We start from the raw sequence: 71,628 nt of genomic DNA, 5'->3' as shown, positions 1-71,628 counted from the left end.
AGAGCAACATTTCATTGAAGCTGTGGCTTCATTTATCATAGTGTCACAAAGAGTTTCCTGTTTCTGTTTCAGCCTGTCAGCTCTCACAGTGTTATATTGCACATGTGCTGTGAGTAATAATATAAATAATAATAATAGAAATGAATAAATAAAGAGATAAACAGCACCAACAGGAGCCTGTAGAGAGTTTCTGGTCTTGCAAAGACAAACATGTTTGTTCCAACAGAACATTCAGATCATAATTCAGATGTGAAAAGCTGTCAGACAGGACAGGTTATATAAACACAGTGTTTAGTTTGTGAGAGCAGGTAAAGGCAAAGAACCAGGAATGAACTGTGGGGAACCTGATTGGACGCTTTGGATTTCCTGATCTCACAGTGTTTTTGTCCTGTTTCAGTAGATTTTGATGGCTTTGGTTCCATGAAATGTTCGGGCTGATGAGTGTTTGCCTCTGCTCGCATCCTTTGTGTGCTTTGAGCTTTTAAAGGAAGAGTTTGTGACAAAGTCCAAATCTTCCATGTCAGCAGACCTGCTGCCCCCAGAGGAAAAACCATCATTAATAAAGTGAAAGAGCAAAGCGAGCGTGACACAGTGAGAGTTTGATCTGCTCAGAGTGTCGTCCTCACAGCTCAGAGACACAAAGTCTCCTTCAAACAGCTGCTGGACTCAGAGGAAGACGAGCTGTGAGGCTGGACTGAAACCTGCTGACTGAACTCGTTCACAAACATGTGAATGAATAAAAGTGCTCCACAGCACAGAAGCTCCAGCACATTCTGTCACAGCTTTCCTCACAGCTCGCTGGAGCCACAGTCCACATGTTCACCTGTGAAAATGCCTCTGAAAATAACACCGCTCCCTTTTTTCTTCTTCTTTCAGCTGCTCCTTTAGGGGGCGCCACAGCACATCATCTGCCTCCATCTCCTCCTATCCCAGCATCCTCCTCTGTCACACCAGCCCTCTGCATGTCCTCCTTCATCCATCAGCCTCCTGTAGTCCTGGTTATATGAACAGGTCGTTTATTTTGATGGTTGAATTCAAATGTTCTGTGTGTAAGAATGTAAACAAATGCCTGTAAGCTATGTGATGTGTGTCAGACGCACAGCCTGTTTATTTGCATTGGTGTATGTCATTATTTTCTGTAATGTTACTGGTATGTACAACAGCTCCAGCCAACCCTGAAGTAGCCTCAGGTTGGGGGGGTGGGAGTAAGGGGGGAGCTGGGTGCACTCCACGGGAAGAGAGAGAGGAGAGATGAGCAACAGTGTTGTGTGGACGCAGAGTTCATAGTCAGGCGACAAACTTTTATTTTCAGGTTGATGTTCAGTTAACTGAAGGGGGAAAGCTGTTGTACCCACTGTGGGGAGGAGACAGATGTCTTGCTGGCATGTCAGACGTCCCTTCTGCTGCTGTGTTGAACCTAAGTGTTAATGTGGGAATACGTGGATACGGCAACCACGAGTGCTGCTGCTGCGCCCTGCTGGGGGCCAGTTTCCCCCCAACTGTCCCCTTGAACCGCCTGGAGGCGTGAGTGCTGTTGTTAGGCGTTAGTCATTAATGTTACTTATTTTCTTTTGTGTTTTGGGAACTAATCATTACTAAAGTGGGGTTAACTTTATCATTGACCTGCTTGCGTTCGGTTTATTTCCATATAGTCTAGTTTGATGCACGTTCCATGTCACAGGCATCAAAACGTTTGTCACACTGGGAGTGAACTAAAAATGCTTCCCAAATATTTAATATTTATAAAAATATGAAACATTTGGAGCACAGATGTGTAAAGATCTCACGCTGTGATATTCAAATCAGAGTCAAAATGAGAAACAGACGGTTTTCAGATCAGCACACATGAAGCCACCTGCTTAGAAACAAGCTCACATCTGAAAAAGCACCGTTCACATGTGGAGAGGATTTAAATGATAAAATTAACAATGATCTGAATTCTCACACTTGTACTTAAGACTGAAGAGCATCACAAGCTGAGCTGTTTTCCTGATAAACAGATTTAATTCAAGGCCACTAATCTGACAGATCTTTCTGCAGCAGCTAATAACGTACAAACATACAGGCGTATGTTCTTGTCTGCCGACTACATTACCCACAGTGCAACTGTGGCGTTGTCGGTATGACATTCTAGCATAGCCTGTAGATAAATATGGAAGCAGTCACTGTGAAGTCAGACATTTTTGGGTAAAGTCCAGTTTTACAGTCTCAGTTTACTGATTTAATGTCCAGAGATGGTCAGGAGGGAGGAGCTGATGCTAGCCCTGGGTGCTGCTTTGTAGCCATGACTCAAAGCATCCATAATCAGAACAGGACTGGGCAGACTGGTTGGCTGAAATACTGCAGGTGCTGTGCTGACATTCAGCTCATGAAGCTGAGGACGGGAGCTGAGAGAAGTGTGGCGAGAACATGAGCAACAGGTCAGCGTCTTTAGGGCTTCACTTCTGTTTCCAGTTTAGGTTAAAGTGGCACCAACACACACAACCTGTCATCCAGCCACTCCTCCGTGGAGGTTGGTGGTGTTTTGTGGGGTTCTTGGGTGAAAATCTCCCACACTGAGGACAAACTGAGTCCAGTTCAGTGTTGTCTTGTTTTTGTCTTCCCAACACAAGCGAATCGTTTCTAAAATGATCAGTCTGAAAAGAAAAACCTGCAGTGAAACGTTCCTGCAAATCTTTCCACAGCTCATCCTTCCAGGAGACAGAACCAAGCCGAGTGCATGACCCTGCAGCAGAGTCCACTATAGTACAAGGTGGCTGTAGGTGATGGACTGGAGTAAGAGCACATTTGAAATTAAACCAGGAGCCCAGGCTGGATGTAGAAGATGGATGAAGCCTCCAGTGACTCACACAGTCCCATCTTAAAGCCTCCAGCCTGGTGTTTTGAAACTGGCGAGAGGGAACCGAGGGGAAGCTGAGGCAGCAGTAACGTGTGGCTGCAGCATGAACATTGTTGTGTCCATCTCTCACCAGAGTGGGCTTATTTCCTCAGAGGTGCAGTAACTGCAACGCTAAGGAAACACTGCCTCCGTCTTTTTTTGAAGTGTTGACCGGTCTGCAGGCTCAGACAGCAGCTGACTGTTAGCCTGATGCTGGAGAGGAAGCTGTCAGCATCAGGCGAGACAGCACGTCCTCGCCCATTAGCAGGCATCATCTTTACATTTGATTTTATAAAAACAAATCATGAATTAAATCCAAACTGAACAACTGCAGACTCATGAAAGGATTTGCAGTTTTGCAAACTCCTGTTAAAAGGGAGTTTTTCCTTCCCACTGTTGCCAAAGTGCTGCTCATGTATGTATTATTGTAGGTCTACCTTACAATATAAAGCACCTTGAGGCGACCGTTGTTGTGATTTGGCGCCTGTGTAAATAAAACTGAATCTTCAATAGAAGAAATGCAGTTTTTAAGAGCAGCTGTGTCATTTAGAAATATGAAAATCTTTTCAAACTGTTAAATAGTTTTAATTACAAATTCATCGTCTGAAAAACCAACGGCTGTTTTTATCAAATGATATTTCAAATGTTTGTGTGAAGAGTGAAAAAAGGGGGAACTTTTCTAATGTGTTGTAAAGAGCAGCATAACTGGAAGTTGAACTGCTCAGTCAAAGCCTTTTTTCCCTTTGAGCTTCATTTCAGGTGGAGTCATTCTGGATTCTGAGTGTGTCCCAAAGGCCACAAGGATCCTCCAGGATAGAGGTACAGACTGCACTCCGGGACAGAGGAGCAAGGAAACATGTTGCTCTTCATAACTTGATGTCAGAGCTTTGAACTAGTTTGGGATTCAGCTCCATCCTGTATCTCTGTGAAACCTGACCTGTGTGGCTTTTGTCCCCTCTGTGAGAAACATGCACATTATAAAGCCGACACATTCATTCAGTTTACTCTTTCATTCTAAAGTGAAAGTGACTGTGTGAGCTTTCTATACAAAGATGTGTAGTTGTGTTTACTTGACTTCAGTTTCAGTCAGAATTAAAGAGACTAATTGTGTTTAAGAGAGGAGGCAGAGACACCATTGATGTCACAGTTCCAACTACTCACACCAATCACATTCAGTCCAGTTCATGTGGACAATAATTAGATGTTGTAAAAGCAGAATGGGAGTCTGCATTTAAATCAATAATGAGTTCAGAGTTATTTTTCAGGCCGACCACAGTTATTCTATAACATGCTGGTAAAAAGGAACCTGTATATTTGATGGATCTGCTTGAATGCAGAAGTTTGTGAAAGAAGTTCCTCTAGTATATAGTTAGGGCTGGACCAGGTGACCCTGAATCCTCCCTTAGTTATGCTGCAATAGACGTAGACTGCCGGGGATTCCCATGATGCATTGAGTTTTTCCTTTCCAGTCACCTTTCTCACTCACTATGTGTTAATAGACCTCTCTGCATTGAATCATATCTGTCATTAATCTCTGTCTCTCTTCCACAGCATGTCTTTATCCTGTTTTCCTTCTTTCACCCCATCGCAGCAGATGGCCCCGCCCCTCCCTGAGCCTGGTTCTGCAGGAGGTTTCTTCCTGTTAAAAGGGAGTTTTTCCTTCCCACAGGCCTTAAGTAACTCTGCTGATTGACAATTAGCTGGATTCTGTGAGCAGCATCCAATCAGGACAGAGGAGGTGGAGCCTAGACAAAACATAAGGAGTTAGTCGAAAGAAGAAAACCAACATCCTCCTGGGGGATGTAACACACTGGTTTCCTTTAACTATCCAGGCAGCTGCCAGATTAGATGCAGAGACAGACTGGAAATGATCACAAGCTGTAAGTGAGGAGTGTTCAAAGAAGCTGCTTTGTTAGGATTGTGACAGAGTTATTATACATCAGTACTCTGTGTAGTTAGTGAAGCACATGTGTGCAGATGCCTGTTTCCCATTAGTGGAGACGTTCATGTAGAGCAGTGTGGGTAACCATGGGGATAGTTTACCTGTAGCAGGTTATTAACACTCACTAATACTACAGCATGACAGCACTCCTGTGTGTGAACACCACAGCCCAGCGTTTACTGTCATGGTCCCTGTGCCTCCCCGGCCAGCCCAGTGTGGCCACAAGTGTTTGTTTTTTCTCTCTCTCTCTCTCTCTCTCTCTCTCTCCCTCTCCTACCTGTCTGCCTGGGCGGAGCTCTGATTGGGCTCCCGCCCTTGGCCCACGCACCTGCAGGTGGTCTCGAGTGATTTGCAGTTGGTCTCTGGCTCTTCTTAAGGCGGGGGCTCTGAGCTATTCATCGCTGGAATATTGAGTAACCCTCGTCAGTATTGCCTGGCTTCATTGTGAATCAGTTCCCGTGCTTGCCGCCGACTTACCCTCGTCTATGTTTATAGGTTTATCTGGACCCGCCCGTTTTGACTCCTGGACCCCGTGAGTGTGAGCGGGTTGCTCGTGTGAGGAGTGTTTGGACAAGGAGCGGAGCAAGTGTGAAGAAGTGTGTTTCCACGGCCTATTGATCCCCGGGACCCTGGTGTTCCCTCCCCCCCCTTCACGTGTACATAGCGCACCGGAGTGATTAATATTGTTGAACCATGCTACCTCAGTCTGCGCCTGAGTCCGTCCGCCACCGTGACATTTACAGACTTTTAAAAGCTTTGTAAGAAAAACTATTTAAACATGAAGGAAGTATAAAAACTAACATTGTTCAGAAACGTGATTCTTACAGCAGCTTTATTATTATCAATGCTGCAGTTTGTTTAAGGTTGGCCTAATTTAATAACTTTTACTGTAGACTGTTGGGAAGCTTCATCCACAGCAAATCATCACATCAGACAAAGCTGCCATCTTTGTAGTGTCCTGTACTGTGACTGAGCTCAGGCCTCTCTCAGGATTTTAGAGCTTATCTGACAGAAACATGATTAACCTTATGCAACAGTCTCTACTAGGGATGCAACGATACCAATTTTTTCAAACCGATCCGATCCGATACTTAGATCTGAGTACTTGCCGATACCGAGTACAAAAACCGATACTTCTACCACACACACACATAAAAAATGCAATGAATTGGAAGACAGTTTTTTTTATTCTGTGTCAATAAAAAATAAAATATTAATACAAAAGACCACAAAAATTACATTTCAAGTAAAAAATAAACACTTCTCTTAAATTGTCCAGTGTCCACATTGTAAACAAACAAACAAACAAAATAACTCAAGTATTTTGGAGTCTCCAGCTTTCAGACATAACGTTAATGAACCTATTGCAGAGTATCCACATTGTAAAAACAAATAAATAAATAACTGAACTCTTTGGATCTCTTTCCCGCTTTCAGATTGAAAAAATAAACACTTCTGTTCAGAATAAAACAAATAAAACTTAGGTTTCAGAATAAAATAAACACTTCTCTTAAATTATTGCAGTGTCCACACTGAAAACAAACAAACAAAATAACTAAAGTGTTTTGCAGTCTCCATGTTTCAGAGAGACATAACATTAATGAACCTATTGCAGACTATCCACATTGTAAAAACAAATAAATAAATAACTGAACTCTTTGGATCTCTTTCCCACTTTTCAGATTGAAAAAATAAACACTTCTGTTCAGAATAAAACAAATAAAACTTAGGTTTCAGAATAAAATAAACACTTTTGTTAAATTATTGCACAATGTCCATATTATATCCAAACAAAATAACAGTGATCTATGTGGCACTGTCTACAGCTTTCGGATTCACATTACATTAATGAACCACCTATTGCAGAGTGTCCACATTTTAATCAAACAAAAAAAAAATTCAGTCAGCAAGCAATAGTGTGACCTCCGAACTAAACTGTTTTTGGGAAAGTGAGAGGCAGGTTCTTTTTGATGAAAAGAATCATCTCTGCATGATCAGCTGTGAGCCTGTTTCTGCTTTCATTCACAATGTGTGACACTGAGCTGAACAGCCTTTCACTATCTACACTTGCACATGGTGCTGAAAGGTATCTGCCCGCCATTTTAGCCAGGTTTGGGAACCGCACTTTATTAACCATCCAGTATTGTAGAGGTTTGTCTTCTCGTAAAATTGCGGCCTCTCCAAGATATGTCTCTAACTCTACACTAGAACCTACCGCAGCTCTGCCCACCGATGCTGATGCCTGCACATCTGCAATTTCATCAAACATGCTGTCAAAACTAGTTGTGGGCTGGCCACTGCGTGCTTTTCTTGAAGGTGGTTCATTCAGGTCATGGTCTCCAGGCAACCTTAGCAGCTCAAGTTTTAGCATCTCCTTGGCATTTACAGCAGTTGTGGTGCTGGAGAAAAAACGATTTTTATATCTAAAACAGAGAAAGAAAAAAGTTAGCTGACAATTGTTTTGCTTACCATTTTTTTTGCAGTAACACAGTTACATACACAGTCATATTCACACATACAGTCACAGACACACAGAGTTACATACACAGTCACATTCACATACAGTCAAACAGTTACACACACAGGCACAACACTCACCTGGGATCGAGTAGCGTGGCGATGCTATAGAGTGGGTTTTCCTCCACATCAGTGAACCGCGTCCTGACAGCTGCAGCCAAGGTTCCCTTCATTGCTTTGATCCCATGGTCCTCGTCAGTCTCCCTTGTTAGAAATCTGTGGAGCACAGTGACGGCTGGAATGACGTCTGCAGCCGTGGCATCTGAAGAGCTGACTTTTCGAGTTAACTCCTCGAATGGACCCAGAACAGATATCACCTTCTCCAGCAGTGTCCATTGGTGAGCCGTGAGAGTATCAGGGAGTCCATATTCAGACACAAATATTCCCAGAGCCCGTTTCTGCTCGATCAATGACTGTACCATATAAAAGGTGCTGTTCCAGTGGGTCTGAACGTCTTGCTGGAGCCGCTTCACAGGCTGGTTGAGCTGTAATTGAATGTCCTCGAGACGGGAGCTGGCCAGAGCAGAATGTTTAAAATGTCCAACTATTTTGCGGCCAACTGCCACCGCATCAGCAACACTCCTCTGTGACAGAAGGCCCTCATGAACAACCAACTGGAGAGTGTGAGCAGTACAAGGCAGGCTGGGCAGCTCAGCATAACTCATGGCCTTTATCATATTTCTTGCGTTGTCCCGGAGCACTACGTGGACGGACGTCTTTGGTATATCCCAGGTTTGAAGCATGCTATCGAAAGCAGTTGCGATGGTTTGGCTGGTGTGCGAGCCCCTGAACGACTTTGCATGTAGTGTTACTTGATGACGAACAAACTCCTCATCAATCCACTGCGCCGTTAAACTGAGGAGCGACATCGGGGACACACTGCTTGTCCAAATGTCGGTAGTGAAACTTAAGGCTGAAACCTCCTGCAAGAGGTTATGCACGTGTTTTTTTTACATCTTCAAAAAGTTTTGGCAGCATTACGTCCGTGATGTATGGTCGGCTGGGAATCTCATATCGCGGCTCGAGTACGCTGAGAAGGCGGCGAAATCCTACGTTTTCCACGACCGACAGTGGCTGGTCATCCAGAGCGATAAAATGAGTTAGAGCCTCTGTTATTTTTACTGCTCGTGGATTTTCTCTAGACATTTTTTGTCGCTTTTCCAAAACCTGTGTTAAAGTGGGCTGTTCTGGTCTTGCGTTAGCCTTAGCAAACTCGGTGTACTCCTGAGCATGATGTGTCCTCAGGTGTTTTATTAAATTGCTTGTATTGAACGATGTACTCTCCTTCCCTCCCCTGGACACCTTACCGGTACACAGTTTGCACTCTGCCTTGCTTTTGTCATCTACACAAATTTTGAAGTAAGTCCACACTGCTGACATTTTGTTTAGCGTAGCTGCAGGAGCCGCCAGTCTCACTTGCCTAACCCCCTAGTGACATGTCCCCCTAGCGGCCAATCTAAAAAATTACAACAGAAAGTACAGGCCACCTTCTGATTCATGAAGTAAATTAGTATCGGTTCATGGTATCGGTTAGCTTTTACGAGTACGAGTACGTACACATTTTACAGTATCGGGCCCGATACCCGATACCAGTATCGGTATCGGTGCATCCCTAGTCTCTACAGTAAGCTGAAGGAACGTCTCTCTGTAATCTATCTCTCTCTCAGGTCTTGTTGTGTTTCCTCTGCTGTCTGTGATCCAGAGCACAGTTAGCATCATGTACACATGTGACTGAACTGTTTCTGTAAGAGCGTCACACACACACACACACACACACACACACACACATCTGTTCCCAGGATGATGTTGGAACAAGTGTATCAAAGTGGCAGAAATGCCCCGGCGAGCACTCACATAGATGTTCACTGTGTTTGCTTTTATTTCCATCCAAGTAAATAAACATGTATGACCTTGTTACTGTGTGTGTGTCTCACTTCATACGAGAGTTTTTCTAACACACTCTCACTCCACCACATCTCCTCTGCAGGTCTAACTCCAGGCAGCAGCCATGTTTGGGTGCAAGCAGCTGGTCCTGAGTGTATGTGACACAGAGTCACTCACACACAAACATGGACACATGACTGAGGAATAAGTACGTTTATAAAGTGAAATATTAAAACGACAAGATTGATCAAAACTATGAAGAACAACCAGAAACAGGAGCTTCTGCAACAGGCTGCCACTGTCACAGCACCTCAGTGACACAATAATAATGTTGACAATACTGGTGACAGGAAACCAACTGATGTAAAATAATATGATGCTGTGGGCTGGATTTGGTTGTGTTATGTTTGGAATACCAGCCACAGCTGACATATAGATAAATATATTCTTATATTTAAAAAGCCTGCCTGGTAACACTGCCTGTGTATCTGGAGTAGACGACGTGTGGCTGACAGATCACAACTAAATAAAATGTCAAATGTTTGTCGTCTGAACCTAATTTGAGTTTTTATTGCCATGAAACAGGAAACTGCTCAGTGAGAAGAATCCAAACCTCATTGATGAAACTGAGAACCTGCCTCCAAACTTTAACTGTTGTGAGTAGAAATGATCTGTGCCATAGAAATGTTGACTGGATGAAACAAAACGAGGCTCAGAAGGAAATTTAGTCAAGCAGCTTCAGAAGGAGGATCTATCTTTGTGGTCTTTGTCCTGGTTTCAGACTTCAGTGATCTCTGGATGCTGTGATCTGATCCGATTTGGATTTATGTCACACATGGAGCCATGAGAGCTTCCTCTCTGAGAAATCTAAAACTCAGAGACCTTTAGATATAAAACATCAGCTGCATGCTGTCCTTAATTCAAAGTGAAATCTTCTGTTCTTAAACTTAGATTTGATATCTTAGACCTGAAAACCTGTACATCCAAGCTCCATTGTTCAAAATTTACTGCAGTTCAGCTTTAGACTCACACACAGCTGGTTCATGTTTCTGTCTCTGTGTCCTCACTTTCCCAGCATGCCTCAGCTCTGCAGGTGTATGAGGGGGTGGAGTCTGTCCTGCCGACCTGTCAGGACTCTTCTGTACCTGCATGTCCCACTTTGGTGTGGAGCCGCCACGACCTCAGTCCTCCAATCGTCCACCAGCGTAACCTGGCAGGAGATGAACTGAGAGCCCAAAACCAGCATTACAGGAGAAGAACGTCCATGAAGACGGACTCTCTGAGGACCGGAGACTTCAGCCTCACTCTGAGGAACCCCATCATCTCTGACAGCGGCACCTACACCTGCACCATCACTGGATTTGGAAATGAACGAAGACTCAGAAATACAACTCCAGGTCAAAGGTCAGCAGCACACTCCAGTACTTAGAATTCACAGATCTGGAGCTTCTGAAAAGACCAACAGCATATAAATTGACTCTTTACAGGAACATTGCAGGGATTTCTGCACGAGAGGAGAGGACTTGTTAGAGGTGGCTGAGGAAATGACAGCTGTAACTGTCTGAGGTGGTTTGGAGTCTTGGATTGATGCATATTTGGTTGCTTCTCTTTAACAGGCTGCAGGAAGCAGCCAGGATAGGAGTAGCCAGACAGAGTGGAGAGAAGAGCTGTGGAGAGTGGGCAGGCAGGTGAGTCACAGGTAGGCTTTTCTCTCTTCAGCAGAAGCTCAAACCAGCTCAAAGATTCAGGTGAGCAGGATTTGCATGAATCACCATGAGTTCTTCCACATGGAAGTATTTCCAGCTGTCTGAACACAAAAGAAAACAGGTGAGAAAACTCCTGAGGAACAAGCAGAGAGGAAAACACTGGATGGCAATTACCACCACTGATAGGCAGCAGTCTGACAGAGAGTGGAGGTGCCTGTTAGTCTTTAAATTCTACTGAGTGAATGAGCTGATGACAAACATCGAGAGCCCAGGAAAACTGGAGATCAAGCCAGCCACCCGAGAGGAAAGAGAGAGGGAAGGAGACACAGAGAGGAAGCAGAGGAAGCAAAGAAGGAAAACAAACCCAGACCTGCCAGGACCATCACGAGTTTCTATCTGCTCTGAAAAGGTGGTGCAAAAATGTCCCATCAGTGTTGTTTCAAACAGTCCAGCTTAAATTACAAACTTAAAACTAATCTTAGACTAAACACTGAAATAATTCTGACACATTATTTATTAAACACAGTCAACTCTGTGCTATCAGTGAGGGCACTGATGAGCCCCACACTTATATAGATAATATATCACAAACATAGAGACAAGCTGAAGCTTTGGGTCATTAAACTTAAGCTTTTTAAGCATGGCAGCACTCTTTTATTGTTCTTTATTCAAATGACATTTCATACATGTCAATCTGCTGATGAGCCTTGTGTCAGCACTGAGGTGGAAGTTGTGGGCTGTAAAGAGGATTTTTCACAGTGGACAGATTCATGTCACATGACTGACTTCCTCTTAAAAACAAAAGTGACACTTTCCTTGTGTTCTTACAGCTGGAGAGTGTTTTTGTTCAGTCAGCAGCAGATTTAAATTACTTTGTGTTTGTTTGAGGTTTTTACAGGAGGATGAAGATGTTGCTGATGATCCTGCTCCTCATAAATGGTAAGAAACTGAATGCAGATCAATCTGCACTCAGACCACAATTTAAGGCAGATAGTCTCACTGTGTGGTGTTTATGTGATGATTTTAATTAATGGGTTGTACAAAATACAAATGTAATGATGTGTGCTCTGTGAGAGTGGAGAGAGGCTTCTGTCCAAGACAGAAATAACAGAGAAGTAAGAGCGACTTTACATTTACAGAGTAAAGATTCATGTTTTATACTTTATTACATTTGACTTTGACTGTACTTGAGAAATTACATATTTTTGCACTTAAGGAAATGGCTTGATTGGGAGGAACGGCCTCCCTGATCTGAACCCGAGCGGTGTTTTGTTATTGGACTTCTGTGCAAATCACAGTTTGGCCATAACGAACACCTTGTTCGAACATAAGAATGTCCATAAGTGCACGTGGCACCAGGACGCTCTAGGCCGCAGGTCGATGATCGATTTTGTAATCGTATCACCAGACCTGCGACCATATGTTCTGGACACTCGGGTAAAGAGAGGGGCTGAGCTGTCAACTGATCACCACCTGGTGGTGAGTTGGATCAGGTGGCGGGGGAGGACGCTGGACAGACCCGGTGCACCTAAACGCGTAGTGAGGGTGTGCTGGGAACGTCTAGCAGAGGCCCCAGTCCGCGAGATCTTCAACTCACACCTCCGGCAGAGCTTCAACAGCATTTCGAGGGAGACTGGGGACATTGAGTCCGAATGGACCATGTTCAGCATCTCCATCGCCGAAGCTGCTGCATTGAGCTGCGGCCGCAAGGTGGTTGGTTCCTGCCGCGGTGGTAATCCCCGAACCAAATGGTGGACACCAGAGGTGAAGGGAGTCACCAGGCTGAAGAAGGAGTCCTATCGGGCTTGGTTAGCCTGTGGGACTCCGGAGGCAGCAGACAGGTATCGACAGGCCAAGCGGAATGCGGCTCGGGCAGTGGCTGAAGCAAAAACTCGGGTGTGGGAGGAGTTCGGAGAGGCCATGGAAAAAGACTTTCGGACTGCCTCAAGAGATTCTGGCAAACCGTCAGGCGTCTCAGGAGGGAAAGCGGTGCTCTACCTGCACTGTGTATAGTGCTGGCGGTGCGCTGCTGACGTCGACTGAGAAAATTGTCAGGCGGTGGAAGGAATACTTCGAGGACCTCCTTAATCCCACTGACACGTCTTCCGAGGAGGAAGCAGAGTCTGGGGATGAGGGGAATGACCCGCCAATTTCTGGGGTCGAGGTCACTGAGGCAGTTAAGCAACTCCTTGGTGGCAGAGCCCCTGGTGTTGATGAGGTCCGCCCCGAGTTCCTGAAGGCTCTGGACATTGTAGGGCTGTCCTGGTTGACACGCCTCTGCAATGTTGCGTGGAGATCAGGGGCAGTACCCCTGGACTGGCAGACCGGGGTGGTGGTCCCCATCTTTAAGAGGGGAGACCGGAGGGTGTGTTCCAACTACAGGGGGATCACACTCCTCAGCCTCCCTGGGAAAGTCTATGCCAGGGTGCTGGAAAGGAGAGTTCATCCGTTAGTCGAACCTCGGATACAGGAGGAACAATGCGGTTTTCGTCCTGGTCGCGGAACACTGGACCAGCTCTTTATCCTCTCAAGGATACTTGAGGGTGCATGGGAGTTTGCCCAACCAGTCTACATGTGTTTTGTGGACTTGGAGAAGGCATTCGACCGTGTCCCTCGGGGTGTCCTGTGGGAGGTGTTGCGGGAGTATGGGGTGTCTGGCCCATTGCTACGGGCCATTCGATCCCTATACAACCGTTGCAAGAGTTTGGTTCGCATTGCCGGCAATAAGTCGGACTCGTTTCCGGTGGGTGATGGGCTCCGCCAGGGCTGCCCTTTGTCACCGGTTCTGTTCATAATTTTTATGGACAGGATTTCTAGGCGCAGCCAAGTGGCAGAGGGCTTTCACTTCGGTGGCCTCAGAATCTCATCTCTGCTTTTTGCGGATGATGTGGTTCTGTTGGCTTCATTGGGTGAGGCCCTCCAGCTCGCACTGGAACGGTTCACAGCCGAGTGTGAAGCAGCGGGAATGAGGATCAGCACCTCCAAATCTGAGGCCATGGTTCTCAGCCGGAAAAGGGTGGAGTGCTCACTCCGGGTCGGGGATGAGTTCCTGCCCCAAGTGGAGGAGTTCAAGTATCTCAGGGTCCTGTTCGCGAGTGATGGGAGAAGGGAGCCGGAGATCGACAGACGGATTGGTGCTGCAGATGCAGTGATGCGGACGCTGCACCGGTCCGTCGTGGTGAAGAGGGAGCTGAGTGTAAAAGCCAAGCTCTCAATTTACCGGTCGATCTACGTCCCTACCCTCACCTATGGCCACGAGCTGTGGGTAGTGACCGACAGAACGAGATCGCAGATACAAGCGGCAGAAATGAGCTTCCTCCGAAGAGTGGCTGGCCTCTCCCTTAGAGATAGGGTGAGAAGTTCGGCCATTCGGGAGGGGCTCAGAGTAGAGCCGCTGCTCCTCCACATCGAAAGGAGCCAGTTGAGGTGGTTCGGGCATCTGACAAGGATGCCCCCTGGGCGCCTCCTGGGTGAGGTGTTCCGGGCATGTCCCACCGGGAGGAGGCCCCGGGGCAGACCCAGGACACGCTGGAGAGATTATATCTCTCGGCTGGCCTGGGAACGCTTTGGTGTTCCCCCGGATGAGCTGGAGGAGGGGGCTGGGGAGAGGGAGGTCTGGGCTTCTTTGCTTAGGCTGCTGCCCCCGCGACCCGGCCTCGGATAAAGCGGATGAAAATGGATGGATGGATGGAAATGTTTTCTTTAAAACTCGTAAACATGTAAATACAATGATGGGTTTAGTTGGGTTTTAGTTCAACTTTAAAATACTGAAAGTTCCAAAACAGAAACCAGTTGTTCTGAAACACCTGTGATTCTTCACTTTTGAAGATTTATTATTTATCATTAATCAGACAAAAGCATTTTACAATAATTGAACAATAATTTACAACTAAAATAACGAATGGCTGCAGTTTTAGATGAGTGGTGTACTGAGTGTCCTCTCTGTTAGGCTGCATCACAGCAAAAACACACAGGGTGACCCCTCGGAATAAAGAGCTTATGAATCCAGAAATATCTGCTTCATCTAGCTCAACAAAATCTAAAACACAAGTCCAAGATAACAAGTATTATAAGTATTAAGGTGACTGGAACGTGGCCCATGGACCATATGGTACAAAAACCTTACAACACACTTTCAGGATTGTAGGATTGTGGTGCTTTGTGGATGGTTGTGGTCAGGGCGGAGCTGCCAACAGATAGTGTGTCACTTTTAACTCTTTATGTCATGACCCTGTCCCTTAAATTTATTGACTTATTTTGCTACATGAAACCTCTCAGTGTTGAGTGAAATAAGGAGCAGCAGAGCATTGGACCAAAGTCTAATATCATTTTTATGCATGTTTAAAAAACAATATTTTTTTTTAAAATTGTGCATGTACAAGAATATCTGAGGTGTATTTGTAGATGTTTAAAGATTCAGATTTAGTTTCTTTTTTATAAAATGGCTCTTTTTGCGTTGTTGCCTCGGGGCAACATTATGCAGTTAACTACACTTTATCTGTTAGCAGTGGCTCATGGTGAAAGCAGCCATTCATTTTACCTCAGTCCTTCAATCTGTCCCTTCTTACTTGTATTCCTCACTTGTCCCCAGCTGGTGCAGCAGCCTGCTGTGACTGTGGGGCCTGGTTAGTAAGTGAGTGAGGGGGAGGGGCCAGTTGCACTAAGAGCTTTGATTGGACAATCCAGTGTCAGTAATGAAAATAAACAAATGGGCTGCTTTTAGTTCTTGTAGGGCCGGCTGTGTAGCAGCCACCAGGAAAATGCATGGTGTACCAGATTATCAGTCCAGCCCTGATTCCAGTAAAAATGTTAGTTTGCATGGTGGTAACTTTACAGCAGGGCCTTTCATGATGTCAGTGAGGTACAGCTGAACTTGCACATGTAAAACAGGTAAAGCATATTAACCCAGCAGAGAATCTATACTGCACTTAAAATACTCTGTAAACAAAGTGAAAACATGAAGAAACAAAGAAAAGTGTCTAAGACAGCAACCACAGAGAACAGACAGATAGAACAACACCATCATCCCTTATGTAGCAGGTTTATCAGAGAAACTCAGGAGAGTCTTCTCCAAGCGCGACATCCCAGTGTACTTCAGACCCAGCAACACACTCAGACACAAACTGGTTCATCCCAAAGACAAAACTCCCAAACACAAACTCAACATAGAAGAGCCGCCTCCACGGGTTCATGTGTGTGAGTTGTTACTTAAGAGAGATCACCAACCCTCTTAAGAGACAACTCCCACTGGGGCTTAAATACTTGGCACTCTCCACCGTTTAGAACTGAAGAAGCTTCTTAGATTAAAGTTGTGCCACACACAGTCTGACCAATCATCTCATCTGTGGGAAAAAGATTACAACCATTGAAATCTAAAAGATAGTTTTTTCTACTATGATCATAACACAACATGGATTCAACATTATAAAGAAATGTTAAAGATCACATTTGACTTCTTTTCTCATCAGTACAGGAGCATCATAATTATAATAGGATGTGTAAGATCACAAGTTTTTGAAAGTTATGACTTATGTTACGACTCGTCTAGGGCCAGACAATAACCTGAGTGAGGCACTCGCTCGCCCCCATGACCCAAGCAGCGACAGGGAACAACTCTGTTCTTTATAATGTGATTTATTTACAAAGTGATAAAAAGAAGGACAACAAAATGGGAGTGTCAACACTTCAGGGTGAGCCAAGGCCAAAATAATAAACAAAACCAACCTAAACCGATTCCCACAGCCCTGGCCTAACCAAAACAAAAGCCCAGAATAAATCAGAATCAGAAAGACTTTATTTATCCCCAAGGGGCAATTAAGATACAACAGAGCAGCATGACGTTGAAGATAAGGACAGGGCATAAAAAGGCAATAAGAATGAGATAATAAATACACAGAATATACAGTATATACAGTTTTAAAATTGCACAGTGTTAAAATTAAAGTGACTGAAAGGTGAATAAATAACTGTAAGTGAGTAAAGTGTTGGCAGTATAAAAAGAGTGTAGTTTATGTTTCTGGTGTGGGAAATCCTGAGAATCTCCTCTGTGTTGGCAGAGAATTTGAGGAGGTTGTCAAAGATGGTTCCCAGGTATTTGTACTCCTCAACTACCTTCACTGGCTTCCCGAGTGGGCCCGTGGTGTTGTGAGGGGCCTGACAGCAGTGACAGGAGAACTATGTCATCAGCATATTTAACCAGGTGACATTTGGGCTGTGTGGATCTGCAGTCACCAGTGTAGAGGATGAAGAGCAGGGGGGGAGCACACAGCCCTGGGGGGAGCCAGTGGAGGTGGAACAGAGACCGGAAAGAGAGTTGTTGACCCGAACTTACTGAGTCCTGTTGGTCAAAAAGTCCAACATTCACAGGACCAGCTGATCATCCAGGTGAAATCGGGAGGAAAGTTTAGTAGCCAGGATATGAGGCTGCAGAGTGTTGAACGCTGATGAGAAATCAGCAAACAGAAGTCTGGCAGAGGGGTCAGGGAGCTCCAGATGTTTGTGGATGGAGTCCAAGATGAAGATTTTTGCATCATCGACACCTCTGCATGCACAGTAAGTAAACTGGAGTGGGTCCATCAGGGGTCAGTTGCTCCTACGATGTGCTGTTTTATGGCCTTCATCACCAGGGAGGTGAGGGCCACAGGACGAAGATCATTCAGAGACTTTGGGTTGTTTCTTTTGGGGGTGGGGATGACTGTGGAGTGTTTCCACAGCTGGGGGACGGTGTGACTGTCACACTTCCTAGTTGCCCTGCACAGTGCCTCAGAACTCGACTGCTGATGTTGTCAGGGCCCGGTGAGCTCCTCTCCCTGGTCCTCCTGAGGGCTCTCACCACGTCCTCAGTCCTGAAGGTGACTGCAGAGCTGCCAGGTTTCAGTGAGGATCTGGACTCCTCAAGCTGGGCCATGTTGTCCATCTCAAACCTGGTGTAGAAAGCGTTAAGGTCGTCAGGGAGGGAGGAGGGGTTGCTACCCTCCACCTGGATGGTTCTGGGGGTGGTGACTGCAGTATTCACAGAGGCCATGGTTTGAGGCCCTGCCAGGCTGAGTGGAGGTCACCTGTGGTGAATGTTTTTTTCAACTGTGTTTTTGTAGTCCAGTTTAGCGGTTTTTATGGCCCTCTTGACCTCCTTGTTGACCTCCCTTTTATCCAGAGCAGAGCCGGTGAAGAAAATCCTCCTTGTAGTGTGAGGATACTTTCCACTGTCCACTGCTTGATGTCTTTGGTGACCTTTATAATCCTCTTGATGACTTGGGTGTAAGCAGGGGCCAGCAGGATGGTGTGGTGGTCTGCTGAGCCGAGAGGGGGGAGGGGTAGGGCTTTAAATGCATCTGGTACAGAGCCATAGCTTTTATCCAGAGTCTTCCCCTGATGTGTGCAGCATGTAACATACTGTTGGTGTCCTATAAGATAAGATAACCTTTATTAGTCCCACATGTGGGAAATTTGTTTTGTCACAGCAGAAAGTGGACAGTGCAAAGTTATATAGCAAAAATTAGAGAACACTGGAACACAATAAGAATAATATACTGTGCACAACTGTACAGAATAGAATAGAATAAAATAAAATATACAATAGGATAAAAATAGAATACAAATGCTATATACAACTGAGTAAAAGTACAACTTTGGCAGAAAAGGGTATTGCACATGTGTGGGTTTGTGGGTGTTTGATCAGCTGCAATAGTCTTTGTTGTGGAGTCTGACAGCAGTGGGAAGGAAAGACCTGCAAAATCTCTCCGTCCCACACCGTGGGTGCCGCAGCCACTGAAGGAGCTGCTCAGTGCTGTCAGAGTCTCCTGCATGGGGTGGGAGATGTCGTCCAACAGGGATGAAAGCCACCATTCTCCCGTCACTCACCACCTCCACTGGGTCCAGAGGGCATCCTAGAACAGAGCTGGCCCTGCGGATCAGCCTGTTCAGTCTCTTCCTGTCCCCGGCAGAGATGTTGCCACCCCAGCAGACCAGACTTTAAGCAACTTGTCAGGGGAACAGTAGTTTAAATAACCCAGGATGAACTTGGGAGAGTCCGGTGATAATTGTTCCAGTTTGTACAGATTGTTGGTGAAGTACTCTGTGGCTTTAGCTGCATCAGCTCTGGGGTTGATGTAAACCAAGATGATGGAAAGCTGTGGGAATTCTCGGGGGAGGTAGTAGGGGTGCAGGGAAACAGCCAGAAGCTTGATGTCTGTAGTGCACAGCTTCTCCCTCACAGTGACTGTAGAGCACCAGCTGTTGTTTACATACAGACACACGCCACTGGCATGTTGCTTCCCGGTGCGTTTGCGGTCCAGACGAAGAAGTGGTGAAAAGTCATCAATGTGCAGCGTGCTGTCGATGTCGTTGTTGCTTAACCACGATTCCATGAATGCCAGAACAGAGGCAGTTCTGTACTCATGCAGGTGGTTGGCGCAGGCTTGTAGCTCGACCAGCTTGGAGCCGAGAGACCGCACATTAGCAAGGATTAGCAAGGATAAGTAAGTAAGTAAGTAAAGTTTATTTATTAAGCGCTTTTCATAGACATGTTGTCACAAAGTGAGAAAAGAAAGAGATGATTTATCCAAGCTGGTAAACAGGGAATTACAATAATCTAAACGCGATGACACAAATGCATGGACAATTTTTTCCAGTTCCGCTAAGGAGACCATATGTCGCAGTTTAGAAATATTCCTTAAATGAAAGAAACAGGAACGAGACAGAGATTTTACGTGTGAGTCAAGGCCCAAAGAAGAGTCAAATATTACTCCAAGATTTCGAATATTTGGCTTAGCAGAAGAACAGAAAGGGGCAAGAGCCTGACTGATTTTAGAATATAGATCAGGAGGAGCTATGATCACGGTCTCTGTCTTGTTCATGTTTAAAACAAGGTAATTGTTAGAAAGCCAATCAGAAACCTGGGTTAAGCACTGGACTAGGGTGGACGGGAGCACTTGTTGTTTGTGTGTCTCCCTCTTTAGTCTGGCTCTCACCCCACTCATCTTTAATCCCCCCCGGTTACCGTGTTATTGTGAGTTTTTCGGTGGAAAAGCCGGAGGCCGGGCTGCAGCTGCAGCCGCAGCTGGATGAGGGAGTCCCTGGTGTAGGTGAGCCTTGGGGTCATGTTGAGTTTCGAAAAAAAGTCCGAAAAATCACAAAAATTAGGAAAAGGAAAAGAATACAAATAGTAGACGGTGAAAAACAACAACGAAAACAGCATTAAAGTTAGAAAAAGAACGCAAAACTGCTCAGCTGACTGGCCGGTCGATGGCACGAGCAGCGACCCAAAACCGAGACAGTCTGACCTCCTTAACTAACTCAAAACAGGAGAAAACTGGTGATCAAAAGAAACAGCAGCTCACCCCTACCCACTCCAATCCTCTTCTCTGTTTTCGTACTTTTTATTTAGACTTTTTGTTCAGACTATTTAGACTATTCGGGTTTCCCTTAAAGCCTTATTTAAGGCACATGCTGTGGCTAACTCCTCTGCAATTTCCATTCACCTCCCATGGCCGGCCATCCTTCAAACTGCTCAGCCATCGCTGGATCTGCCCTATTGGACTTAATTTTTATCCGACGTTTCCAGTGGTGTGCTCGCTGCTTCGGACCTGGATTGGGACTTCTGGGACTCCTAAGCAAGCTGAGACGCGCCTCTGTCAGGGATGAGGTGGCTAAGAACCCGATGGCACTGTTTAACTCAAGATCGCTGGTGAATAAAACTTTCATCGTAAATGATCTTTTCCTCACCCTGCAGCTGGATGTTTTGTTCCTGACCAAAACTTGGATTTGCCCCAGTGAGCTTTTCTCCTCTGAACTCATTCCCCGTGACTGTTTCTTTTTTTTTCAGCTCACCGAGACTTCCAGGGAAGGTTGGAGGCCTAGCCACAGTTTTCAAAAATAAACTTAAACTTCAGCGACTGCCTACTCCTACTTTCTCTAGCTTCGAGGCTCATATTTCTGGTGATTTTAATATACATATCTGCTGCAAGAGGGACTCCTTTATGGAGGATCACAAGAGTCACGCGCATCGAAATAAAGAATTCTGTGCTTAAATAATGAATTGCAAAATAAATTCTGCATTTGTGAATTCATTTTTGAATTCCAATTTAATAAACTGATTTTTAAAATGCTTTTTAAAAACTTCATTTCAAAAACCTTTTTCGAATGACTGTAGAAAGTCATTGGGTTGGACAGACACAGGCTGTCTGCCTGGATTTTTCTAGCTCATAGCTTCTCCCTGCTACGAAGCGTGTGTGCTTGTACAAAGGCCGTTCAGCCTCGGGATTTACACTCGGCTCGACACGGAAATGTGAAGAATGAAGGGACCCTGCAGCGAAACAGAGACCAGCCTCTGACTGTGTGCCTGTTTACGCAGTCTGACCACCTGTTGAAGGTAACATGGCTAACACTAGCATCACCGCACGTAGCCCCGTTATTTTAAGGTCATCTTAGTTTATGAAAATTGTATGTAGCAGCTGTACGAGCTAGCTACGTGTTTTGTAAGCTGCTGTGCTCTTCACAAGCAAAGCTTGAAGCAGCTCAGACTATTGCCTGTTACATTTATACAGTGTTAGAGCAATGGCTGCAACCTACTGCCTTTAAACTAGCAATTAAAATGCTGACAGTAAACTCGTCAGTCCAGATGTTACCACATTACTTTATGATGCTTACAGTTAAAACAACTGAGACAGGCTGATTAAAATAACAGCTGTCAGTTCTCTCATTCCTTATATCAAGACTGGAGATCACACTACTGTTTTCAATTCATTTAATATGTGAGCGCACAGATTCATTCTCAACTGGACATAAATGATGACCAAAGGATTCATCATTTATGATGAGTAAAGAATTCATGAAATCCCAGCCTCTAACACAGTGCGCTGAATCTTAGCATTGAATGTCCAGTTTATTCTAATCAGTACAATTTAAACATTCACTGCACCTACAGTATCTACACTTGTGAGGTGCTACGACATGCTGCTGGAGCAGAACAAATATGTCTCCTCACTGTGGCTGTGTGCTGTGTACCTGTACAGGTGTGTGTGAGCTGAAGCCCACGCTGTCCGTCAGGTAGGAGGTGAACTGTTTAGGTCTGAGCCTCAAACTCCTGCAGGGACCAAACGTCTCCTGAAAAACATCCATAGAAAAGAATCTTTGACTGTGTCTGAGCTCATTTTCATATTCTCCACACTGCTGTGACCTTCTATATGTTTGTATTCAGCTTTCAGGGCACGCTTATATCACATTCATGTTTTGGGGTGTGAGCGAGTGTGATGGAGCGAGCCGCTCAGACGTGAGAACACAGCGGCCATTTTGGGAAAAAGTGGCTTTTATTTAGCCAAAAATACACAAATATTCAACAGGAAGTGACACGGAGAGAGAGGTCAGCTGATCAGAACTAAACTCAAACAACTTCACTCCAAACTAACTGCTCAACACAATCAAAGTGAGCCGACCCACAAGAAACAAAGAGGACTTAAATACTGGCTGATCAGAGCAGTGTGAGACATGAGGGCAACACAAACACCAACAATCATCTAACAACAACACAAACATTGGCCCCCAATGAGAGGGCTTGGTTTGGTCCAATCAGCACTTCCTGTATCGAACTACCAACAGCCCTCAGCAGTCACATGGAGCCTTCAGCAGCAGGAAAACAAAGAAATGTGACAAAGACAGAATTTAACTGTGTTGTACAAAAGCTCACTAAATGTGCTCCAAATAGAACTAATGGATTTCACCAAAGTCCAAATGAATGAGTGAGATATATGAACAAGAAGTGTGTGTCATTATATTTGTGTGTGCAGTGTGTGTGAAACTAACACAACTCATACTGCATTAAAGTGTTGCTGCACGGGGGTCACTCACTGCATAGTTGTGTGTCTGCAGGTGCGCCCGTCACACCAAACACCTTTTGCTGTGGCTGTTCCACAGCTGCAGCTCCAGGATGTATAATCTGCCCGGCAACAGGCTCTGATAGGCCCATTTAAACAGTCTGACCGCAGACACACGATGGTGTCCTCCTGGCCCCGCCCACTCCAAGCTTCCTGCTCTTTCTGCTTGTATTGTGCAGCTAATAAAAGCTCTGAACTTGAGTCTGTGCTGGACTGTTTTTAAATCCCACTCCTGCTGAATTTCTGACCATTACCACCCACCTCTGCTGTTTTTGTGTGTGACCCCGCCCACACCTGCAGATATACTGTATGATGAAATAAGTTTCTATGCACAGAATGAGTTATTTCAGTAGAACAAGAAGAGAATCAATAAAAACACAAAAGCCTCTGAGCTTTGGATCACAAATACACAGCAACAATAATCACAATAATAATCAGAAAACCCTGAGACACATTTCAAAGAAACACATTCAAACTTGCTGAACATCACAGTGAACACGATGGCTCTCAGGACCCGCTGTCTATTTTTAGTTCCCGCTCTTGCAAGATTGGTGTTGGGTCCCAGTCCCCATGCAGGGCTCTACTCTGAACATCCAGCTGACTGAGGTGTGACATCACAACAAACCTCATTATAAATCAAGCTGCTAAAATAATGAAATATACATATAAAACATATATAACAAATTAAGATACACTGCATCGTGAACATATAATAACAGTGTGAGACAAAATGCATAAGTGGAACAAACAATGTTTGAATGTCTTTGATTACTTTAACTGTGTTTAATCGCTCTCTAACCAGAACAGGAAGTGACTCTGTGGGAAGTCAAAGGTCACACAAAGAAAATAAAAGCTCCCAAAATATAAATACAGAAAATAAATATGTATAAACATGCATGTCCATAAACAAGACAAATGAAAATAACAGCACAGGATGGATCTTTGGTGAAATATAAATGATCTTTTTAATACACCTGTTACACATGCATGGAGCATGCAGATTCACAGAAAAGTAAAGAATCTAAAAATAAAAAAAAAAGAAGTGAGAGACTGTACAGAAAGTAAAGCAAAGAAAAACACACATATCTACCTGGTGTATCTTTACCTCAAAGTGACTCATGGAGCCTCTGTCTGTGTGTCCTCAGTTTCCCAGCATGCCTCAGCTGTGGAGCTGTATGAGGGGGAGTCGTTCATCCTGCCCTGCCAGTATAACACTTTCGCTCTGACTGACCCCACAGTGGTGTGGAGTCGCTCCGACCTCAGTCCTCCAACCGTCCACCAACGTCAGCTTCAAGGAGACGAACTGAAAGATCAAAACCAGCGTTACAGCGGCCGAACATCCATGAAGACTGACGCTCTGGAAACTGGAGACCTCAGCCTGAACCTGACAAACCTCCAACTGTCTGACAGCGCCACCTACACCTGCTCCGTCACAGACCTTAGGCATGGCTACATGAGACTGAGAGACATACAGGTGCAGGTCAAAGGTCAGCAACAAACACTCGGATCACTCGGTTTAATCATTCAGATAAAACTTTATTATTTTACTGCTGAAAACATATTTTGACTACAAGTATCTTGGCTTGAAGTATATTCAGTAAAAAAAATATTTCATTCAGTCAGAGGTCAAAGGTCATGTTGTTCTTTGTGTTTCTCCACAGAACGGTTTCCATCCTGGGCCAAAGCTCTCCTGGTTCTCCTGGTTCTTCTTGTGGTTTCTGGAGGTCTACTATTTCATTTCTGGCACTATTTCATGTCAGGTGAGTGTCTCCTACTACACTACCCATAATGCCGATGGTTAGCAGGTGTCCTCTGGTGGCTCCTTGACTGTGGCTCACACAAACTTGTTCCAGAAGCTGAAAGAGTTGAGAGTTACAAACAGCTGATACAGAGAGCTGAAGAAAAACTTCCAGGTTTGTTCCTGTCAGTCAGAAAACCTCCTTCAGACTCAGTCATTGATCAGTGAAACAGCTCCACAACATGACTTTACTAAACAGTGTGTGTGCTTCACTGCATTCATCTGACACAGAGGCTGCATGTGGACAAGCTGTTCTTCTTCTGTGGTGGTAAACAGCAGGCTGACATGGAAACATGTGCAGACAGTAAATGTTCCTCCTTTTGTGTCAGTCGTTGATCACCCTGTTTCTCAGGTTTTAATGGTCAAGTACAAGAACCTCAATTATGTATGAATTTAAAAAAACTGGAGGTCATCAAGGTTGTTGACTTTAAGACATGCTGGTAGTTTAAATCTTATCTTTTGTCATAGATTAATAAAGCTGGGTTTCAGCTGCATATCAGTGAAAATGTTTACAGTGTTTTCTTATATTATAAGAGAAAGATTTATAATGTGAAAAGAACTGGTCCCAGTACAGAACCTTGTGGAACTCCATGACCAACTTTTGTAACTGAGGAAGAATCCTCATGAATCTATGAGATGGATATGATAGAAACCACAACAGCAGCATAATTACTTTATTGTCAGTGTTTTCTGGTGTACCAAATGCAGCACTGAGGCGCAGTACAGAGATAAGTTTACTGTAAGAAGGCCATCAGATGATTATTATAAATGTTACTACAGCTCATGTTGTGCTTTGTTGTCCTCTCAGTCCCCTGGGTGGGGGTGGATTCAGAGGTGGAGTCTGTCCAGCTGATCTGCAAAACCACAGTTTGCCTGCCTAAAGATGCTAAAGTGGAGTGGAAGGACAAAAACAACAGGAAGGTCCACGTGTATGAGAATGGCTCTGACCAGCCTGAAGAACAGGACGATAAATACAAGAACCAAACAAAGATGAAGAGAAACTTACTGGAACCTGGAGACCTCAGTCTGACCCTGAAACACCCCACAGATGGAAACAACTCCACCTACACCTGCACCATCTACACCAGGGAGGGAAACATCCTGATGACAAAACAAGTGGAGGTGAAAGTCAGAGGTCAGTGTTGTAGATACAGCTGACAGATTCATGATGGTGGTTCAGTCTCAGTGGGCTCCATCCAATAATGTTACAGTGTTAGCATGTCTGATGTTTGTGGCTGTTTTGGTTTTTTATTTGATTTCCACCCAAAACATTTTGGTTTGGGTGGAAAAGTGTTCCCTCTCCGTGAATCGCTACCTTATCATGGTGGAGGGGTTTGTGTGTCCCAGGGATCCCAGGGGCTATGTTGTCTGGGGGCTTTTGCCCCCTGGTAGGGTCTCCCATGGCAAATTGATCCTGGGTGAGGGACCAGACAAAGAGCGATTCAGAAGACCCTTATGAAAAGAACATCGAGGGAACAGTTTACCCTGCCCGGGATAGGGTTACCGGGGCCCCGCCCTGGAGCCAGGCCCGGGAGGGTGCCCGAGGGCGGCGTCTGGTGGCGGGCCTTAGTCCATGGGGCCCGGCCGGGCACAGCCCGAAGAGGAGACATGGGCCCATCCTCCCGCAGGCCCACCACCACCCGCAGGAGGCGCCATAGGGGTCGGGTGCATTGTGTGTCGGGCGGGGCCAGGGAGCGGAGGCCCTGGCAGACCGATCCCGGCTGCCAAGACTGGCAATAGGGACATGTAATGTCACCTCTCTGGTGGGGAAGGAGCCTGAGTTAGTGCGTGAGGTTGAGAGGTACCGGCTAGATATAGTCGGGCTCACCTCACGCATGGCTTGGGCTCTGGAACCAGTCTCCTGGAGAGGGGCTGGACTCTGTCTCAGTCTGGAGTTGCCCCTGGTGAGAGGCGGCGGGCTGGGGTGGGTATTCTAATATCCCCCGGCTTGCTGCCGGTACGCTGGGGGTTTTTCCGGTGGATGAGAGGGTTTGTTCCCTGCGCCTCAGGGTCGGGAGGCGGGTCCTGACTGTCATCTGCGCTTATGCGCTGAGTGGCAGTTCAGAGTACCCAGCCTTCTTAGAGTCCCTGGGGGGGGGGGCGGGGGGGTGCTGGAAGGAGCCCCACCTGGAGACTCTGTTGTCCTGCTGGGAGACTTCAATACTCACGTGGGTAACGACAGCGAGACCTGGAGGGGCGTGATTGGGATGAACGGCCTCCCTGATCTGAACCCGAGCGGTGTTTTGTTATTGGACTTCTGTGCAAATCACAGTTTGGCCATAACAAACACCTTGTTCGAACATAAGAGTGTCCATAAGTGCACGTGGCACCAGGACGCTCTAGGCCGCAGGTCGATGATCGATTTTGTAATCGTATCACGAGACCTGCGACCATATGTTCTGGACACTCGGGTAAAGAGAGGGGCTGAGCTGTCAACTGATCACCACCTGGTGGTGAGTTGGATCAGGTGGCGGGGGAGGACGCTGGACAGACCTGGTGCACCTAAACGCGTAGTGAGGGTGAGCTGGGAACGTCTAGCAGAGGCCCCAGTCCGCGAGATCTTCAACGCACACCTCCGGCAGAGCTTCAACAGCATTTCGAGGGAGACTGGGGACATTGAGTCCGAATGGACCATGTTCAGCGTCTCCATCGCCGAAGCTGCTGCATTGAGCTGCGGCCGCAAGGTGGTTGGTGCCTGCCGTGGTGGTAATCCCCGAACCAAATGGTGGACACCAGAGGTGAAGAGAGCCACCAGGCTGAAGAAGGACTCCTATCGGGCTTGGTTAGCCTGTGGGACTCCGGAGGCAGCTGACAGGTATCGACAGGCCAAGCGGAATGCAGCTCGGGCAGTGGCTGAAGCAAAAACTCGGGTGTGGGAGGAGTTCGGAGAGGCCATGGAAAAAGACTTTCGGACTGCCTCAAAGAGATTCTGGCAAACCGTCAGGCGTCTCAGGAGGGGAAAGCGGTGCTCTACCTGCACTGTGTATAGTGCTGGCGGAGCGCTGCTAATGTCGACTGAGAAAATTGTCAGGCGGTGGAAGGAATACTTCGAGGACCTCCTTAATCCCACTGACACGTCTTCTGAGGAGGAAGCAGAGTCTGGGGATGAGGGAATGACCCGCCAATTTCGGGTCGAGGTCACTGAGGCAGTTAAACAACTCCTTGGTGGCAGAGCACCTGGTGTTGATGAGGTCCGCCCGAGTTCCTGAAGGCTCTGGACGTTGTAGGGCTGTCCTGGTTGACACGCCTCTACAATATTGCGTGGAGATCAGGGGCAGTACCCTGGACTGGCAGACCGGGTGGTGGTCCCCATCTTTAAGAGGGGAGACCGGAGGGTGTGTTCCAACTACAGGGGATCACACTCCTCAGCCTCCCTGGGAAAGTCTATGCCAGGGTGCTGGAAAGGAGAGTTTCGTCCGTTAGTCGAACCTCGGATACAGGAGGAACAATGCGGTTTTCGTCCTGGTCGCGGAACACTGGACCAGCTCTTTATCCTCTCAAGGATACTTGAGGGTGCATGGGAGTTTGCCCAACCAGTCTACATGTGTTTTGTGGACTTGGAGAAGGCATTCGACCGTGTCCCTCGGGTGTCCTGTGGGAGGTGTTATGGGAGTATGGGGTGTCTGGCCCATTGCTACGGGCCATTCGATCCCTATACAACCGTTGCAAGAGTTTGGTTCGCATTGCCGGCAATAAGTCGGACTCGTTTCCGGTGGGTGATGGGCTCCGCCAGGGCTGCCCTTTGTCACCGGTTCTGTTCATAATTTTTATGGACAGGATTTCTAGGCGCAGCCAAGTGGCAGAGGGCTTTCACTTGGTGGCCTCAGAATCTCATCTCTGCTTTTTGCGGATGATGTGGTTCTGTTGGCTTCATCGGTGAGGCCCTCCAGCTCGACTGGAGCGGTTCACAGCCGAGTGTGAAGCAGCGGGAATGAGGATCAGCACCTCCAAATCTGAGGCCATGGTTCTCAGCCGGAAAAGGGTGGAGTGCTCACTCCGGGTCGGGGATGAGTTCCTGCCCCAAGTGGAGGAGTTCAAGTATCTCGGGGTCCTGTTCGCGAGTGATGAGAGAAGGGAGCCGGAGGTCGACAGACGGATTGGTGCTGCGGCTGCAGTGATGCGGACGCTGCACCGGTCCGTCATGGTGAAGAGGGAGCTGAGTGTAAAAGCCAAGCTCTCAATTTACCGGTCGATCTACATCCCTACCCTCACCTATGGCCACGAGCTGTGGGTAGTGACCGAAAAGAACGAGATCGCGGATACAAGCGGCAGAAATGAGCTTCCTCCGAAGGGTGGCTGGTCTCTCCCTTAGAGATAGGGTGAGAAGTTCGGCCATCCGGGAGGGGCTCAGTAGAGCCGCTGCTCCTCCACATCGAAAGGAGCCAGTTGAGGTGGTTCGGGCATCTGAGAAGGATGCGTCCTGGGCGCCTCCTGGGTGAGGTGTTCGGGCATGTCCCACGGGAGGAGGCCAGGGGCAGACCCAGGACACGCTGGAGAGATTATATCTCTCGGCTGGCCTGGGAACGCATTTGGTGTTCCCCAGATAAGCTGGAGGAGGTGGCTGGGGAGAGGGAGGTCTGGGCTTCTCTGCTTAGGCTGCTGCCCCCGCGACCCGGCCTCGGATAAAAGCGGATGAAGATGGATGGATGGAGATGGATGGAAAAGTGTTCCACCTCTAATGTACAGCTGTCATATTAGAAATAGAAGCAGCTCTGATTTTAGTGCACAGATAAATCTATGAAGTTATGAATTCACACATGAACAGTTTTCTGCAGCGTTCCTCTCGGCCTTATTTGCAGCTCCACTCTAGCTTTTGCTCTAATAATTATTTCTCTCCATGAGCTGTTTCTCTGCCTGAAGGAGGCGCCACTCCATCGCTTCATTTAGTGCAGAACAAGAGTCACATGATGCTGCTCTGTGAACACCAATCACACTTTGTACAGCTCATGTTGTGTTTGTTGTCCTCTCAGTCTGTCAGGTGGAGGTGGAGGAGGGGGTGGAGTCTGTCCAGCTGCCCTTCAAAACCACACAAAACCTGCCTGAAGATGCTGAAGTGGAGTGGAGACACCATCAACCTGAATACAGGACGGTCCACGTATATGACGATGGCTCTGACCAGCCTGAAGAACAGCACCAGGATTACAGAAACCAAACAAAGATGAATGAAGACCTGCTGAAAACTGGAGACCTCAGTCTGACCCTGAAATACCCCACAGAGAGAGACAGTGGAGAATACAGATGTGATGTCTACAAATTGCAGTTTTTTGGGAATATCCATGCCTGTCACATCGTGCTAGGGAAGAAAACAGCCGTCTTGTTAGGTTGCAGATCATTTTGGCAATCTTTTCGCGTGCAGTCAGCGGATCGACAAAGTGCGTGTAGGCTAGCCGCTGCCTTCTACGCCAGACGGTATGTTCTGTCCAACAGAATCGTGCTTTGTCCTCGCCTGAACGGCCACAGTGCTGTTACGCGATACTACAGCTCCGTCTCAAAGGATGAGCTGCGCGTTAGATACCTGGACAGAGAAGACAGCGGTATTGTCGTCGTTGGAATAAATCGACCAAAAGCCAAAAATGCCATAAACAAAAATCTTGTGAAAATGATGTTTGAAGCTGTGGAGGACATCAAGAAGAATAAAAAAGTGCGCAGTGTAATTTTATGTAGTTTGGTTCCTGGTATATTTTGTGCAGGTGCAGATCTGAAGGAGAGAGCCAAGATGCACCAGAGCGAAGTGGGACCATTTGTATCCAAAGCAAGAGCCCTCATTACAGAGCTAGGAAACCTGCCAGTACCAACAATTGCTGCAATTGATGGTGCTGCCTTAGGAGGAGGTTTGGAAATGGCCCTTGCTTGTGACATCAGAATTTCCTCCAATACTGCCAAAATGGGACTAGTTGAGACTAAACTTGCAATTATTCCTGGAGCAGGTGGTACACAACGTCTCCCTAGGGTGATTGGCGTCTCTCTAGCCAAGGAGCTCATCTTTGCTGCGCGAGTGGTTGATGGAACACAGGCGCAACAAATGGGTCTTGTCAGTCATTCTGTGGAGCAGAATAACAGTGGAGATGCTGCCTACTTGAGGGCTCTGGAGCTTGCACGGGAGATTAACCCCCAGGGCCCAATTGCAATAAGGATGGCAAAGTTGGCAATTAACCAGGGGATAGAGGTGGATTTATCTACAGGTCTGGCAATAGAAGAGGCTTGTTATTCCCAGGTGATACCAACCAAAGACCGTTTGGAAGGCTTGTCTGCTTTCAAGGAGAAGAGGCAGCCTCAGTACAAAGGGGAATGAAGTCATCGTTCCAGAATCGATCAGTCTGCCTTCAGCTCTGCTACTGTTCCACTGCTTCCAACATAAATTATGGGTCAGACTAAACTCGTCAACACATTAGCCCTTACATCATAGTTGACAGCTGGACCTTAGGGGTCGTTGTGGGCTGGTGTTTCAGGCTAAAGCACTTTCTGACTTTGTTAAATCTATTCACGTTCATTTATATAGTGACAATTTATGACCAGAGATAGGCAGTAATGCCCATGTTACAGTAACGCGTTACAAAGACATAAACTTTCACAAACTCAGCTTTGATTGTTTGATCTAGAATGAGACAGTTGTGTGTCTGTGGTGCCTCCTCAGTGTGTGTCTGGAGTGTATTTATTTTTTTCTCATCTTGTTCGGTCAGTGCTGTTTGGGTTTTTTAATGTTTTACTTTAGTTTGATTACTCTGACCGTCATAAAACCTTCATCTTTCTGATCTGAGGTCCAGAGTTCAGAGTTCACAGTGTTTGATTTCATATGTAGTTAATTATTTCCTCTTCCTGTTGGGATCCTTTGTCCTTTATTTCTCTGTTGAGATAAAGCTGAGATAAACATAAAGCACCACTTCTTTCATTTGCAGAAGAACGTGTCTGCATGTGTTTCTGAGTAAAGTGTGCAGTGATAGAAACAGCCTGGTTTACATGTGAACACTTTAATGACAGATTTAAAACTCAGTGCATGAATCTGAAATAATAACACACATGTACATTTCAGCCTTTGTGAAAAAACACAGTCTCCTCACATTAATCACATCCATATATATCAGACGCTGTTTGTTTCTTAGTGCAGCTGTTTGTGTTGGTGGAGGTCAAAGGTGTGTTCAGTGTCTCCACAAAGAGTCTGAAATCACAGGAGTGTGTGATGTGTCATAAAAAGGTTCTGGCTCAGGCTGAAATCACCACATTAATCACCCATAAACACTGATGTACAGCGCAGAGTGAATCTTCGTGTTCGTGTGTGTGTGTGTGTGCAGTGTGTAGCATCCATGATAACGTTCAAGTTTGAAGTTATCTTCAGCTTACCGCACCTTACCGCATCAGTTGTACGGAAGTAGCTGTCTACGTAAGTAATCTGGGTGCTTTAAGCACCTGGAGCTAAGGGGGCAAAACAATCGCATGATCGCTGCTGTTTGACTGAGAAAGAATAAAGTAGTCGTGGTAGGCCAATCACACGACCACTTCAAGATGACAAACCAACGAGGTGATATATACCAGTTTTTAAGTGGAGATATCATCTGAATTTCAGGAGCGGGACCACTCCTCCTTCACGCCCCTTCTGGCCTCAGGCTATAAAAACCCCCCCTTCTCCAATACCCGCTGATCTCATTTTCATGCGAACACCCCTCGTGTCAGGACAACCTTCAATCCATCAAAGCAGTCACATGGAGGTTTTTGGTGGACGACCCTCTTTGTGACTAATTTCTCCAGCCAGCAGTCAGGTTGGAGAATGCACATTTTTCACCAGCAACCAGACATGCCAGGGGGTCTGAAGTGTGTTGGTCTCAAGGTTTATGTGACAACGTACACTGCCATGCAAACATGTGTTGTCCAGTGTGATTCGGTACTACTGTACAAATATAAGAATATTCAAAGCATGTATTACTCATAAAACTGTCAGTCAAAACTAAATAAAATAGAAAAAAGGTAAAATTCTGCAACTTAAAGTTAGCATATCACAAGTTTTACATGTTTTTTTCAACAGAGATGGAGTTGAAGTCCTTGAGGAAATGTTCACTAGTTCCCTGAATGTTGAATAATAGCAAACAATGTTTCTACTTTTAGCTTCACTGACACTGAACAATATTCTAAGAAAAACTATCAGAGAGCTGGAAACCGTTCACAACACCAAGTATTACTAATAAAATACTCAGAAAATCGTTTGCTGCAAACAATAGCCATCACTTTCTGATTGCCATCTTCTTTCACCTCAGTGTTTGTCATTCAGGCAGCAATGCTCTCAACTGTTGCCGCCCTTCCAAACAGCAGACGGTGATTTTATGTTTGCTGTTCAGCTGGAACGCTTAAAGTGTCACAGCTTTGTTTCTTAGTACGTTGGTGTTTCTCTAGATTAGTGTGATGTTGAACTGCACAGCACACAGCTGGGACTAATCACACATGACAAGACAGAGAGGAAGCAAAACAGGATGCAGGAACACAGAACACGGGATTGTCAAAGTAAAACAGGAAATACACAAACATCAAAGACAAGAGCGAGACGTAACACAAGGGACAGAAGAGACGCACAGAAACAAAATCTAAAGACTAGAAAGCACCAAAATAAACCAGAAACTACCTGAAACGAAGCACACTTATAAAAACGCACAAACACGGAGTCATCCTGCTCTGGACCGTGACAAAGTGGCCCTTCTTGTGTGAGTTGTATTTTCATACCTTTTATGAGTCACAATGGACTTTTCTCAGCATCCTGCTCTAGTGTTTGTGTTTTATATGAGCTTGTTTGTAATTTGGACTTTTAGCATGGCATGTCTAAAATACAGTGTTGTGAAACATGACTTTTAAAGGAAAGTCCTGTGTTTCCCACGGTCTCTGAATGCAGCAGCAGTGTTCCAGATTGTGTCCATTTAAATAAGTCTTCACTGAAGCTGCTGAAGGTCTTTATGTGAGCACTGATGTCCACCAGCAGAGGGCGCCCTCGCCCTGCTACAGATGCATTTAAGGCCGTCCACAAATGTTTGTTCGACTGGAAGAAACGTGCTGAGAACCAAAGAGCTCCAGTAACAGACTCTTAGGCTGTGTCCCAATTCAGGGTATGCACGCTTGAAGTCCCAAGAGCACCCGGCTGCAGCCACTGTGGAGCTCCACAGTAACCGGATACACGTGACCTCCACAGTAGCAGGAAACACGTAACTTCAGTTAAATCGACTTTGACAGCGAAAACTAAATTGCGTTTTTGTTACTATTGATGCTGCTGAGAAATAAAAATGGTTCTAAGTGGGTTTTTATAACACTCTGGGTTTGTTTAAAAAAATTCACCATCCCCTAAATCAGGGGTGCCCAATCCCAGTCCTCGAGAGCTACCGTCCTGCAGCTTTTAGATGCATCCTTGTTCCGACACACCTGAATCAAATGAATGGCTTGTTATCAGGCTTTTGCCAAATTTGATGGCATGCTGAAGAGGTAATCAAACCATTTGATTCAGCTGTGTTGGAGTAGGGATGCATCTAAAAGCTGCAGGATTGTAGCTCTCGAGGACTGGGATTGGGCACCCCTGCCCTAAATTGTTCGTGGCCAAAAGTGTACAGTGGTCCCTCGCTATAACGCGGTGCACCTTCTGCGACACTCGCTGTTTCACTGATTTTCATTTTATTTTTTACAGCACATCGTGTTGTGCGTTCTGATTGCTGTAGACCATTGTCAATCAATCTAGTCCAGTGTCTCCTGTACAGCAGCGGTCCCTAATAGGCCCACGGACCGGTACCGGTCTGTGAGTCCTTTGGCACCGTTCCGCGAGAGTTGAGGCTCCGGTGTGAAATGTATGGTTGTAGTTGTGTGTCTTATTTTGAAAGAACTATTTATGCATTACCATAGCGACCAGAGAGCATTAAGAAGCAGAGAGGAGGATGTCACTGTCATTGTTGTTGGCGCACAGCTCAAGTCACGTTTATTATTATATTTACAAAATACCACAGTTTTTTTTATTCTTTTGTTGTATTTATCCGCGACACCTTAAAGGTCGTTCCCTGAAAATATTGTCTGACGTTAAAGTGGTCCGTGGTGCAAAAAAGGTTGGGGACTGCTGCTGTACAGTACAGAATGCGTTTAGCTTGTCGAATTTACATAAAGCTTCGATCGCTAGCAGTGTAACCCTGAAGTGCTGTACTATATGTTTTCTCCCAAACAAACACAACAATGCCGACGATGCGTTTTGCATCGCCAAAGGCACCTTTTGGTTTCATTCCATAATACTGGACTTATGTTTCTACGAAGGTTTGAACTCTAAGAGTGTTTAAACGAAAGAGAAAAGTATGACAATGTTCATGCCTGTCTGAGAAAAGTGTATAAAGCATGTGGTGAGGGGTTTTACAGTCTTAACATCTATAATAATTGTAAAAAATAAAGTTGGCTACTTCATGGATTTCACCTACCGCGGGTTACTTTTAGAACGTAACTCCTGCGATAAACAAGGGACCGCTGTATTATTAATAGTAGAGTCTGGGACATCTAATTGATTAACATCAACACTGATTATTATGCACTGTTATTTTTGTTCAAGGAGAGCAAAAAATATAAAACTCTCTCAGCTTGTTTGTTGCCAAAAATGGCCACTTTTTGTGTATGTTCACAATATGCTATAAAATGTATATTTCTTAAAACATTTATCTACTTTTACCGACGTGACTCTTTAAAATAGCACCAGTCCTTTTCATCAAAATCAAAATTGTATCTAAATTTTTTACTCTTTATAGCCAGTTAGGTTATATATTACCATTAACTTTTCAGATAAAACGGTGATAAAGTCCTAATGTTTTCATGAAACTTCCTTTTTTTCCCCATCTGAGCATCGGGGGGAAAAATCAATTGTTGAGGTTACTAGTGTGTGCCCATTTCTTCCAGGATCACTCTCTTTATAGGTTTTAGTGGACTCCTAGTACTGTGAAGTGGTTTCATGGGACAAAGGCATCATATTCCAAGATCTGGGAGATTGTAGAAATGAGCAGTGATGCCCTTCCTACCATCTTTCCAGAAAAATAAGTGATCTGGAAGCTGTTAGGCTTACTTACAGCAGCAGCACTTTCTGCACCTGCATAAACTCTAGGACACATTTACTAACAGTGTTTGTTGCTGTATGTGCTGCAGCTTTTAATTTTTTATTAATATATATTTTTTAATATTTTGGCTATGGTGTCTTGTTATGAAATGTACAAGAGTAAAAGTGTTTTTAGCATGTGCTTCAAAGCTAAGTTTGACTGGGAAACTCAAAGCTCAATAGTCTGTATCAACAGAAATTCACTGCAGCCTATGTAATATTTGATGCGTCATAATTTATTCTACTCTATCTTGCAAATACATATTTGTGTGGCAATGTCATGCACAACACACACAACTATTAGATCCTTAAGATCAAACCTGTGTCATTCTTTTGGTCCACTGCAGTGTAGTAATAAAAAAAAAAGAACTTCTCTATCCTGGCCACAAATGGCCAGGATAGAGCCCAGAGTGTTAATGTTTAAAATGTATAAAGATATTATTGATTACAATTCTTTACTGTTAATATCAACAATAAGCTTTTTATTTTGAAATTACAAGTATAAAAAAAATGCTGTTACATTTACATTTAATGCTGTTACACTGTAATCCTTTATTATAAGTATGGACATGGAATCAAGTGAACAACATTTTGAAATAAGTTTAATTGGAATTTTGTACTATGCAAAAACAAAACAAAAAACAGCAACGACATATTAAACAAACAAACAAACACAGCCAGTGCCTTCATTTGTCCATTACATGTCAAACATAGCACTGACCCTTAGTCCCTGCTCATCAGCACATGCTTTCAAAAGAGCTCCATGTCCTCTGCAAACTGAAAACAAAGAGAAACAAGTCCCTTGCTCCAGTGTCTTCTTCCTCTGACATGTCTCTTAAGACCCTCTGCTGGTCCCCTTGATTTAAGGACAGATATTTTGGCATTGTTACGTGTCCACGGAAAAGTGCCTTATTTTGGACAACCCACTGCACAGCAGGACGCAGATCTTCAACAACTGCTGGCTCCTGTGTCAGGCAAATGGGGATAAAAACATAGCTATTTCTCTGTTGCAGAACAGTTTTTTAACAGTTATTCAAATGTCACTAACCATGTAATTACACTACTGTTTAAAGTGAATACTGACCTGACTGACTTCCTGGAACTTGCGCTTTTTCAGTCTGGAAATGGGCACGTGTTGTCCTTCAAGCACAGCTTTGGCTTCCTCTCTCCAGTGTGCAAATAACTTGCCAGAGCTTAACAGAAAATTTTGATATTGTTAAGGTGTGTAAAGTTTGACACAACAGAGAACAGAAGTCAAAATATAAATACCTCCTGAGATCAAAGTTCTCCATCAACAGCAAGCACCACCATTTACACAAGTAGGGCATGTCTGACTGTAAAATATTAATATGAAACATATTTAACAACTTTCAAAAGATTCAAGACTCCATTGCTGTGAAAGTAAATAGGATACTTACTATAGTATAGTCAAATGGTGCATCCAGTGCCACGTACAGAGCAGACTATTTGGAAGAAAAAATAAAAATGTCCTTTTTTTAGAAGCTTAAATTAGCTTCTGTATGAATCTCAAGAAGAGAAGAGAAAAATTACCATCAGCATGAAGATCCCACAGTCAGCTCCATAGTCTTGGCTTGGAAAACCCTGTATTACATTGAAAATAAAGGCTCGTTAATAAAATCCCTTAAAAGAAGACTAGTGTAATTCATATTATTCACCATACACTTAAACTAGCACATACCTTCAAGTCAAAGCTGTTTTTTTCTGACCACTGCCCGGGAATGAGCTTCACTGCAAGATTCCTTTTTTTCAAGACAGTTACGTTCACAAGTTAACAGACATCATCATGATGGGTGTGAAATGTTTATTGCTAATAGCACCAACTGTAACTACAGGCCTTAGGAACACGACCTCAACAAAACAGCATAACAAAATGAAAAAGTCACAGTCACATGCTCACAGTTGGTCAAAATTAAGCATTTTCAGCTTTAATTTCAGGTTGGCATATTTTATAAACTAATATTTAATGGTGTTTTATGTTAAACTAGAACATTTGAAGAGCCTACTTATGTCTGAAACTCATCTAAAGACAGCATCACTGACTTGATGAGAAATAGAATAAAATGTTGAAGCATCATGCTGAAATAGTTTATAAAAAAAGCATGTGAGTGTACTGTATGTGTGAACTCTCAAGATCAGCAGAACATGATCTGGGATGCACTTAACCTGGAACACTGAACAGGTTCCTGAAAACTCTGGAACAAACCAAAAATGCTTATAAAAATGTGACCTCAAAAGTGAAACATATTGTTGGCCACCAAATCCTGCCTTTGTGTATAATGGGTCAAGAAAGAGGATTTCTCTTTTAGGTGGCTTCAGTACCTAAAAGACAGTTAGCCATGACTTCAAACCTGAAAACAATGTCATTGCAAGCGATCATAATCAAAGTCTTTTGAAACTGCGTCATAAAAGCTTGAATACATCTCAAACACAGCGAAATTCTAACAGTTTGTATGTGTCAAAAACAAGACTTACACACAACTGGAAATGACCAGGTGTCCAGAGAGGGAGAACTATGATGTCCATCCTCTGAGCATCAGTCTGAAACACAATTTTATTTTTAAGTATTCTGTATATGAACTCTCACCAAAGTTATAAGAAAAATCATTTTGATTACTTGCTTGTTTCTTTAAAGGACGTTACACTAACAGGAAAGGACTGCAATGGATCACAGCCATAGGGTGCAAGCCAAGTCCGGGTGACATACAGATCTTCTATGTAAATGCTTATCCCCTAGAATGGAAAAACAGCACATTTAAAACAACAACTCTTTGAATTAAAGCTTGACGATCCTCGTATACAACATACAGTACCTTTGACTGAACAATTTTAGTGATAAGCTCAAAACAGCCATTTCCAATCTGAAACAGAAAAAAACATCAAAAAAATGAATGTACACTTTATTATTTCATATTCATAGAAACAACATACTTACAGTTGATTCCATTTGTTTGTTTAAACCCAGTGTCCAAAAATCTGCCCGCGTCAGGCATCCAGAAGACGTTTCAACAGTCAGCTCATCTTTGGGTCTGCTGATGTCCAGAACATAATTGAGCTAAAAAAACAGAGAGGTGTCATAGACTGTGGATGACAAAATCAGATAAGCACTAAAAGTTGCACTTTGCGACATCTGAAAACTTTAACATACAAGCTGTTGTTGGCCAGGGTGCGGTACAAAACACCAGGATGAACGGCTGGGCAAAATGTTCTCAGGCTTTGTCAGAGCTTCGCATGGTGGTCCACACAGGTCAGGAAAAGTTGCATCTGTTGACCTTCTACTGGCTTTCTTGTTGTCAACTCTTTCCTGAGGTTCTGTAGGGATTTTAACAGGTTTCAGACAAAACACTACATAGAATGCATATTAAATGCATACAAATGCAAGAAAAATAAGCACTATTTATAGAAGGGAGTTCATTTGAAACAGCATGTAACAAATTCGTTTATGAGCCCTCAACTACAACAAGATAATGAATGCAAGATTATTATTTCACCTATATATGACAATCACCATTCAAAATAAGAAATTTTACCAGTGTCACCAGACATTGAAGGTGCTGGGTTCAGCACCGCTTCTGTGGTTTCTCTGGGTTTATTGCACACCTGTGGGGCTAGGTACACAAAGAAAACAATATAAACACACAGATAGGAACAAATCTAACATGTGAACAATGGTAGCGTTCTGGTCATGAGACAATGCATGTACTTACCTACGACAGCTTGACCCAGTGCCGACAATGAGATATTGATCTTTCCAAGTCGACCATGTCTTAGCTGCCTCTCCAGAAGTTTCTTGTTAGTGACAGTGTTATAATGATGAGTTATATTTCTCATCAGAAACACATGTGTGGATGGACTCATATTACTTAAAAAGTAATTGCTTTTTCTCATGTTTGCAAAGAACTGTTCAACAACTTGACTGTTCAGCCAGCCTTTCAGCTCTGGGACAAGTTGAACTCTGCGTAATGTCCTTGGGATCTTTTGTATTTCCCTCATGAAATCTGTCATACAGGACATAATGGTCAGATGATCCAGTGACAGGATGAGGATTTTCATTTACACTATCCATCCTTTCATGTAGCCATGGAAGATTCACTTTCAGGCTTTCATCCTGTGCAGCCTTGACATTTTCCTCAGTGGGCTCAGCCAGTCGGCCTTCATGTGGATGAAATGGCAGTTTATCAGGAACCCGCAAATTGGTGTGTGCCGCCAAACCCCTCGCAAAATCGTAAACACAGACGTTTGGCATGTGCTTCCAGGACAGGAGAAGGTCAGCAAAATCCCGGGGACTTTCAGCACGAAGATTAAATTTAACACTGTATACAATGCCATGTGGACACAGTATTACAGACCATCCTCCTGCAAGCAAAGATTTAAAAAGTTGTTTGTGATTGTAATTACATATTTTAATGCTACTTCTAATAATCACTAAGTGATGCTTACCAGAGGCAGCCCATATGCTTTGAAAGACCTTATCATATGTCTGCCTGCTCTTCATCTTCTCCCTCAGTCTGGTGATGAGATCTAAGTGGGAGCCTTTGGAGTCGATGTTGCAGGCTTTACACAATTTTGTCACCACTCCAACCTGACAGTAATTAGGTAAAACTGTAAATGGAACAACCCCAGAACTTTATGTCACATATTCTGAAAACTTCAAAGCAATGTTACCTTTTGTTTGGCGAGTTCATCCAACAGACGGTCTTCTGTGACACTGCTGAGCTTTGTGAAGAGCTTGTTCCTACTTTTTGAAACTCTGTGTTAAGCACAATGTCACTTGTTCGAGTTTCACTCCCGATCCATGGTGCCCAGTGCGTGTAACTTGGTGGAACTGAAAATGGATTCTTCACGCCGCCTACAGAAAATGGCATGTTTTTAATTACAATCTTAATTACTTTAAAACACTGAATGACTTTCCATAAGTTTTTGCCATCACTCACTTGGAAAAAACCCACGGCTTATCATTACCAGGTGAATAGAGTTCCAAAAACCTTCAATGTCATGTTCACCATTGAAGTCTTCCGGGGCTTCGAGGTCACTCACTATAATAAATTGACTCATAAGAACATGCACATAATGTAAACAATGAACTATAAACACAAATGTACATTAAACTTACCTGCTAACTTGAACACCCCTTTTCTGTGCAAGTCCATAACTACCACAGGGGGGTGAAACCCACAGTTTATGCAGGAGTACATGTATTCTGCGTCAGCCAAAGCCTCAAAATGGCAATAAGCATGAAAAATGGTATCCCTAGAAGGAAACTTCACTCTTCTTAAGCCCTCCAATGAGTCAATGACCCTTGAAGCGGATACATGGTTCTGTAATATGACAATAGGGTGAAGAAGACTGTGATTACACAGATATTTAAATTTGGGCACCAACATATCATAATGACACAAACACATTTTTAAAGCAATCTTCAGATGAGTATATTTTATTTTTGCGATCCTCACCTGCAGATTTTCTCTCAAAAAAAGTCAGAGTTCAAGACACAAAACAACGTGGTTGTCAAAGTTGTGAAGCCCATCTGTCCACTCCTGGTATCTGTAGACCATGTGGCACTGAGGACACGATCTATGGTGTGTTGAAACATCTGTTAAAGACAAATCACATTAATGTCAAAACATTAGTATAGGAACCATTATAACTAATTATTTCACACTGATGTTTAATCTTATTCATTAAAACTTACTCTCAATCACTCCCATCATGCTGACAATCCTCGCTTTATTGGTAACTAGAACAGCCTCATCAAGTTTTGGGTGCTCTGGGCACGACTGGCACAACGTTTCACATGGAAAGAGCTGTTTCTGATGATCCATTTTCTGTGAGATGTCATTTTCTGGAAGAGATCCATGAATTTTTTTCTCTTTAAAAATATACTGTATACTCCTTTCGACGGCTCTCTGTGTCTGGAAGAGATGTCATTTAGCTATGTTTTTATGAGGACATGATATTCGTGGCTTTGCACAAGCACAATGCCAGGTGTTCCTCAGAGCATTGTAAGTCACAAATATTCTGCCAAGACGGCAGAAACTGTGTATTTCCGGCTCAAATACAGACAAACAGATCTGTGTTGAGGATCCACCAAAATCCACCCTCACACAAAGTGGAGCATGTGCCATCTGGGCAGCTTTCTGTCTCTTTATGCTGGTAGCAGCTTTGGCCTCTCCAAAAAATTTAAGGTCCACCATTTCCATCACGATGTGCTCTTGAAGAAAAACCTCCTTTACAGTTTCTCGGCAGTAATCTAGTGAGCGAAGGTGCTCACATAAACTGAAGCCTAGTCCGCTCCGCTGGGCCAGCAACTGGTATTGCTGACATTCCTCCAGCTCACATGATATTGTGAGACATCCCCCATGTTTTCCTCTGAACGTGAACTGGCACAGAAAACCCATGGCCAGTTCTCTGCACAGCAAATAACCCTGTAGTTTCATCTACACAAACACACTGCAGATGACTGGCCAGGCAAACATCTATTGATTGGTTGGAGTGCCTCCTCATCATGTGAGCCTTGTAGTTTTTTGTACGAAGAGTAAGGCCACAGTGAGGGCATGTCATTTTCATGGACTTTCCATTGGCTGCAATTATATTGAACACAGAGGGTAATAAGATAATAATAAGAATAACTTTATTTATCCCGAGGGAAATTCTTTTGTCATGTACGTGCTCAAAGCAGCAGGAGAGACAGAGGAACAGATGAATAAGATATAAGATATACAATATATACAATAAGAATAGTGTACAGTAATATATAGAGCACATGAATGTTCTAACAAAGATTCAGAAAATGGTTCAGATACCGAAGACAAAACCTTGGGGGGGAGACGGGGCTCCTCGAAGAGTTCACCGGGGAGCAGTCCTGATAATGGTGGCTGACTTGGCATTGAAGAATGCTGACAAGAGAATAAATGCCTTGCCATATCCCCACACCGTATGATTGTAATCTTACAGACAGGGCAGTGAAAGTGTCCTGTTGTCCTACAAGGCAGCCTGCACCGGCATATCATTTTATCTGTAAGAGATAAAAAAAACAAACAAAAAAACAAACAAAAAAGCCAAACATACGTAATTTAAATGTAGTTGTATAGAATGCAATCAATTTATCTAACAATCAGATTGTACATGTTAACAAAAACATCCAAGCCAACCTCAATAACGAAAGCAAAATGGTATGGATCACAAAAGTTATGTCAAGAAAAGTGGTGAAAAGTAAATAAAAATATATTTTATAAAAACACTATTTTTGTTGCAGATGAATGCACTGAACTGCGTTGAAATGCAAAGCATTTTTTATATGCACACTTAGATGCTCCTCAATCTTTGCCCTGAGAGTAGGGCTGAAAGTGGGGCACACAGGGCAGTGAAAGAGTCCTCTGCAACACGTGTTGCATTCCTGCAATTCTGGCTTTAAGCCCGAATGCCAGATTGATATGTGCATCTAAAACAGAGAGAAAAACAGATTAACACCATATACACATTTAAGTTCAGGTTTTAGCAGAAATAACAATTTACAGTCTGCATGTAAGAGATTTGGGAAGAAAATTCTTGAAAAAAAACCCCAAATATTTTACAAGACACTTTAATTTGTGAGATATGTTTCTATTGACATATAACAGTCAATTGAACAGGGGCTAACTAAAATCTGGGCAATAAAAAAGCTGTACAGAATAGAATAACGAATAGAAGTATTGATAAATATATAAATCTGTTTGTGACGAAATTTACAGTGTTGACTCAAACCAGAGGTGTCAAAAGTACACATGTTCCTTACTACAGTTTAGATACCTCTGTTTAAAAATAATCAAATAAAAGTAGAAGCATTGACTTGACTTTTTAGTCAAGTGGAAGTAAGAAGTACAGGGTCTAAAATATAATTTATGTACAAAATTTTGAAGTAATCTTGCGTCCAAAGCACGCGTGCGGGGGTCTGATTTACAAATGTACGGATTACAAAGTACAGACACGCGTGCTAAAATGTGAGAAGTAGAAGTATAAAGAAGTATAAAGTAGGCACAAAAAAGTACAGCAGTAAAGTAAAGATACCAGAAAATTCTACTTAAGTACAGTATTGAAGTATTCGTTATTTTGCATCTCTGACGCCAACAATAAATCATATTCTAATGCAAAATGTGTTTTTTTCTTCTTCTCGCCCACAGAAGCTGTTAATCCAGCTCTCTTACTTAAACCAGGGCCAGGAAAAAGCATATCTGTGTGTTTCTCTGCCATGGAGCACGATGAAAAAAAAAAATTAAAATAAGAAGGAATGTTGTTGTAACGCAAAAAAAGTGGCAACATGATCATTGTAAGAAAACTAGACGATTCCTAGAATTATGAAATAACTAACGGCAAATGTATTTAATAAAGACTCTGTCCCAACCTTTGCGATCAACTTGCAAGACTTCCACCGTATCCATGCGTGTTTATGGCTACTGTGGAGGTCACGTGTATCCGGTTACTGTGGAGCTCCACAGTGGCTGCAGCCAGACCCTTCTCCTGCATTTGGGTCCCCTCATTCTACTATCTGTGACATCAGCCAGTGGAAGAGCCAGTAGACGATCTGCACCACCTGCTGAGCCACAGGTGGAGTCCTCATGTATAAACTGAACCTTTGTCTCATCTTTGTTCCACAGACACACAAACAGCGCTGTTGGAAATGTGCAGCACAGAATGTGGGTTCCCACTATGTGGTATATTTGTGTGTATTGAGCCATCAGCTCTGACACAGACAGTATAAACAGCACATATAAAGTCCACAGTGTGGACACCAAGCAGGGAGTGAACAGGCTCAGGCAGCAGCAGTGCTGATATATGCCTGGCCTCCATTCTTCTCATTAAAGCTGCCCGAGCCTCCAAACAACAACAACATTCACACATGTGACCCTCACAAATATCACTGAACACCAAAAGTCCCATTTTTATATTGCTGTCAGCATTATTCCATCATGAAGCAACAATAGAAACACATCTTCATTTCATCTCTGTTGGAGCTTTTTGTTCAGTGAAAGGACAAAAAGCTGTCAGTGAATCAGATTTACTCTGCTGCACTGAAACACTGTGGACACAGTCTGGAGACACGCAGACTTTAAACTTTATTTGCATGATGTGAAAAGAAACCACATCATAAATGTGATCATGTGGGACTTTAGAAACAGAGGATCGCTGTGATCAGAGAACCCGGCCTCGTTAATAACCTGTATTGATCTGTTTGTAGTTTTAAAGTCCGTCCCCACAGCTCCACACAGTCACACATGTGAGGAAGTAGAAGCTGTGGACCGATCAGAGGTCCCGGGCCAGCACATGTGACCTCTCTAAATCCTGACACAGTGTCATTAATCTGCTCACATTGTTGTGTATTTTCAAACACACATGACTCTTCTTCTTCTGCAGAAATGATCCCTGTAACTGCTGCCTGCTCCAATCAGACGTCAGCAGATGATGATGATAAAATAATTTAAAATCTGTGAAGAAGATGAAATTAAAATGCAGCATCTGTAACAAATAAGACGAGATTAAAGCAGAAAATCAACAATCTGCTGATTTAGTGCACAAAGCGTTAGATAAACATTTTACTGTGATCATTATTTAACGCTGAGCAAACTCAGTGCTGCTGTTTATCTCTGAGGTGACGGCTGCACGTTAGAGTCTATTCCCACAAACATCACTGAGCCTCAGACTTTCTTCAACAGGCCTGTCAGACCACAATGATCCAGCTGTTTGTTTTCATGTGCCACATTTATACGTTTTATTTAAATCTACTTCACACACATTTTATTATCTGATATCTGCGACACACGGAGACTTCCTGTTAAACAGAAAGTAAACTTTGTGCGTGGGCGTGTTTGGGAGCTGCAGGTGTGTCCAGGTGTGGGTTCGTTGGGTCAGCAGAGGATTTAACGGGACTTTGTGTCGGTTTGAGTTGTTTTTAAAGGAGGATGAAGACGCTGGTGGTGTTCCTGCTCCTCATGAACGGTAAGAAAGTCTCTGTTTAACCTGCAGCAGCTCATGAGACAGTCCTCTGTGACCGGAAGTGTTACACTCAGGTGCAGCTCGCGCCTCTGGCGTCATGGAAATTCACACAGTGTTGGAAATACAGATTTAATGATGAGGCTTTAATAGTAAAAGTATGAGGGAAGGTTAGAAACAGACCAGACTAACAGACTGTGGACTTTGTAGTCACAGATTGGACACTTCCGGTATGGCAGAGCTAGCTAACCATGCTAAAGTAGCCTCGAGTCTGCGCTGTTTCCGGTCTGAGCCGAGCTCATTCAGCCCTCTGAGCTCCGTTTCTCCGCACTAAACACAGCACAGGTGAACCTGATCAACGGTGACAACAAACCGGAAATAAACACAGTGATATTTGGAAATGTAAATCTGTCTGTAAGCTCCAGGCTGAACAGAAATGTCAAATACAACTTAGTAAACCAGGTGAACAATTAAATAAAAACACTAAAAGAGCATAAATACATGAAAGAAATTGAGTTTTAAAAATGTCTTCTCAACAATTATTTACACATGGATAACTATATATATGGTCTATTTAGCCTTTGGTGCATTAGGGAATTCTAAATAATCAAGTTTTTTACACTCATTAAAGGAGTATCTGTGAACAATACACAAGAACAAAGTGATGCAGGATTTTGACATTTATACCACAGGTGCATCTACTGGGAGGCTGAGGGGAGCACTGGTGGCTGTCAGTATTTTTCAAAATATAATAATGTTTTTGTGTTTGTCTGATTTTCCAAAAGAAATACAAAATGATGCTGATTAATAGTTCTGATTATATCCAAAGAAATGTCAAATACAACTTAGTAAACCAGGTGAGCAATTAAATAAAAACACTGAAAGGCATAAATACATGAAAGAAAACAAATAATAATAATCAGGAATGTCTGTGAAGGTTCTCAGTCATCGTAGTCTAAGGAGCTTGGAAAGAAAAGCTCTGGACTTCTTTAAATTTCCTTCAAGACGTTTCACCTTTCATCCGAGAAGCTTCTTCAGTTGTTATGATGATAATAATAATAATAATAATAATAATAATAATGATAATAATAATAATGAATATATTCATATATATTATACATTGATATAGATTTAAAGATACCATTATATTCAAGGAATTAAAAAAGACAAATGTGGTATAAAAATGTTCTGCTGTTTGAGTCCCAGCTTCATTTGAGTTTTAAAAATGTATTCTCAACAATTATTTACACACGGATAACTATTATAACTATTATTATGATCTGTTTAGACTTGGATAGGGCTATGGCTCCACATACCCACTATTAGACAGTTACATGGTCAAACCTTGTGAACACAAGCTCACACACACATGTACTCACAGACACACACTATCTTGGTTGGTTGCTGCCTCTAAACATATCATGTATGTATCGTGTGCTGCTCAGTAACATTTAATGTTATCATTTACTGGTACTTATGCATACCTTGGTTGTTGCCACGGTTTCTCTGTTGTTGGTTTTGTGTGTGTGTGTGTGTTTTAGCCAGGTTTGGAGCAGATCCTGTGTGTGTGTGTGTTTTTTCTCTCTCCCTCTCCTTCTGTAAACTTCTTCACCAATTTCTTTCTTTTTCTTTTCTTCAGACGGTCTTTTCTGTTCTGATAGTAATAACTCAAAATAAAAACTCCTAATAAATTTCAAATAAAATATGACTGCCATGATAGCAAAAGCAGTAATGATGCACTTGGGAAAATAATTCTGTCTTTTTGGCCTTCAGACAATAATTCTCATTCTCGTCTCATCCTGTCCAGCTACACTGCCGGACAGGACAGGCAAAAAAAAAAAGAATATAATAATAATTAGGGCTGTCAGCGTTAACATGTTAAAATGGGCAAATTCACATTAACAAGTATCGAGAATAGAAATATTTTACTGCTATTATTTGCTGCTATTTTTATAATCATCATTACCGTTTCATGTTAATAGTGATGTTGCTTTCCCAGATGCATTCAGATGTTCAAATATATTGGTATTATATCAGTCTTTATTACAGGTCCAGTTATAACCATTTTAAATTGTTGAGTTGAATCTATAATTTTAAATGCTTTTCTAATGCTTCGATAATCTTAAATGTTTCTGTGTAGACTGCAGGGACAGGAAGTTACATGTGTTTGAAGTTGCAGGCTTTTGCAGAAGTGAAACTGAAAGCAGACTCTGAATGCAAGTACTGTGAGTGGGACAGGAAACTGTATTCAGTAGAGTACACATACATAGTTTTGGTTCGGACATACACGTAACCACACACACACACTTAGAGGGATCACTGATAGGGGAAAGTTCAAATTGTTTTGCTTAGGGTTGCTTTTAGAATATATTAGGACGAGCAAACATATTGGCAGATCTGAGAAGGTGATGAAAATGATTTTAATCTTTTATACATGATTGCATTTGAGCTTATTAAAGAGCTGTGGCTCCTGGTCAAGTGAAGGTCAGAAACTCTTGGCGGGCGTGAATGATCAGCCAATACAAGGTGAGAAGAACAGGAGCTCTGAAAGGAATTGCAACACACCTGCTTAGTTATTACTTATATCCTTTAGAGCTAAGATTTAAGTTTGTATCATTTATCACGTATATTTTTTAAGTAAGTTTTAAGGTTCATTTATGTTCAGTTTAGGTAAGTTTCCCTTCAGGGTCGGAGTATCACCATTTGAGTGTGACCTTTAGTCTAGGAGTTATTCATAGTAGGAGCTCAGGCCTTAGGTCTGAGCTATGACGGAGGTGTGAGGTGAAGCTGGGGTGCAGGAGAGGTCATGACACAGACATAGCCTGCACACCAGGCGCACACACACTCACGCACACACGTACACACCATAGTAGATTGACTAGAGTAGGTAAAAAGTCAAGATGTATTTTTGGCTGCAAGTGCAAGTTCTGCCGGCATATTGTCAGATGCTTACGGGAAGTGCGCCTGATGTGTTAAAGAGATAAGGATGCGTACATGGGGCGACACCGGGATGGAGATGAGACGTAATGTTCTTAAAACTATGGTAAAAGGTAACGGAACATTTTGTGGTTTGGGCTGACGTAAGCTGTACTATTGTCTGTTTTGCAAAAGAGGGGGGCTTTGTTGTCCAACCCCTATAAAACCTTTGTCTAATTGTTGTAAGTTCAGTTCGAGTGCTGACTTTGCCCAGCTTCGGACTCCACGCGTGTAATCAATAAATCTTCGCTTTGATCACATCCTCTGGACCAGAGTTGTTATTTGCCTGTGAGCCCTTCGTACTCCTTTCTCCAATTTTGAACCTTAACACAAGTTAACGCATTTAAGCCGCATTAATGCGTTAATGCCATCATCATGACTAACGTGACCCATCTGGAGCGCAGACTGACTCAAAATCCCTGAAATGTCTCTGTCAACACATTTCGGGCAGTTTGTCCAAAGTCTACAGAAGCTCCCCCTGCTGGCTGAGCCCCATCCAGGGGTCTGCTTTGGTCTTTGCTGAGTGGGTAGTGCATTAACGTGGGCTAATTTGTGTTAACGAGTTAACGCAGATGCGAATTGGCCCATTTTAATGCGTTAACGCTGACAGCCCTAATAATAATAATACATGTAAAAACAAAACAGTATGTCAGTTTGTTATCCTGGTATTCAGTCTGTGCTGCTCTCACTCAGAGGTCAGAGTTCATGTTCAGTAACCACACTAACAGCAAGAGGAGGAAACAATTGGTTTAATTTAAAAGAACAGTCTGAGCTGTGGATTAAAACAATAAATATATATAAGTGAGTCACATATCAAACACAGACCATTAAGTGTAATAAGAAGCAGAATACAAAGCTGAGTGTGAGGGTCAGGGTGCTGTCTCACTGCAGAGGCTTCAGGCTGAATCCTGCTGAGCTCACAGAGTCAGACTCACCTGTGCAGCTTGGACAGGTAAACACATCAGGACATGAGGAGAGTTGGCAAAGTACAGACATTCAGTACTTAAGTACAACTACAAACACTACTATTAAAAATACTCCAGTAAAAGTACTGATTCAACTTCTTTACTCTAGTAAAAGTAAAAAAGTACAGGTTCTGAAATGTACTTAAAATAAGAAAGTAAAAAGTAGCTCTTTGAAGGATGTTTGTAAAATATATTTATACTGGGGACACAAGTCTGGTCTAAGTCTTCTGTCAGAAAGACTGCAGCAGTCCAGGAGTTTGTTAATTGTCTTTAATTAAGTCAAAAGATTTGTTTACATGAAAATGTTTGTGAGGCTTAATCTGAATTCGGTGCAGCCAAACTTGAACTTCTTGTTTTATAGTAAACAGCACGTGTGACTATAAACATGGTTTTCTGGAAACAGAAATGGGCAATTTTATAATTAGTAGAGTCATAGATAACTAGGAACACAATCACAACACATCATCTACTCAACACAAGCAATATCTCACAATGTCCACAAGGGGTCACTGCAGACCCAACATTGGCTAAATAGCACATGTCTTACAAGTTGCTAATAGTGAGGCATAAATATGGCAAGCTAGCAACAGTTAAAGGAAACCATAGAAAAGTCCTTTATTCCTCATCCCGCTGATTGTAGTCATTGCAGGAGATTACAGCCAGATTATAATCAGTATCATGTTAATGAATCTGCCAAAGTAAGAACACTAAGAAAGCTAACTGACCCTTGTGCTGTATTAACATAATGATAAAATCATATCAGTATATGTGAGTACAAACTTTAGTCTAACTTTTTATTCTAATTGTATTCAGCTTGAACCAGAAGAAAAAGAAGGAAAATAAAACTATATTTCTATTTCCTGTTGCTACATTGTAGAGGGCGACTTTGCCTCTAAACAGGAACATGTGTACAGTCCTGCATCAGCAGCTTCATTCTTATACAGACCTTTCTACTCTGTTTGTTAAACTGAGCTCTATGTTTGCTACATAGCAGTCAATGAATCCAGTTTTTATACCACAGTTAAGTTAATGTAGTTAAATCTGTGTATTTGTAACTCAAATATTCAGTGATCTGTTTTAAACAGAAACCTGACTTTGACATATTTAAGTTGGTATGAACACAGTCAGAGCTGCTGCTGCTTTTATTGTTCTGTTGCTTTTAAAAGCTTTCTGTGCAAATCAATAGAAATATTTATTGTTGCATTTTAAAGCTGACAGCACAGCAGCAGCATGAGGAGAAGAGTGTTTGCTCAGGAAATACACGGGTCCCTGAAGAGTTCAAACAGGAAATATTCCTGCATTAAATCTGCAGTTCAATCATCAGCAGCTCTCAGGTTGAATCAAAGCACAGATTACTGTCAGTGTCATCTGTCACCAGGCAGGTTTTAACAGGCGTGTAAGCCACATATTATTATAACACCCTTTTATATTTGTATGATAAACACATGTCATTTAGTTGTGTTTGGTCTTTAACTTGTGCTCAGCTTCCACAATGAATTCATGATGGAAATCTCTAATAAACTATCAAAATAGACACTATTTTCCCCCCAACACTCTCTCTCTGTTGGTGGCTGGTACCCCCATCCTCTGGTGCGTTGGTGGTTCTTGGTACTTGGGTGTGTGCTGGCTAATGCCTGCTTGGCGGGGCCTGGTCCCCTGGCTCTGTCAGGCCCCTGCTTGGGGGTGAGAGGGCCTTTGGGTCTCAGATCTCTGGGCTCTGCCACAGCCGGCTGATGGGATCCTGCAGGCTCCTCACCAAGGCCCCCTGTGACTTCAGTACCATGGCTGCGGTTTCTCTGTGGTTTGGTTTTGGTGTGTGTGTGTGTGTGTGTGTGTGTGTGTGTGTGTGTGTGTTTGATTTTTTTGTTTGTTTGTTTGTTAGGCAGGTTTGTAGCAGATCCTCAGTGGGGTTTTTTTCTCTCCCTCTCCTTCTGTAAACTTCCTCACCAATTTATTTTTTTTCTTTTCTTCAGACGGTCTTTTCTGTTCTGATTCTAATATCTCAAAATAAAAACTCTTAATAAATGTCTAATAAAATATGACCATTATAGCAAAAGCAGTAATGATGCACTTGGGAAAATCACAACAAATGTAAGGAGTAGAAAGTTCAGATATGTGTTTAAAATTGTAGGGAGTAAAAAGTAGTTAGAAAAAAAACTACTCAGGTAAAGTACAGATACTTTAAAACTGTACTTAAGTACTTACTGCCCAACTCTGGAGAAGAGAAGTTTTTATTCCTCACATTATGTAAATAATAATGTAAACTTTATTGATCCCCGTGGGGAAACTACTCTCTGCATTTAACCCATTCACTCAGTGAAGCAGTGGGCAGCCATTGGGCGCGCGGGGAGCAGTGTGTAGGGACGGTACCTTGCTCAGGGGTACCTCAGGGTAGCTGTTCAGGGGAATTGAACCACCAACCTTCCGATCATGGGCCACCACTCTACCTACTGAGCTATCCCTGCCTGATAAATTAATTAGCTGTTAGAACTGTCATCAGTTACTATGAATCTATGTAATCAATAAACACTAATAATGTAACATTACAGTATTAACCTGAATGAGTTTTGCCTCCTGAGGGTTACAGCTGTGTATGATGTGTTTAACAGGCACAAACTAAGATTTACAAACATGTTCATCCAAACTTAACATTAAATACACCTCCATGAGTCACCTGATACACACCTGTGCACGTGTAGTTTTGAGACTCTGTCAGCTTTCAGTGAGCTCACAGTTAGGCTGTGTCCACACGCACACGGGTATTTTTGAAAACAGATTTTTCTATGTGTTTGCACCTTTCGTCCACATGTAAACGGCGTTTTCGATCACTGAAAACAGAGAATTGCAGCCAAACATGATGGCAGACTGCCACAGATCACTTCTGAGGAAAGAGGAGGCGTTCAGCTTCCTCATAGTTTCACACCTGCATGAAGCAGCCTCACCCTGACAGCTTCAAATCACTGTGTCAGCTGATCACTTCCTGTCCTGTGATTGGCTGAGCTTCAGGCCTTCTCTCAGTCAAACTGGAAACAGGGATTGAGACAGTGTGAGGGTTTGTGGAGCGCCACAGTGCTGTAATGAATACTGTAGTGGAAGAAGTTCTTTCACACTCTTCATCCTGGAGCTGCTTTATGTCCATGATCTGCATGGAAACACATCTATGGAGAGGAAATCCAGCTGCTGAGGGTCACATCTGCATCATTGTAGCTACAGTGGATGTTTCAGTGTCAGGACTGAAGGCGGAGCTTTGTGCGTGTCAGGGTGAGGCCGCAGCAGCCGCCTCCAACCGGAGCGCTCGGGCGTGAAACTAGGAGGAAAGCCGACGTCCTCCTCTTTCCTCAGAAGTGATCTGTGGCCGGCCGGACTTCATTCCACAGATGTGCTTTAACAAAGTGTGAAGCTGAACTCTGAGCTGTGACAGTGTGAGCAGTGTGAGAGTGTCAGTAGATGATCAGCAGAGGAAAGTGAGAGCTGCTGTGAGCTGATGTCCTGAAGGGCTTTTAAAGAGTCTCTGAGTTTGACAGGAACATGAAGATGTTTGTGGTGTTTGTGATCCTCCTGCACGGTAAGTACACCTTCCTCTCTCTGCTCTCATCATCATCTCTCTCTCTTTAATGTGTTGAAGTGCAGCAGGAGGAGATTTCCATCAAACACTGGATTCTGATTCAGATCAAACTAACAATCCAAAGCAGCAACTTTCAAATCACTGGATTCTTCTTGGTGGCTTTCAGATGAGCTCATGTTACAATCAGCTGCTGTGTGTGTTGTTGTGTAGCTGAAGCTCTGACTCACATTTCATGTGTGACCAAAGGAAACTTGGTGCTGTGTGACACACTTTAGATTCTCTGCTGCTGCTTTGAACTCTTCAAACTAAAGAGCCAAACTGATGATTGACTGTGCAGCTCTGACATGGCACCAAATGTCCCTGTTATCAGCTGCTGGATGGACGTTATCAGAGCTTTTTAGTCCCACACGGATCACCAGGAGCTCCTCCTCTGTCTGCAAACAGGCTCAGCAGCTCTGATCATTCATTGGAGTCAGCACAGAGTGTGGAGACATCTAGTGGTCGTGGAGAGAAGTGCATGTAACATGTGTGTGTTGTGTTAATCAGCATGAGTAGTTAGGGGGACGTGCCTCCCTGTGCCTGATGGGAGTCCTTGTAATTACCCAGCATGCTGTGCTGTGTGTTTCATTTCTAACACTGGTTTTACTGAAGAGCTTTCTGAGCTTCTTTCATTGATTCTGACCAACATACATGTTTGCTGTGGATCCACATCTGCTCTTACTGCTAATGTCATGAAGCTGTTTGAGTGGTGAGCAGTCAAAGAAGCAGGTCCTAACAGGGACATAGCAGGATATTCCTGCCTCTGAATGAGCTGTAACTGCACATATGAGCACAGCTGGTCTGCATGTAGTGAACACAAAGAGTCTGTGTGAGCTGAATTTACACCAGTCTGTTTGTGTTCCTGTTATTTTGGCCCTTTGACAAACTCAAATGTATTTAAGCTTAAATGAAAGTGCACTTATAAAAATGCTGTAAAATCACAGTCCTGCTGATTTTACTTTGGTGGACACCAAACATTTTTATCTGCAGGTGAAACTCTGCAGTGACCTGAGCGTGTGCTGTTCTCTGGCATCTCTCTGAATGATGTTGAATGCTTGATGTTCTTGTCTGTGGTCACGAGGATCTTATCTTCCATCCCTGCTTCTGTTTCCTGCTCACAAACCTGCATCCATCTCAGCGTCTAAACTCAAAGTCAGCAGCAGCTTCTTAGCTGTCTCTGCCCTCATAGCCCTGATCTCAGGGACTCTTAGATCATTTCAATATGTACATGGAAATCTGTTCTTGATGACATCGCCCCTTTGAAGGTGAAACATCAGAAATATAATGTCCTCCATGGCTCAGTGATCACAGCAGAGATTTAAAAACACAAAGCAGAACAGCTGAGAGGAACTGGGAGAAAGATGAACAACCCCAGAGTTTTATTCCAGGTGATAAGACCTCCTGGATCCTGTCTGAGTCCATTTTTATCTCAAACTTTGAAAAGTCTGCTACTTCTCAGTTAATCCTTCACATGAACAGCAGAAATATTTCTAGAAATCTCTCAGGTTTGTTCCCCACAGCACAGAAACAGCTCTGATCTCTGCTGATTCTTCTGAATCTGATGTGGTCCACATCCTTCCTGATTTCTCTTCTCGTTATCAGTCAGATCCTTTTCTGTGGTGAGGACCATCCTCAGCCTCCCTCTCATGTGGAGTTCATCAGGCCCCATTTTATTCTCCCTCTCCTTCCATCAGCTCAGATGTAAATACTGTTATTTCCACTGTCACGTGGATGATACACAGCTGTATGTTGCACTTATGGCAGTAACACAGATGTAATCTGAATCTGATGTTAAATAGATCAGATTCACAAACTTCCTTCATCTCACTGATTTCAGATCTGAGCTCTTTTCAGTCGCCTCCAAATCTTTAATTTGGAAAAAATCTTGAAAATCTGTCCTCCAACATCAGGACTTCCACTCAGAGCCTGGATATGACCTTTGACCCTGAGCTCTGTTTGTACACAGATCTCAAAGGTCCTACAGTCATACTTTCTCCAGTTAAAGGGGACATGAAACCTTACACACACATAAAGGCTGATTTACAGCACTGAGCCCTGCTCATAGATGTAACTCTGTCTGTGAAGCAAAAGTTAAGAAATAGGTGCTTAAAGTGAAGTTTTATAAACATGTTTAGCGCCATCTTGTGTCTGTACGGGACGTGACATCATGTGGTTGGTTGGGTGGGGCTAATAGACTTACATTAGTTTATGTTAGCTAACTAGTGGCTGGATCGATAACTCAGGGGAGAATAAGGACACTGAAATTCTAAATCAGTTTAATGGGATCAATGAGAGCCTGTTTGAGACAGGTGACAGGCGATTCACCAGAACGACTGAAACTGATTTTTCCTCCTTTGGCCGAGGAGCGGCGCAATCAGCTGATGTGATCTGCACTATTTTATGCGGTAAATAATCTTAATCTTCCCAAACACATCCAGACAGTTTACAACATAATAGGTTACTACATGCACATCACAGCACAGATATAACTGTGTAGCTCGATGTGTGTGAAGGAAAGAGGAAGAGATGGCACACTTTCTGGAGACCTGTTGTTTTTTCCTCCATCACCTCACTGACCGGATTACTTCATGTTAGAAGTGAGAAAAAGTGAAGCCCAAATGTGAGTGAAGGAAACTGTAACGTGGGGATTTTTCCCCTGCAGACATGCTGATGGATGTCAGGGTTTCCGATCGTCTTTGGTAAGAAGCTGTTATGTATTTGCTGTGATGTGCATGTATTAACCTGTGGTGTTGGTGACAGAGATCATATTTGATCCCATTTAATAGCGCTGATTGCACAGCTTGGTACACCTGGGTAAACCAACGCTGGAGCGTTGGTTTGCTGGTTCCAACAGGCTCTCCTGCACACAGTCCTGATTTATAAAGTGGACTGTTGTTATTCTTTCTGCTCGGCTCTCCGCCAAACGTGTCCCCCGTCCAGCTCATTCACAACTAACCTGACAGATTTTTAATAAACTGAAAGAGATGAGTCCTCATCACTCCATCCTCTCTGCACCAGCTGGCTCTTAGATACAGACCTGACTTTAACCTTTTATTCATCACTTTTAAAGCCTCACATCAGCTCGTTCCTCCACTTCCTCTGGACTTCCTGCCTCTTCCTTTTTTATCTGTGAGTTGTTAAAATGTTGAATGTTTCTGTCGTTCTGTCTCCTGGTTTCTGTAAATGTGTCTAAACTTGATCTTTACCTCAAAGTGACTCATGGAGTCTCTGTCTGTGTGTCCTCAGTTTCCCAGCATGCCTCAGCTGTGGAGATGTATGAGGGGGACTCGTTCATCCTGCCCTGTCAGTTTCCCACTTTTAATTTTCCAAACCCCTCAGTGGTGTGGAGTCACTCCGACCTCAGTCCTCCAACCGTCCACCAGCGTCAGCTTGAAGGAGACGAACTGAAAGATCAAAACCAGCGTTACAGCGGCCGAACATCCATGAAGACTGACGCTCTGGAAACTGGAGACCTCAGCCTGACCCTGACCAACCTCCAACTGTCTGACAGCGCCACCTACACCTGCTCCATCAGAGACTTTGGACGTGAACTGAGTCGGAGTGATGTACAGCTGGAGGTCAAAGGTCAGCAACAAACCTGCTGTAGATACTTATTGACATCACTTAGAAAAAACTTTATTATTTTAACTGTCAGAATAACCATGTTGGCTGTATGATTGAAGTAAAGGCCTATTCATTAAATTAATTACACTCATTCAGTCAGAGGTCAAAGGTCATGTTGTTCTTTGTGTTTCTCCACAGAACGGTTTCCATCCTGGGCCAAAGCTCTCCTGGTTCTCCTGGTTCTTCTTGTGGTTTCCGGAGGACTTTTATTTCATTTCCGGCACTATTTCATGTCAGGTGAGTGTCTCCTACTACACTACCCATAATGCCGATGGTTAGCAGGTGTCCTCTGGTGGCTCCTTGACTGTGGCTCACACAAACTTGTTCCAGAAGCTGAAAGAGTTGAGAGTTACAAACAGCTGATACAGAGAGCTGAAGAGAAACTTCCAGGTTTGTTCCAGAAGTCAGAAAACCTCCTTCAGACTCAGTCATTGATCAGTGAAACAGCTCCACAACATGACTTTACTAAACAGTGTGTGTGCTTCACTGCATTGATCTGACACAGAGGCTGCAGGTGGACAAGCTGTTCTTTCAATATATACAATTTAACCAGGTAAAAGTCTCACTGAGACTAAAATCTCTTTTCCAAGAGAGACCAGCAGAGGGCAGCAGACATTAAACAAATACAAAACATGACATGTAAAGAATCAAATACAATATTCTGTACAGACACATGAATACAAACATGTGAATCATGTGAAATAACAGATCATTACAAGAGCATCACACTGACTAAAAGAGCTGTTCTCTCACTTCTTTAAAAAGGACTTAAAGCAGCCCAAACAGGGATTTATAGATAAAAAGCAAACAAACAGGAAAATCTGCAGATATACAAAGATGGACATTTAGCATCAGCATACACAGAACAGTGATGTACACAGTTTCTACAGCCAGCAATAAAACATAAAGCACAACGATGGACAGTATCCAACCTGTTTAGGTACAGGATTCATAAAAGCAGATCTCTGTAATCCAATAAACATAAAAACGTTACAGAGATGAAGTTTTTTCTCACTTGGAGAACAAACAATATTTATGCCCAAAATTTAAATTTTTAAGTTTCAGCTTGGACACGATCCTTTCAATGTGAGCTTTAAATGACAAGTTCTGATCTATAATGATACCAAGACATTTATAAGATGTGTCCATTTTATTTTCAGCTCCTTTGAGTGGGTTTGTTCTCAGGAGACGTAGATAACAACTCTTGGCTGTTTGAGAATAACATGAACTTGGATTTCTCTGCATTTAACACCAACTGAAGTTAAATGGGACTGAAAAACATCAAAGACTTCAGAAATTCACAGGTTTGTTTTACTGAAGGAGACGAACAATCTGTCATCTGCATAAAGATGGAGTTTATTTATTTATAGAGAAAAGAACAGAGGTCCTAATATAAAGCAACGTGGACACACTGAGTTCTAACTGATGAGTTAAAAACAAACTTACAGCATTTATAAAAAGACCAACATTGTTTAGTCTGTTTACTAAAATGACAACTGTGTGAAAAACCTTCAATAAGCCAAAACAAAGAGCAGCTCATCAATGATGTCGTTCAGCACTTTAACAGCAGCAGTTATTGGGCTGTTTTCTGAATCCTGACTGATGCTGAGGAAGAGTTTAATTTTTGTACAGAACATTTTTTTAGTTGGTCACTAATAAGATTTTTGTAAACGTTGACTAAACACACAATTTAGATTTAGGCCTGTAGTTATGAACATCTGAAGGATCGTCTCTTTTCAAAGGGAGAACATGGACAGATTTGCATATTTCAGAGATCTCACTGTTCAAAGGCTGAAATAAAAATATAAGTTAGCAGTTCTGCTGTAACATCTTATTAAGAAAATAAGGATCAAGTTGATCTAGTCCTGCAGATTTATTTGGATCCAACAGATTTTAGGTCCTGTGGACCTCCAGGACACTCAGAGGAGAAAAGCTGAAGGCCTGAAGCACAGACTGAGTTTGAGTGGTTACAGAGAGCCTCCTGTTCATTAAGCTGTTTGAGATCTGATGTAAACATTCAAATAAAGGCCATGAAGAAACCAAATGCTCATTGAAACAGTTTAAAATAATGTACTGTTAAAAAAAAATCCATAGAAAAAGGGAAAATGTCCTCATAATTTTCTGCCAGTACATTTTGTGTTTTTTTTACGGAAGTTTGACAGACTTTTCCGTAAATGATATTTTCTATTAATAGAAAAATTGAAAGTTCTATTTATATTACTATTTACAGGCACTTTTTTCCCTGTAACTCCTTTACTGTAACTCATTAAATTTACTTCTTTATATCCTTAAATGTACATTTCTATACAATTACAACCTAATACACCATTTGCTCAAAAATTCCTAATTCATAAATTAATCTGTGCTTAGTGCACAACAACATTGGTACAGTTAATGTTAAATATTCTTTTATTCTCCTCAACTCAAACACTAAAATATAATGACAGCATCCATCTCGTCATAAAACAACTAAACATCTAATACATGAACAAAATCACTCACAAACTTTCACATTTGAGCATTTTTATTTCCTTGAAATCAGTTTGTCCTCATGTTAACGTGTTTCTATACATTCATTCAAGTGGCTCCAGTGTTTTCTTCAAACACCTGACAAACAGAAAATGTAATATTTAACGATATGTTAACATTTAATAATATCCAGAGTATCTTTAAGTTAGAATCACTGCCTTGTGGTTGTTTTGCCTCAGCCAAACAGTTAATGTGTGGTTTACATCCATGTCTGTCCACTTATGATGCAGTTTACACATGTAGTCAATTATAGCCAAACACCTTTGATTACTGAATTGCATTTACTTCATAATTGAAGTGAATGCAATTCACATTTGTGTGAACATTTGTCTGATATTAACTCTTTGGGGTCTTTACCTTACAATATAACATACTTTGAGTCAAGATTTGTTGACTGTTTATGTGATGCTACATGAATAAAGCTGAACAGACTTAAAGGAGTTCTGAAATTTGGGTTTATTAGAATAGGACGGATGGATGAGCACAGCCCTCTCAGCACAGGGCTGACAGGACTTTTCCACATATGATAAATAAAACACAAATGGATTAATACTGTTCCAAACTTAAAGAAAAAAGTGCGTTTACTGGACTTGTTTTGTCAGCTCTTGCTTTTCAAAGACAGTGAGGAGCAAAGTACAATTAGAAGAGCTTTTTCTGATGAAGAGTTAAATGTAAACAGCAGCGTAGTGAATAGAGCAGGGTGATATGGCCAAAAATATTTATCACTATATACATTTGAAAATGTGCAATAATGATATAACTGACAATATAATTGACACGAGACAAAATATTTTACAACTCCACAACTTTATTCGTGCAAAAAAACCCATCAATGTATTTTCACTTATACAAGCAGCTGTTTTTTATGAGCATTAAAGTTATGTAAAAATGTAACAGTGCAAATTCCTTGCTGACAGTTTGACCAAAAGGCTTTTCCAGTGGAAATTGGCGACATATCCTCAGCATAACCATGTATAATATCCACAAAACTTAAAAAGAGGTTATACACACACAATACGGTAATATTATGTTGAAGCACAGTACGTATCACTCCGCGAGGCTCCTGCGTACGATAGCCGTAATGCTCCGACAATCCATCAAGCGGTGCGGCTTTGTAGCTTAGCAAAGTCGTACTAAAACATTTGACAGATTTTCGAGCGCCGTGTACCACATAAAATCATTTCGAGGTCAGTAAACACAACCAGAATTCATACATAAGGCGCACCGCATTATAAGGGGCACTGTCGATTTTCAGAAAAATCAAAGGATTGATTTTAAGTGTGCCGTATTTCCAAATAACGACGGCCCGCTAGCATGCTCTACCAAAAATTGTGCTTTGTTGTGTATCTGACGGACGAAAGCCAAACCAGTTCCACATCACTGAAGTTGCAGCATTTTTACAAACGTTTCATTCGACGATCCGCTTTCGCCCTTATCATTCTCTGTCGCCGCCATGCTTTTTCCACCATGTGCGTATGAAAACATGCGCGTTTTACCCATATTGTACCGCGATAGTTCATTTTCTTATCGTTGCCCAACATACTGGAATTACCCTGAACGGTATGATATGGCCCAGCCCTGGTAGTGAATAAAGATCTGTGTCCACGAATCCTCATCAGTGACAACAATTAAACATCATAGTCCAAAATCCTTAATGCACCTTTTTCTCCACTGTGTTCAAATGCACAATTTCTCGTTACCACTCTTCATATATCAGTGTGTCAAATCCTGAATGCAACATGTTAGTCCGTCAAGTTCCATCTGAGCTTTGAATAAAATACATTCAGCTTTTCATTGGATTTTAAGAGTTGCTCAGTTCACAGCAATATTTTTTAATCATTTTGATGGTCACTGTAGTGGCTATATTAATTATATATTCAATATTATTGATGTTCTCTCTTTCTCTTATATTTAAAATAACCACATTACAGACGGACAAGCGACTGTTTTCACGTCTTTGTTAGCAGCAAAGACGGTAAAACCATCATATGACTCTGCCGTCCCCTTGCTTATTTTCCACACAAACTTTTCACAATAAAGCTCAAGATCCTGTTGAGAGTTTTCAAAATAAACTGAGATGATATACATTATTCTCAAACATCAAATTTCAGAATATGCATCAAACAAATGACCTCTAATAAAAACATGAACTATAAATGGCGCTTACAGTCACCACGTGGATGAAGGCACAGAGAATACCAGCATGGCCAGTGACAATGAAGCAGAACCAGTTAGCTACAAACAGAATGACCAGTCAAAACAAGTCGAGGACCGTATTCCTAAACGAGGGGCTACCTCTGTAGCATGGACATGGTTCGGTTATGAAAAGTCTGACATGGACCAGAAAACTCTACTATACAAATTATGCCACAAACTTCTGCCCACCTCAGACTCAAACACAACAAACCTCTTTAACCACCTACACAAGAATCACATGAAAGAGTTTGGAGAGAGTTTATGGATGAGAAGCAAAAAAGAGCCATCAGCTGCTCAAAATAAACCTTAGACTCAAACGTTAGAACAGGCTTTTCCTCACAGCACGCCGTGTAATAAATACTCACAAAGAAAATGGCGGCTGTTTCAACTTATCTCTAAAAAATATAATTTCATGCATCGGTCAAAACACTCGACTCCAGGTACACGACGCCCAGCTGAAAACACTTCACACAAGTCGAGTTGCCTGATATTCACAGAATTTAGAGAAAATGCACTATTTTGCGATATATATCGTTATCGGAAGATAAATGTTTTATATCAGGATATGAGAGGTGAGATCGCACAGCCGTACAAAGGATTATAATACACGTAGAGTTGCAGACACATAGCAGCATTCTGTTGCAACATAAGCAGTTTATAATTAAAGTAACATACATACCTTGAAAAACTAAATCAATCACAACATTAAACTCACCTTGTTTTTGTAGAGAAGGTGATCAGGCTTTTTCTTCAGCTGCTCTGGATCATCACCAGCTTGTATCTTCATCTTTTTTTCCACTGGGTGAAGTTTTTCCTTTTCTTGGCCATTGCTCTGCACTCGAAAACCAAAGTGTGTGATCACATGTGAAATAAGGGATATTTTTCCACTGCAGGGTTTAGAGGGTTTATATGTCAGCGTCCCCTACAAGGCATATAAAACCCCAGCACACCAGCAGTGTTAATGTTATATAGTTATTATTGATTTATTATGTAGTTATAATTATTAGTATTTAATCACATTAGTACGACTTATTAGAGTCCTAAAATAATTTCTTCCTCTCTATACATTAGTAGAACCATGAAGTTCTCACTTTTCCCAGTTATCTACATCACTGACTTTCGCTAATTAGCTAGCTAACAGTCACAGCTGTGTAATACCCAGAGAGACGCAGACAGCTAACTATAGTATTTATGAAAACTGGTGGTATCATAGTAAAAATTATTTTAACATAAACTAAAATGGAAAGCTTAAGTCATGTTTAATCTGGAAAACGATTATTTTAAAAATGAGTCAGCAAAATATTCCTGACTTGTCAGGAGACAGCAGAAACCAGTTAACAAATAAATTAATATTTCTTTCTAAATAAAAACGCGGAGTCTTTTGAAAAACATTATTTTAATAAAAGAAAATATGAGCTTTACATTGTACTGTATTTTTATGGATTTTTTTTTTTTTTACAGTGTTCATTACTGATTTTTGAGTGTGAAAAAAACTGGAATCTATCAGATTCAAACCACTGCAGTGAATTTCCTTTAATAACTCTGGTGTGTTCTAGTGTTTGTAGTAAAATGTTGTGTCTACACTGAGGTCTAACAGGACAAGCACAGAAATAAGTCCACTGTAACAGGTCATAAGGAGAACATTAGTAACCTTCACTACAGCTCATGTTGTGCGTTGTTGTCCTCTCAGTCCCCTGGGTGGAGGTGGATTCAGGGGTGGAGTCTGTCCAGCTGATCTGCAAAACCACAGTTTGCCTGCCTAAAGATGATAAAGTGGAGTGGAAGGACAAAAACAACAGGAAGGTCCACGTGTATGAGAACGGCTCTGACCAGCCTGAAGAACAGGACGATAAATACAAGAACCGAACGAAGATGAAGAGGAAGGTCCTGGAACCTGGAGACCTCAGTCTGACCCTGAAATACCCCACAGATGGAGACAACTCCACCTACACCTGCACCGTCTACAGCAGGGAGGGAAACACCCTGATGGAGAAACAAGTGGAGCTGAAAGTCAGAGGTCAGTGCTGTATATACAGGTCAGAGGTCAGAGGTCAGACTCTGATGGTGGTTCAGTCTCAGTGGGCTCCATCCAATAATGTTACAGTGTTAGCATGTCTAATGTTTGTGGCTGTTTTGGTTTTTATTTGATTTCCAGCCAAATGTAAAAGCTTCAGCAGATGAACTGTAGGAGCAAAGTTCATGTGTGAGACTTCATCTGAAAGGTAACATCTTCTAGTTTCTGAACATGTGTTTGTTTAGCATGTGGCTAAAACACAGGCTAAGCTAAGTCAGTTCAAATCTCAGTAAAAACCTTCTTTGGTCCTCGTCTATAATCAGTCATATCTGAGTCTCAATAACTAGAAGATGATTTCTAGCAGAACTGTGAAAATCTCCACATCCTTTCTCCATGTTATCATCCAAAGCTGTGTGAAGTTTCAGAGCTCTGCAGCTAACAGAGACTTTCAGTTTGCTGCTCTCTTCCTCTGACAGCTCCATTCTTAGGGAGCGTTAGTTCTCTGTTTCACTTTATTCCACTTATTCAGTCTGATGTTCTCTGATCTGTTTCTCTTGTTTAGTGTCTTAAATGCTGCCAGTGCCTCTCTTTGCTTTAACCAACCTTTCTCTTTATTTCTGAGCTTTTAAGGACTTTAACTGATGCATCAACCTTTGAAAATGGAAAGAAATCAGTCAGATTCATGGCTGCATCAAAGTGTCACATGTAGTTCTCCCACATCAGCTGGATTATATCTATAGCAGCAAACAGCAGCTGATCCACAAATCTTTGTCTGTGTTAATAAAGTTGGATCAGTTCAAATAGTTTGTTGCTCTGCACTTGAAAGCAGCAGTTTTTCTAATGCACCACCTTCATGTTTCCTTCATATTTGAATCCCCCTGTAGATACTGACAGGTAACCATGTCACACAGAGCTCAAGCCTTTGAATCCAGCTGTGATTGTTGATTTTCTATTGAATGGACTTTTTCAAATCCAGCTGTAGGCCTGTGTTTGTGAGCTCATTAACAGCTGTTTATTTAGAGATACGTGGTCCTCACAGGACAGCCACTACAAACATATGATTTTATAGAATATGATGCATTACTGCAGATTCAACACAATAGAAAGGATTTGAAATGAGCTCAGCCTTAAACATGTGCAGCAGTAATATTGATCCATAGACACTGATGGGAACATTTTTTCTGCACAATAAGTACTTTGACTTTTCAGACTTTATGTCCAATTTGCCAGTACTGCAGTTTTGTGTGTAGTGAGGTGTTTTCATGGTGTTTTATTGGTGCTTTTACTAAAGGAAGGCTTCTATCAAATTCTTCCAAATGTTGTCAAACTGAGCTGTGTGATGAAGTGAGTGTGACAGAAACACTCAGACTGTGTTTCTCTGCTTCATCAAGTCAAATCTGGTCCTCAGAGACTGAATAAAGTCCTGTCCCACTAACAGCAGCTCCAACAGTCTGTTCACTGCTTTCTTCCTGTCAGTCTTCATCTTTCTGCTGCGTCTCCTCTTCACACTGACCACTTTCTATCTAACAGTGAGCTCCCAGTGAAGCAGCAGCATTCAGCCTGTTAGAGGCAACACAAATGTCTCCATCCAAGCTCATGTTGTGCTTTGTTGTCCTCTCAGTCCCCCAGGTGGAGGTGGATTCAGGGGTGGAGTCTGTCCAGCTGCCCTTCAACACCACACTTCACCTGCCTGAAGACACTAAAGTGGAGTGGATGGAAAGTTACAGGAAGGTCCACGTGTATGAGAACGGCTCTGACCAGCCTGAAGAACAGCACCAGGATTACAGAGACCGAACGAAGATGAATGAAGACCTGCTGAAAACTGGAGACCTCAGTCTGACCCTGAAATACCCCACAGATGGAGACAACTACACCTACACCTGCACCGTCTACAGCAGGGAGGGAAACATCCTGCTGAAGAGAAAGGTGGAGCTGAAAGTCAGAGGTCAGTGCTGTAGATACAGGTCAAAGGTCAGAGGTCATGTAGGAGTTTATTCTCTAAAAGCTTTTAGTTTGAATCTATTTTCAGTTCATTCAAATAAAATAAATTCTTTGATGTTTTGATCTAAAAGCCAAAAATGTCAGGCGGAGCAACTGTGTGTTTAAATGAACAGACTAAGAAGACCATTAAAAATGATCCTAACTTCAAAATAAAAGCCTCTGGCGTGATTTGAGTTAGGATCAAATCAATAGTTTTGTTAGTTTAGTCCAAATCAATGTAAATGTATAAATATCAATAGTTTTAAAGCTGCTGAGATCATTCAAACACTTTGATCCAGTCATTTGGATGTTGTCACATGTCAGGGTGGAGCAGCCATAAATATGAGGCTTTTATTGTGAAAATGCTGAGTGTGATGATCCAGAGGAGCCCATGGGGTGTTTGTGGCTGGATGCAAAGGTTTGTAGCTCTCCTTGTAAAGAGAAACAGCTTGAAGCTACAGAGGAGCGTCTGCAGAAGAAGACAGGGGAAAGAGGAAGAAGCTGAGGCCGCTGGAGAAAAGACAGGAAAAGAAAATCAGCTTTATTTGTTGGAGGCCGTTTGTTCATCACACTGAAATATTCCCACTTTAGAGACATGAAACAAAGTGAAGTGTGGATTGATGTTTGTCTCAATGATTTGGGCCCTGGAATCATTTCTTCATCTCCCACTTTAAGACATATTAATGTCAGCCTCACATGTCCCACAGTGGACAGATTTCTATTTCTAGATTGATATTTGGAGGATTTTCATGTGTTTCTCTGCTGTCACAGCTCTTTGTGATATTTGAGCGCAGCTGTAATGTTTGTGTGGTTAAAGCCACCAGACTCCACTGACAAAAACTCTCATTTTAGCCGGAGAACACGGGGCTGCTGTGGGACTTTGTGTTTGCAAAGATTTCTATTGGAGGCATTTTTGCCTTTATTATATAGGTGCAGAGAGTAGACAGGAAAGTGGGGAGAGAGTGAGGGACACACAGGCACCTGTAGTAAGCCCGCCTTCAGTCCACCTGCTCAGCCAGGTGAGCTATAGCGCTGCTTTAACATGTTAGTGTGATTGAGAGTGAATGAAAGTGAGTGATGGAGGCAGCAGGAAACTAACAGGCTGTTTGTTCTGAGAGGTCACATGACTGTTTTTCTCAGCAGAGTCTGATGGATTTGATGAGACCATGAGAGCGGCTTCAGTTCCTCATCAGAAAGAGTCTGACAGAAGCTCCTCCTCTATACCCCAGTAGACTTCTATTAGACTGCTCCAGATTCCTGAGAGTTCACACAGAAAACTTTACAAACAGCCAAGAAAAACTATTGAAAAGGCTTCAAGATGACAAAGAGCTCTTTCACAGCACATATGAGCCATTAAGAAGTGCACATTTGTGTTTTCCATAGTCCATCATCCAATAATATCAAAGGACAAACTGTGAGGTAAAAGCCTTCAGCTCTTTGTGAATGAAGCAAAAGACTTTGGTCCTGAGAGATGGTTCAAAACACAATTCAGACCTACCAAAGTATTATTGGTGCCAAACACATGAAGCCTTCAACTTTGTATTTGTCCAGTCAGTGTGGCAATAGAAGTCACTGTGAGGATTTTCAATGTGCTATCAAAGAGCAAATAATCCTCTTTTATTCTGAAATTTCTCACCATGGTAACTGAACACATCAGCTGGTCTGCAGCAGGTTATGTTCAGAGTTTGAGGCTCAAATTGGCTCAAAGTGTCCCATTTTCACTGATTGTTTCCCGACGACATGCTTCAAGTGTGATATGGATCCTCTGCTGAAGGAATCTGCTTTCTATCCACAACCTGTTGATCCGTATCTGACTAACAGCAGCGCAGGAAGCCCTGCAGTTATAGAGAAACTGTCTGAGTCGCATTGTTGCTGCAATTTACCTGCAACTGCTGATGAAGAAAAAGTCTCAATGTGTTTGTGTTTGGTCCTAATCTGCTGCCAAGTCTGTTTGACACTGCTGGATTTCCAGCTGATAGATGACAGATTAGAAACTGATCAGTCTATTGATCACACAATATTCCATCAATAGAATTGATTTGACTTTGATTTGTGTAACAAAGTGATTTCCACGTCTCCTTCATGATGTGACAGTGTCAGAGCTGAATGCACTTGTAGAGTATCATGTTTTTATGGCTCACATTTAAAGTGTTCCAGCTCTAATGTACAGCTGTCATATTAGAAATAGAAGCAGCTCTGATTTTAGTGCTCAAATAAATCTATGAAGTGATGAATTCACACATGAACAGTTTTCTGCAGCGTTCCTCTCGGCCTTATTTGCAGCTCCACTCTTGTTTTTGCTCTAATAATTATTTCTCTCCATGAGCTGTTTCTCTGCCTGAAGGAGGCGCCACTCCATCGCTTCATTTAGTGCAGAACAAGAGTCACATGATGCTGCTCTGTCAACACCAATCACACTTTGTACAGCTCATGTTGTGTTTGTTGTCCCCTCAGTCTGTCAGGTGGAGGTGGAGGAGGGGGCGGAGTCTGTCCAGCTGCCCTTCAACACCACACAAAACCTGCCTGAAGATGCTGAAGTGGTGTGGTGGCATTATGATCCATTAATGTTGGCCCACCTATATAAGAACGGCTCTGACCAGCCTGAAGAACAGCACCAGGTTTACAGAGACCGAACGAAGATGAATGAAGACCTGCTGAAAACTGGAGACCTCAGTCTGACCCTGAAACACCCCACAGAGAGAGACAGTGGGAGATACAGGTGTAGAGTCTACATTGAGAGGATCTCCAGATTCAAAACAGTGCTGCTCAAGGTCAAAGGTTTGTTTCTCTCTCTCTCTCTCTCTCTGTGTGTGTGTGTGTGTGTGTGTGTGTGTGTGTGTGTGTGTGTCTGACTGTCTTGTGTCTCCTCTGCAGGGAGAGTTCAGGTCCAGGATCAAACAGGGGACATCAGGAACAGAAGCAGCTCCATTGATCCGACTCCTCTGATGGCTGATCAATCAGTTTGATCTGTGTGTTCTTTGATTATTGATCAGTGATGTCAGAGTGGAGTCAGTGTGATGTTGTTGTTGTGTGTTTGAGACTTTTAGTGTCCATGAAGGTCTCTGCTGCCGTAGATCCTCTGAACTGTGACAGAGGTCTCACTCTGGAGGAAACTCTCAGCACTTTCCAGCAGCTCCTCCATCATGGAGGACGTTCCCTCACTGTAACAGGTGGAGGAGAGAGGAGAGGAAGCACAGGTGGATCCTCTGAGGAAGAGGAGCGTTCCTACAAACCACATGATCACATGACCAGAGGGGCGTGGCCTTCAGTGGTAGTAATAAAGGAACAGTCCACATGTTCCTCTTTGAAGGCTCATCTCCAACAAAGCAGACCTGTGATCACTTTACAGTTTTTTGTTGTTGTTTTTTTTACAGACGCTAGGACACATTTCTCAATACTTAGGTCACTTTTGCAAAACTCTTCACACAATTCTCCTAACTGACCCTCAGCTTGGCAAAGCAGTTCATTTCACATTCAAAATGCACTACAACTACCAAAACACTTTATTCAGGTCTCAAATAAACTCATTCTTCCAGAACACTAGCAAAGGTTGACAGCCAACAAACACACTTTGTCACCCACAAAACAATGACCTAAAAAACACTAACAACATGTAGCATTACACAGTGTTTTCTTGTGTAAAACAGGGACACATCTCTGTTCATAATTTCAATATATGTTACTGGAATGAATCAGACATCATGCAGAATTCGTTAATATTTGTTTATGTATTTTTATTTTTTTGCACTAAGTAATCCCAAAATACAAGAATTTGTATACACACCATCCACTGATACACATACAATAGTAATGCTAATCTACTCGGTCTTCTCCATTTGGCCACAGGTTCTCATCCACATCACATCTTATGTCATCTAGGGCAATACACCTAGGAAAGAATCTTCTGGCATGCCTGATCCATCCCTGGCAATCTTCTGCTGATATCTCCAGGCATCCAGCATTCATTGCATCCAGGAGGGACATTTGATCATGTGGATGATGGTCGTAAACCTTCCACCGCCATGAGGAAAAGAATTCCTCTATGGGGTTGAAGAATGGAGAGTAAGGTGGGAGGAAAAGAGACTCCATTCTGGGATGGGCTGCAAACCACTCGGTGACTGCACGGGAGTGATGAAATGCCACCTTGTCCCATACAATTATAAATGTTGGCTGATTCCTTCTAGAGATGGACCGATCCGATATTACGTATCGGTATCGGTCCGATACTGACCTAAATTACTGGATCGGATATCGGAGAGAAATAAAAAATGTAATCCGATCCATTAAATATCAAAAAAACACCTCACAAAACTTGCCACACGGCGTAACTCTGCTCATAACCGTAGCACGTCAGAGCAGTGTGCTCACGTGATAGAGAGGCTGTGTGTATTTGTAGCCTCGCTACCAAACCAGCATTTCATCTCCGAGGAAGTTATCCCAGAGAGAAGTAAAGCAAGTGTGTAAGTTCATCTCTGAATGTTTATAAAGCGTTCCCACGTTAAGCTTAACAACCGATATATGGAGCGACTGCCTCTCTCCCTCACCTTCCTGCTGCTACTTCAATGGTGAAACTGCTTAATGATCAGCTGATGGGCTTTTCTGTCGCGAGTCCGTCTCTCTTCTTTGTATTTGGTCCACTTTGCACCAGAAAGAGGAAACCAGCGGCTGAACAACAGCAGCACGTTTAACCTTGATAAGCTGTTGTTAGAATTTATTTAATATTACTTTCTACACCAGGATCCTTTTCTACGTAGCTGACGGCTGGTAACTGTGCAGGGGCGGATCTAGCAAAGTTTAAGCAGGGGGGCCGATAGGGCATGAACAGGGAAAAGGGGCACAAAGACATACTTCTCTTTCTTATTCTCATTTAAAATGTCTAGCTTTTAATAAATAATTATCTGAATCTTACACCCAAAGTTTTAATCTGATGTAAAATGTATAGAAGTCCATTACTGTATATAGTAACTGCTAAGTCTAATTTACCCTAGTAAGCTATAGTACTTTTTCCTTTGGGAAGGTACCATCTGTGAATTCTGCAATTCTGTTGAAGAAAGATGTTGAATCTATTTAATTATTCTTGAAAAATAATTTATTTCTGTGCATTTTTTTTCACCCTGCATCAAATTAAAGTTGATTACGTCGATTAAGCATCATGAGGTGGAGGGTGGAGGGTGGTTCCCCATTTTCTTTTGCTGCACTGTAAAATGTAATTCTAGATGTTTGTTATTTCAACATATTATTCTATATCAGTTTGACGATAGATGACTGAAGTTGTTGTTATAACATAGAATTACAAGTTAAAACGTCCCAATTACACCAAAAAGCTAACTTGAAAACTCATGTCCAGCTAAATCAGCAACTTATGTGAACTTGACAATGTGGGTAAGTTGAGCACAGCAGGATTCAAAACTGCCTCACGTGACTGCTACCGAGGTGCATCATGGGGAATTGGCGGTTAACGACATGCTCACTTTACTTGGACGTTTTCTAATCGTCTTCTTTGGAATATGCTTTCAAGGTGAGTAACATTGGTTATAACTATAAGGAAAGAGAGCTACAAAAGTTGGAACATGTTTTGAATCTATGGCATGATGTGTGTTTTCTCTTTTACCGAAATGTTTGCTTTAGCTAATGTAACTTTAGCCGACAAGGTCCAGCTTGTATGTCATGACCAAACTTGACCTAATAAACTGACATATGGCCTTTTTATGGGTTTAATGTGGCACTGACCAAATCACAAGTATTGTGCCGCTAGCTTTAAGGTTGTGCACTCAACCACTGTTGCGATATTAGCAAGCTAACTCAGCTAATTAATAAAGCTTATTTCATATTGTCTCTGTACTTGTAAATTTCTTTCAAGTTCACAGGCTGTTGTATTTTGGTGGAAGTTCATTTTGGCAATATTTCCAATAACTGACTGGGTTCAAAAAGAACTTTTGGCAGGACTCCGATGCTTGTTGTCATCTGTTTACTCCTATGTAATCACTTAAGTTGTTATTAACTGCTGCATGCTAAGCTGCAAGAGTGCACTGAGGACTGAGACAAAATATGGTCTACAAACCAGCATTATATTAGTTT

The 71,628-nt window shown here is 42.8% G+C and overlaps 3 protein-coding genes, 2 long non-coding RNA genes and 1 pseudogene across 6 annotated transcripts; 3 read left to right on the top strand and 3 right to left on the bottom strand.

Moving 5' to 3' along the window:
• Positions 1–30,060: 30,060 nt before the first annotated feature.
• Positions 30,061–30,966, top strand: LOC120438486 (methylglutaconyl-CoA hydratase, mitochondrial-like). Its single transcript, XM_039608893.1, has one exon. The coding sequence runs from the start codon at positions 30,195–30,197 to the stop codon at positions 30,885–30,887; it is 693 nt and encodes a 230-aa protein (XP_039464827.1). The 5' UTR covers positions 30,061–30,194; the 3' UTR covers positions 30,888–30,966.
• Positions 30,967–37,395: 6,429 nt separating this feature from the next.
• LOC120438494 lies at positions 37,396–38,401 on the bottom strand. 2 transcript variants are annotated; one of them, XR_005611944.1, is made up of 3 exons: positions 38,346–38,401; positions 38,172–38,237; positions 37,396–37,438 (listed from the first exon to the last, which is right to left on the bottom strand). It is a non-coding gene; the product is annotated as an uncharacterized LOC120438494 (long non-coding RNA). The 2 variants fall into 2 exon arrangements; XR_005611945.1 differs by lacking the exon at positions 37,396–37,438 and adding an exon at positions 37,834–38,018.
• A 1,084-nt stretch (positions 38,402–39,485) lies between these two features.
• Positions 39,486–40,846, bottom strand: LOC120434696 (annotated as a pseudogene).
• Positions 40,847–40,907: 61 nt separating this feature from the next.
• On the bottom strand, positions 40,908–41,474 carry LOC120438498. Its single transcript, XR_005611949.1, has 3 exons — positions 41,389–41,474; positions 41,150–41,289; positions 40,908–41,014 (listed from the first exon to the last, which is right to left on the bottom strand). It is a non-coding gene; the product is annotated as an uncharacterized LOC120438498 (long non-coding RNA).
• Positions 41,475–45,515: 4,041 nt separating this feature from the next.
• LOC120434695 (myelin-oligodendrocyte glycoprotein-like) lies at positions 45,516–63,987 on the top strand. Its single transcript, XM_039602979.1, has 5 exons — positions 45,516–45,668; positions 56,454–56,792; positions 56,970–57,068; positions 63,247–63,462; positions 63,980–63,987. The coding sequence occupies exons 1-5, from the start codon at positions 45,632–45,634 to the stop codon at positions 63,985–63,987; spliced, it is 699 nt and encodes a 232-aa protein (XP_039458913.1). The 5' UTR covers positions 45,516–45,631.
• Positions 63,988–65,463: 1,476 nt separating this feature from the next.
• On the top strand, positions 65,464–69,854 carry LOC120438485 (V-set domain-containing T-cell activation inhibitor 1-like). The gene is made up of 4 exons (XM_039608892.1): positions 65,464–65,515; positions 68,005–68,328; positions 68,425–68,519; positions 69,397–69,854. Exons 2-3 carry the CDS (start codon positions 68,115–68,117, stop codon positions 68,514–68,516), a joined length of 306 nt encoding a protein of 101 aa, XP_039464826.1. The 5' UTR covers positions 65,464–65,515; positions 68,005–68,114; the 3' UTR covers positions 68,517–68,519; positions 69,397–69,854.
• The last annotated feature ends 1,774 nt before the right edge of the window (positions 69,855–71,628 follow it).

Source organism: Oreochromis aureus, linkage group 3 (genome assembly GCF_013358895.1).
Source record: "Oreochromis aureus strain Israel breed Guangdong linkage group 3, ZZ_aureus, whole genome shotgun sequence".
Classification (NCBI taxonomy): domain Eukaryota; kingdom Metazoa; phylum Chordata; class Actinopteri; order Cichliformes; family Cichlidae; genus Oreochromis; species Oreochromis aureus.
Note: the sequence above shows the minus strand (reverse complement) of the source record. Positions and strands in the feature narration are given on the sequence as shown.

Coding starts and splice junctions, on each gene's coding strand:
- LOC120434695 (XM_039602979.1), top strand. CDS start 45,632: ATGAAGACGCTGGTGGTGTTCCTGCTCCTCATGAACG. Junction 45,669..56,453: donor GTTCCTGCTCCTCATGAACG/GTAAGAAAGTCT, acceptor GTGTGTCCTCAG/TTTCCCAGCATGCCTCAGCT. Junction 56,793..56,969: donor TGTACAGCTGGAGGTCAAAG/GTCAGCAACAAA, acceptor GTTTCTCCACAG/AACGGTTTCCATCCTGGGCC.
- LOC120438486 (XM_039608893.1), top strand. CDS start 30,195: ATGATGTTTGAAGCTGTGGAGGACATCAAGAAGAATAAAAAAGTGCGC.
- LOC120438485 (XM_039608892.1), top strand. CDS start 68,115: ATGTTGGCCCACCTATATAAGAACGGCTCTGACCAGCCTGAAGAACAG. Junction 68,329..68,424: donor AGTGCTGCTCAAGGTCAAAG/GTTTGTTTCTCT, acceptor TCTCCTCTGCAG/GGAGAGTTCAGGTCCAGGAT.